We start from the raw sequence: 72,089 nt of genomic DNA, 5'->3' as shown, positions 1-72,089 counted from the left end.
GCTGTTCTTGTTATCGTATTGGTCATTGCTGTTATTGTAATCGTATTGGTCATTGAAGTTCTTGTAATCGTATTGATCATTGGTGTTCTTGTAATCGTTTTGGTCATTCCTGTTCTTGTAATCGTATTGGTCATTGCTGTTCTTGTAATCGTATTGGGCATTGCTGTTCTTGTAATCGTATTGCTCATTGTTGTTCTTGTAATCGTTTTGGTCATTGTTGTTCTTGTAATCATATTGGTTATTTCTGTTCTTGTAATTGTATCGGGAATTGTTGTTCTTGTAATCGTATTGCACATTGGTGTTCTTGAAATCGTTTTGGTCATTGCTGTTCTTGTAATCGTATTGGTCATTGCTGTTCTTGTAATCGTATCGGGAATTGTTGTTCTTGTAATCGTATTGGTCAATGCTGTTCTTGTAATCGTATTAGTCATTGCTGTTCTTGTAATCGTATTAGTCATTGTTGTTCTTGTAATCGTAGTGTTCATTGCTGTTCTTGTAATCGTATTGGTTATTGCTGTTCTTGTAATCGTAGTGTTCATTGCTGTTCTTGTAATCGTATTGGTCATTGCTGTTCTTGTAATCGTATTGGTCATTGCTGTTCTTGTAATCGTATTAGTCATTGCTGTTCTTGTAATCGTATTGGTCATTGCTGTTCTTGTAATCGTATTAGTCATTGCTGTTCTTGTAATCGTATTGGTTATTGCTGTTCTTGTAATCGTATTGGTCATTGCTGTTCTTGTAATCGTATTAGTCATTGCTGTTCTTGTAATCGTATTAGTCATTGCTGTTCTTGTAATCGTATTGGTCATTGTTGTTCTTGTCATCGTATTGGTCATTGCTGTTCTTGTAATCGTATCGGTCATTGCTGTTCTTGTAATCGTATTAGTCATTGCTGTTCTTGTAATCGTATTAGTCATTGCTGTTCTTGTAATCGTATTTGTCATTGCTGTTCTTGTAATCGTATTGGTTATTGCTGTTCTTGTAATCGTATTGGTTATTGCTGTTCTTGTAATCGTATTAGTCATTGTTGTTCTTGTAATCGTATTAGTCATTGCTGTTCTTCTTATCGTATCGGTCATTGCTGTTCTTGTAATCGGATTAGTCATTGCTGTTCTTGTAATCGTTTTAGTCATTGCTGTTCTTGTTATCGTATTGGTCATTGCTGTTCTTGTAATCGTATCGGTCATTGCTGTTCTTGTAATTGTATTAGTCATTTTTGTTCTTGTAATCGTATTGGTCATTGCTGTTCTTGTAATCGTATTGGTCATTGCTGTTCTTGTAATCGTATTGGTCATTGCTGTTCTTGTAATCGAATTAGTCATTGCTGTTCTTGTAATCATATTGGTCATTGCTGATCTTGTTATCGTATTGGTCATTGCTGTTCTTGTAATCGTATTGGTTATTGCTGTTCTTGTAATCGTATTGGGCCTTGCTGTTTTTAATCGTATTGGTTATTGCTGTTCTTGTAATCGTATCGGTCATTGCTGTTCTTGTACTCGTATCGGTCATTGCTGTTCTTGTAATCGTATTGGTTATTGCTGTTCTTGTAATCGTATTAGTCATTGCTGTTCTTGTAATCGTATTGGTCATTGCTGTTCTTGTTATCGTATTGGTCATTGCTGTTCTTGTAATCGTATTGGTCATTGAAGTTCTTGTAATCGTATTGGTCATTGGTGTTCTTGTAATCGTTTTGGTCATTCCTGTTCTTGTAATCGTATTGGTCATTGCTGTTCTTGTAATCGTATTGGGCATTGCTGTTCTTGTAATCGTATTGCTCATTGTTGTTCTTGTAAACGTATTGGTCATTGTTGTTTTTGTAATCGTATTGGTCATTGTTGTTCTTGTAATCATATTGGTTATTTCTGTTCTTGTAATCGTATTGGTCATTGCTGTTCTTGTAATCGTATTGCTCATTGTTGTTCTTGTAATCGTTTTGGTCATTGTTGTTCTTGTAATCATATTGGTTATTTCTGTTCTTGTAATCGTATTGGACATTGGTGTTCTTGAAATCGTTTTGGTCATTGCTGTTCTTGTAATCGTATTGGTCATTGCTGTTCTTGTAATCGTATCGGAAATTGTTGTTCTTGTAATCGTATTGGTCATTGCTTTTCTTGTAATCGTATTAGTCATTGCTGTTCTTGTAATCATATTGGTTATTTCTGTTCTTGTAATCGTATTGGTCATTGCTGTTCTTGTAATCGTATTAGTCATTGCTGTTCTTGTAATCGTTTTGGTTATTGCTGTTCTTGTAATCGTATTGGTCATTGCTGTTCTTGTAATCGTATTAGACATTGTTGTTCTTGTAATCGTATTAGTCATTGCTGTTCTTGTAATCATATTGGTCATTGCTGTTCTTGTAATCGTATCGGTCATTGCTGTTCTTGTAATCGTATTAGTCATTGCTGTTCTTGTAATCGTATTAGTCATTGCTGTTCTTGTAATCGTATTGGTTATTGCTGTTCTTGTAATCGTATCGGTCATTGCTGTTCTTGTAATCGTATTAGTCATTGTTGTTCTTGTAATCGTATTAGTCATTGCTGTTCTTGTTATCGTATCGGTCATTGCTGTTCTTGTAATCGTATTAGACATTGTTGTTCTTGTAATTGTATTGGTCATTGCTGTTCTTGTTATCGTATCGGTCATTGCTGTTCTTGTAATCGTATTAGTAATTGCTGGTCTTGTAATCATATTGGTCATTGTTGTTCTTGTAATCGTATTGGTCATTGCTGTTCTTGTAATCGTATTAGTCATTGCTGTTCTTGTAATCATATTGGTTATTTCTGTTCTTGTAATCGTATTGGTCATTGCTGTTCTTGTAATCGTATTAGTCATTGCTGTTCTTGTAATCGTTTTGGTTATTGCTGTTCTTGTAATCGTATTGGTCATTGCTGTTCTTGTAATCGTATTAGACATTGTTGTTCTTGTAATCGTATTAGTCATTGCTGTTCTTGTAATCATATTGGTCATTGTTGTTCTTGTAATCGTATTGGTCATTGCTGTTCTTGTAATCGTATCGGTCATTGCTGTTCTTGTAATCGTATTAGTCATTGCTGTTCTTGTAATCGTATTAGTCATTGCTGTTCTTGTAATCGTATTGGTTATTGCTGTTCTTGTAATCGTTTCGGTCATTGCTGTTCTTGTAATCGTATTAGTCATTGTTGTTCTTGTAATCGTATTAGTCATTGCTGTTCTTGTTATCGTATCGGTCATTGCTGTTCTTGTAATCGTATTAGTCATTGCTGGTCTTGTAATCGTATTAGTCATTGCTGTTCTTGTTATCGTATTGGTCATTGCTGTTCTTGTTATCGTATCGGTCATTGCTGTTCTTGTAATCGTATTAGTCATTTTTGTTCTTGTAATCGTATTGGTCATTGCTGTTCTTGTAATCGTATTGGTCATTGCTGTTCTTGTAATCGTATTGGTCATTGCTGTTCTTGTAATCGAATTAGTCATTGCTGTTCTTGTAATCATATTGGTTATTTCTGTTCTTGTAATCGTATTGGTCATTGCTGTTCTTGTAATCGTATTGGTCATTGCTGTTCTTGTAATCGTTTTGGTCATTGTAGTAACTGTAGACCAATATGTGTATTCACTGAAAGTTCATCAGTTGGTGTCTTGTTGTTGTCAATGTATCATTCTTTTTATATCCCACTATGTGGTAGTAAAGAGGAATTCTGTTTTCTAGTTTCTGCGTCTGTACGTCCGTTCGTTCCACTTCTGGTTGATATTTTTGGTTATGGGAACTTTTGATGAAGTTGAAGTCCAATCAGAGAGTTGGACATCCGTGAACTACGAACTCATTCTTGTTTCAAAGCTGTAAACAGAGTAGCTAATTCTGTAAATTTCTCTACAATCGTAAGAGTGTTATTGATGATAGGATTCCCTCTCTAGTAGGTTGCAGAAAGCCAGTCATGGGACATTTAGGTCAATAAAACAATGGTCACTGACGTCTTTAACACTGTACAATAGAACTCGCAAATAAATTAAGTGAAACAGAAATAAGAAAGAAAATATAGAATATAACAACTCATTAAAGCAAAAATAATATTCATATTTTGTGTAACATGCATATACCTATATCATAGGAACATGTATATATTGATCAATCTTCTGACATATTAGTAAATAAAGGCAACAGTAGTATACCGCTGTTCAAAACTCATAAATCCATGGACAAAAAACAAAATCGGGGCAACAAACCAAAACCGAGGGAAACGCATTAAATATAAGAGGAGAACAACGACACAACAGCACACAGAAACGGACCAAGCAACAGACAATACACCACGAGAATAACAAATATAACATCAAAACCAAATACATGAATATGGGATAGACAAGTACCGTGCCACGTCTTATCATAAAAATAAGAGAAAACAGAAACGACTCAACGTTAAAATGCAACACACACACAGAAACGAACAATATTATAACAATGGCCATCTTCCTGACTTGGTACAGGACACTTTTAAAGGGGAATAAAAGTGGTGGGTTGAACCTGGTTTTAAGGCATGCCAAACCTCGCACTTTAATGGCACAGTTAAATATAACATTGAAATGAAAACAAAAAATTACAGGACTACAATACAAATAAAAAGCAGAACATATTAGACAAAGAAAAGCATGATTAATAGATAACAAAAAGCATCAGGTTTAAAATTCAATACGCCAAAAACGCGTCTAGTCCACACGAGACTCACCAGTGACGAAAAAAAATACAAAATTGTACAGTACTGAAGATCAAAAGTTGAAAAGGTTTTGCCAAATACGGCATTGTTTGTATGTCCAGGATAAGAACATTCATATTATATAAAACAATTAACACTATTGCAAACAGTAAATTTTAACAAATGAATATGAAAGAGATATACATAATGAAACTGAAGTAAAAACTAATTACAGAAAACTAAACCCGAATACATAACGCCCAGATAAACAAGATCGAAAGTGAAAAAAGTACAAAGTTGTACAGCACTGAAGATCAAAAGTTGAAAAGGTTTTGCTAGATACGGCATTGTATTGTGCCCGGGATAAGAACACTATTATATAGAACGATTCATGCTATTGCAAACAGTAAATTTTAACAAATGAATGTGAAAGATATATTCATAATGAAACTAAAGTATTAACTTATTACAGAAAACTAAACCCGAATACATGATGCCAAGTTCAATACAGCACAGACACACCAGTAACCCAGATAACATTTATTTTTCTAAAAGAGGGACGAAAGATACCAAAGGGACGGTCAAACTCATGAATCTAAAACAAACTGCATGACAACGCCATGGCTTAAAATGAAAAAAACAAAAACAGACATGACACAACATAGAAAACCAAAGAATAAACAACACGAACACCACCAAAAACTAAGGGTGATCTCAGGTGCTACAGAAGGGCTAACTAATTCATTTGTACAATTGCTTAATACCGAGTGGCAAACAAAATGTATACATGTTCAAAATATTTCACTCATTTACATGTACCCAAATGCCGCTAAACTTATACAAATAATGTTATAATACCTGAAAGGTTTGGAGTAATCAGTGATTTTAAAGGTAGCCTATTACCAAAGGTCCAATGCTTTAAATGCTGTCTGGATTTTCAGGATAACAGTTTTACATGAAGTCATCATGGAAACATTAACTCAAGATAAAACCTTGTATCAGACTATTCATCTCAATTATTCTAAAACTTGGAAAATTGTTTTGAAGTTTTTGAGTGGTCACAAGATAAGGCTGCGTCAGTAAAAGTAGGATGTTACTCGTGATAACTGACTGGAGTGGCGAGTCTATGAATTCATCATGGTTTCTCTCCACCACAGTGGGAGTGGGGGCTAGTTATGGCTGGGATCCCAGCTAACACATAATATGTTCATGATATTATTGACTGGTTGCATATATGTTTGTTCAAAATATTTACCAAAAAATATTTTATAGACATTTGTTTTACATCAGAACTTATGCACTAATGATATTTTAACAATAATATTTCATCCCAATGTTTGATTGCTAATATAAAAACATTTTTTGTAAATATCTTTTCTGATGTTTTTAAAACGTTAAAAAGAAGGTTTTATAAATTAGAACAATTGTATGTCGATACGATATTTCTTTCCAATATTCAATCAATATCTGATGAACATTTTTATATAACATTTAATATATATATCTTTTAGATGTGTAAAAGAATATTTATAAAACATTTTTGATTTACATCTATGTAAAGCATAGGTTTGATGTATAATAAAATATCTTTTTGATGTAATCCATATAATTTTCTTGTCCAAATCAAAAATATAAAAATGGTAATATCTAATGAATATTTCAATAACATCATAACAATATATTTTTTCGATTTTATTTAGAAAATATTAGTTAAAGACTGTTTCATAAACGTTTTAAGATAATATGTTTAATAGATATTTGTAAGATGTATGCTAGAAATGTTTTCCAAATGTTTGTTAGTGATATTTGAGTGAAACACATGTTTGATATGAAAAAAGAAATATTTTATAAACATTTTACATAATAGTTTTAATTGATATTTGTAAGATGTACGACAAATGTTTTTCTAATGTTTGTTAGTGACATTTGTGTGAAGCCCATGATGTTTGATATGAAAAAGGAAATATTTTTTATACATTGTATAATTTTTTAATCAGATTAACATGAATGTCTCCTCATTTTTTATAGAAAAGTCTTAACAATTCTAATCTAACTTAGAGGAAAAATTCGAATCAAGTCAAAAGAAAAATTATCTAGCGAATAACGATTATGTTTGAAGAGCATTGAGGACTCAGTAAAATCAAAATGATAAAGTCATACCAAATAGGACTACGATAATCTGTGCCTAGAACTAGAAAATGCTTTGTATTTTGACTAATTCTAAGATTTTGAAACAGTGTTTATGAAAAAATATCATTGATATTTCATGACAATAAAGAAATATAAGCCAACATTGTGCCAACAATATGCCAACGTATTAGGAACTTATATCCCCCTTTATACCACATACTTGAAAATTATATTATTTCAATGTTCTAACAAAAAAATGTGCTCTTCCTTCTCTATATCTAACATTTTCAAATCTGTGTAGTCATTTAAATGTATTTACCTAAATGATTGAATAATTTTATGCACAAACAAAAAATATTTAAACCCAGCCCAAAACAACAAATACAATTTGAATATACTTTCATTATTTTCATTTGCATTTCTATCAACACATCATTGACACAAGTTAATTTTCTTACTCTCCAATTGACAGTTGAGAATGTATTGAATACATATATTATAATATCTACCAGTAGAATATATTAATTGACTTATAATTTTTCAATTTATTGCATAAAATATGGTTGACAGACTGAATTTCAAAAAAACATTTGGAAAACATCCATAAAACATATCCTAGACATTAGAAGAATATTTTTTTGTGCTACCTGGGATGTGTTGAAGGGTTGAGCATATATTTGTCTATAAAACTGGAACAGTAATCAGTGCATATGATCTTGTAAAACAACAATTTGATTTTCTAAATTAACACATAGACGTGGAATCTGATGTTTATTAGTTGTCGTTTGTGTATGCGTGGAATCTGATGTTTATTAGTTGTCGTTTGTGTATGCGTGGAATCTGATGTTTATTAGTAGTCGTTTGTGTATGCGTGGAATCTGATGTTTATTAGTTGTGGTTTGTGTATGTGGTTAATAAGTTTTAATCGTTTCTAGTTTTTTTTATATAGATTGGATGGTTCGATATCTTCACACTAGAATGCTTTTGAACCATTCAAGGCTTTCTGTTCGGTGTGAACCAAAGCTCCTTGTTGAGATCATACTTTACCCTGTAATGGTATTCTTTTATAAATTGGGACCTGGATGGAGAGTTATCTCATTGACATTCAAACCACATAGTATATCTATTGTTTTTCCTTTCCTTCAATTAAGATTTTTAAAATAATTGAATTTGTTTTATGTGTTTTAAGCATGACTATAACCTAGGCGTATCAAGAAAAAGTTAATAATTGTAAGAACGTGCTAAATATATGTTAGAGTAAACAAAGGAAAAAATAACAACTGACCAATCGCATGCAAGTATTTGTATAGATAAAACAAAATATTCAAATTTGATAATAATTTCTTAATTCATTCAAAATCCTTCCCTAAAATCTATAAGTTCGAGTAAAACAAACTTTAGCATTTTATCCACACTTTAATACAGTAGGAGCCAGCACTCAAGGCAGCCATTTTTTAAAAGTCCCATTAAAGTATTAGAGTACACACTTCTGTAATTGCGTACTTTTACTTCCTAATGTACGTTTGCTCACAATAATAAAAAGCAATTATATAAGAATCATTATCATTATTTTATAAGTGATACCGAACTAATATGATCAAATGATCGTTCAATGAATAAAACCACCAGAAGTCATGTTTAGCTAAATATACTTTTAATCATTTACAGACATATAATTTCTTTTTTCTTCCAAAATATAATTATTTAAACGAATAGTTATCGTTATTGTTATTGTTGTCATTATCATAACTATCTAATTATTTATAACTGACATACCAACTTCAAGAGCGTCTGGCCTTTTAAAGTATGATGGTTTATTTTTTTAATTTTAATTCATTAATATGTTTTTGAGTTAGTATGACGGCCATTGTCACTGAATTAGTACATATTTTTAAAAGAGAAACGAAAGTAATTAGAAGGACAGTCAAACTCATAGATCGAAAATAAACTGACAACTCCATGGCTAAAATAATACGACGAACAGACAAACAATAGTACAGAAGACACAACATAGAAAACTAAAGACTAAGCAACACGAACCCTACCAAAAACTTGGGGTGATCTCAGGGGTCAGAAGAGACCAATTTTCTGGCTGCATTAAAGACCAATTGGTTGCCTCCAGTTTTTATCCAGTTATGGCATTTGACACGATCTACAAATAAGTCAAAATTAGTCAACATATATAGGTGACAATAAACAGGAGTGATTGCTCGTAGTTGACATTTTGTTTACTAGTATCATAGTTTGCCTGTTTTTGGACAATCTGTAAACATATTGTTTTTTTTTTAGCAATACCAAATCAAGAAAGAAGATATTTTTGTTATAACTCATATTCTAGTCAACTAGCGTAAAGATGCTCATAAACCTGTGTGATTGACACATGATAAAACGATTGTAGTTCATTGCCCCAAATGACTAAGACATAGACATATAGCTTAACATGTAATGGGTGCAACTATTTAGAAGCTATATCTTTGATTACTTAGTGTTGGTTTGTTTGATTTTTCAGACGAGTTTGTGGCTCATCGTTTCATTTACAATTATAGTAGTATATGGAGCAGGTATTGTTTCTTGTAAAATTATTTGTTATTGAGTTGTCTTTTTTATATGTGTATTACTACGGAGGAGTCGTTTGTCTCTGGTAGATGTTGTCTTATGTACTATAATATTTATGAAAAATATGCTGTCAATTTTGTAATGATTATTTTTTCTATTATTTTCATCAATTCCTAGAAAAATAATATTTATGAAAAATATGCTGTCGATTTTGTATTGATTATTTTTCTATTATTTTCATCAATTCCTAGAAAAATCCAGCATGTTAAGTCTTTTGTACGAGTTTGAAAATGAGAAATTCGTCTGTAAACGAGATATTAAAAAAACTAATTAAGGGATAAAGTTGTATTCGGAACGGCAGATGTTTTCTTATTATCGTTTAACGGTGAACTAAAGCCTCATTTGATTGCTTTTTTCACAAATGACTATTCTTGAATCACGCGCAATGTCAGTGTATGAGGGATTAACCTAAAAAAAAGTATAGTTTTAAGTCATATTTCATTTATACTTTTACTTACGTGCATTTTGATATATACATTCATGTTTATCAAATCCAAAACTTCGAACTAATGCTATAAAGGTGAAAAAAAAACTCGTAATATCACCAACACTGTAAAAGAAGAGGGACGAAAAATACCAAAGGGATAGTCAAACTCATAAATCTAAAACAAACTAACAAAGCCATGGCTAAAAAGGAAAAAGACAAACAGAAAAACAATGGTACACATGACAAAACATAGAAACAAAAGAATAAAAAACACGAACCCCACCAAACACTAGGGGTGATCTCAGGTTCTCCAGAAGGGTAAGCAGATCTTGCTCCATATGTGGCACCCGTCGTGTTGCTTATGTGATTACAAATCCGGTAAATAGTCTAATACGGTAGGTCACATTCATGAAAGGGAAGGGGATTGAAGTTACGACGTAAGGAACATATCCGATATAATTTGTGAAACGGTTATTCCATAACGGTCAACCAACTCGTGATGGCGTCCGTAAAATTTACGAAGGGATGATTTCAACTTCACCATTTGGAACTCTTGGTTTAATAGCTTTCTTGTAAGGGACGTCACAGTCACTATGTTTTTTGTCGCAAAAAAATACTTGAATTATCGGTATTTTTTTCCCAGAATGTTCATCAGTGTCAGCGTCATATTGTTATATTTTTTGTCGCAAAATATTACTTGACTTAAAGGTATTTCCTTTCCAGTATGTACCCAGGCATTGATCTTGGTATCCTTCGTAAATCGCGTTCTTGGCTGGGGGAGGGTGGACTATGATTAAAACCAAATAACGAGTCGAATGATAAACTGTATTTCACACTTTACTTCAATCAATTCTTATAACAAGGCCATGCTACTGCACTGGCAGACGACAACTAACGTAATAGTAAATAGCTAAAAAATGTACCACCTTTTCAAAAGTAAGAGATACATTTTGTGAGCAGTCCCGATAATCAGAAGGTCCAAAATTTATATATAAAATTTATGCGTCAGGCTTTTTCTTGATGTACTTAAAAGCATATAATCAAGTATTCTCCTGGAGATACAAACAATTCTCTCCCAGACTACGCCCATGTGGAACGCATATTGAGGATTATATATCTAATCTGTAAATCGTCGATTGCGCCAGTTGAGGTCAGAGTTCTTAGTGGACCTGTTACCTGGTCAAGGACATTAAGAGAAGAATTTGGCATTGTTCCTCCTTTTGGTGAAATGCTTCACTGAGTTCTTTTAAATGAGGGTGCATTGTGAATTCAGGAGTATGAATTTCTTCCATTTTATTGGGAATATGATCATATTCATTAAGTACAGACAGGTCAAATTTGTCATTATCATTTACTGATTCCATAACAATACCTCTACCGTAAAAAGTTGATAAGGTATATGTTTATATTTTATGTCGAGAACATTGAGGACTTCGAGCGATGCTAGTGACCTGTTGATTTGATCTTCAATGATGGCGTACATACGGATGACTTTAACCTTGTGATAAAAATTCACAAGTAGTATCTTATAAGCACAATATGTCCGTTATATGTATCCAATATCTCGGTGCAGGTAGAAATAACTGAGGTTGACTTAGTTTCAGTCATTTCTGTTGGCCAAACTCATAAAGACTGGTCTTGGCAAGCTAGACTGGGAACTTGCACGTTGCTGTTTTCTAGTTATATGAAGTGTGCGGTTGTATGTTATGTACTTTTACAACTTGTGCGTGTATTGCATTCCCGACTTTTGTTTGACGCAAAATCGCAATGCTTGTAATAGACATTGTTTTGTTTCAAAACACCTTTGCGTCTAAAAAAAGACTCTTTAGAACGCTCGGCATTCATTAAAAGAATGTTTGTATTGTGCAGAATAGAAACAACTTGTTTTTTGTCATCTCCAGATTGCTGCACAACCGCTGTTTTCTTTTACTTTAATATTCAATATTAATCAATTAAATCAAAATGTGTCATATTATGTATATTATTCTACTCATTTTGGCGCCATGATTGGCAAAAGATAATGTGTGTTGGTGTGTCTGTTTGTTTGTTTGTTTGTTTGTTTTATTTAAAGAAATTATATTAAATTTCAAAACAGAATTGTGAATATTTTGACTAGTCATTTTTTAGTCCTTAACTTATTGAATATGACTTTTTGTGTTTTTTTTTGGGGTTTCCTGCTTGTTCATGTACTGATAAAAATGAAAAAGTAAGGGTTGAGATCTTAGAAAAATAGTTTTGTAATCTTACAAGTGGTTGTCTAAAGTTTACGGTTTTTTTAAACGCATGCACCTGTAAATGTAGAAAACTATATGATGATTTGTAATAGCTCTTTGTTTATTGGTGTCGTAGTGTTTCTTGATAATTGGTCTATCTTTTTCTCTATGCTTTTCTCCCAGGCAAAAGTTCGTAATTTGTAGTATATGTACTCTTAAATTTATGTTATACCAGTGAATGGTTATTTATTTTATATTACTGCAATCAAATTGTTCAATGCAGTAATGTCGTTTTAGCCTGTTAATGTGCAATTCATCAGTAAACAATATATGAAATATTCATTTCAGAAAAATGACATACTCGGAACGGCAGATGGTGTATTTGTCTTCTTTTTCATCGGCCACTAAATTATCTTTGATGAGATTTATTCATAAAATATTTCTTATATTACTTTAATATTATTACATATGCAGTATAAAAGCACGCCGTTGTTATTTTTTCTTCTATTGCGATAAACTTTCAAAAATAATCGTTCCAAAATACTGCACAAGAAAACCATAGTTGACAAAATGATTCGAATACCGATATTTATCTTCATTCTTCTATTGGTTGTTGGTGGTAAGTAGAACTAGTATGTATTTTATATATTTTAGTAATTGTTTAGCAAAGACTCGTAGAAAAAAATGATACATGACAAGAACATGACATTTTTACCTTGCTTAAATCGTCACGGTTTTGAATAGAATATAATCAACGATTGTTTTGTAAGCTACATCCTAAAGGAATTACATACAAGAAAACAAGTTATACCCTGCAGAGGTATCCCCATTTTGTGAAGATGTTTCGAACTATTGATATAATTCTGAATGATAATATATATAATTTGATTCCCAATTTTTACTAGAAAGTTAACTATTGAGAAATTAATTTGCAATAGTTCAATTCTCAGAAAATTAACATTGAAATGACAAAGATTTAAAGCAAGAAATATTTAAAGAAAGCATATGAATTTCAACTTTTGCTCTGACAAGAAACAGAATGTCAACAGGCAATGAGTGTTTACTTAACTAAGTACTATGTAAATACTGCATAGGTTTGTAATCGCTAAAAGAAAACTCACTTAAGCTAACAATCCAGTGCGACAGACGTGTGTTTTGTCTACAAAACACTCATCTATGACATTCGAATAAAGAAGTAAATAAGCCAAACATAAATTGTATGTGCACATTTTCAAGGTTATACTGGTTATAAAGATTTTTTGTTATAAACCTGTTATACACATTGCATCTGTGCGTTCCATTTGCCCTTTGGTAGCTTTCCATGTTTAATACACACCGAATAAGACGATTGATAGACGTTAGAAACAATAGTTGAATAACATCGTCTGGAACCTAGGAAAGGACTCTAATTTATAAAGCAATGTATATATGAAACGGACCCTTATTGTTAAGCTACTACATGTGCTTAATTTTTGTTTTTGTTTAGATCTTCAAGCAAGTCTAATTGACGGCAATGCATTGCAGGTAATGTCATAGTTTGTAATAGTAGATAATTGCAACCAAATCGTTTAATTATGAAAATAAATGCGTTTAAGTTTCTAACAAAATTGTTATATAGATATAGGAAGATGTGGTGTGAGTGCCAATAAGACAACTATCCATCCAAAAACCATTATAGTTCAATGTACGGCCTTCAACACGGAGCCTTGGCTCACATCGAACAACAAGTATAAAGGGCCTCAAAATGACTTGTGTAAAACCATTCAAACGAGAGGAATCTATATAAAAAACGAGAAACGAGAATCACGTATAAATTACATAAACAAATGACAACTAATGTACATCAGATTCCTGACTTAGGACAAGTGCAATACAAAAATATACAGATTTCATTTTGTTTCAATTGAATTCTAAACTAACTGTAATTATTACTAAGTACCTTTATATGATTCTAGCTAACAAGCTTACATATAACGAAAGAGTAAACTAATTTCCGTGGATTTCTGCATGGTAATTTCGGAGGTTAATGAAGAGTATTTGTATTGTTCTTCTTTTAGAAAAATCTTCTTCGATTAAAACGCTATGGTAGGAAATATAAGATGCCGAGTCACACCGGTAGTCAAAGTGGTACGTATTAGTCAAATATATCATTGAAGTTGTAAGGTCTTTTATAGGGACACATTAGTAAAACTATATTCGTCATCAAAGCCTTGAACACAAATTTTTAGAAACACTGATAATGATCGATCAACGTATAAAAAGTAATCCTGAAATCAGAATTGAAAAAAGTAATGAAAGCTCAATTTAAAAGAATTGAGATTTCCTTTTAGCTAAATGTACCCTTTTATCTATTACACATATTTTGACAGATATGTACTTTTTTGCTGTCACCATTATTCCGTAAATTTCTAATTCTACCGATGAAAACAGTGTGTGCACGCACATGAGCAACACAACGGGTACCACATGTTGAACAGTATTTTCTTACCATATATTGTGTTTGTAAAGAGACAATAACAATCAAAATCAAGGAGTAAACAAAGACTCACTAAACCAAACGGCATTTACATCAACAGTTATAAATAGTCATTAAGGACACAACACGAAATCCACTAAAAACGTATATCATTTCAAAAATATTAACTGTGTTGTGATTTCCTGAAACCACTATAACATATGTCCAATTGATGTAAATATTGTTGGCACATACTTGTATCATTTTCTGCCTAAATTAATGTCCAAAACATCTCTAATACATGTAATAAGTTAATCAAGTCCCCGGCATGCAAAAAAGAGCAACAGTTCAACCGCTATTTTGGTTTATGCTCAATTAATGAACGACAACAAATATATATCAGACAACAATCAACAACAACTACTGAATAATAAACTGCTAACGTTTGTCGTTCCAAGAGTTCGAGCAGTAACATAAAACTAATTGAAAGCCACTGACCCCTCATGAATAAATAATATATATTTCCGCTTAAAATTATATTGTACAAATAAATCTATTTTTTTATATCCTTAATATATCATGTATATTCAAAGCAATTACTTCAGAATATTTTGTATATTTGTTTTATCATTTCAATCTTATTTTAAACATTTCTTTCTATATGTTGATGGAAGTTTTAAATATTTTGTAGCAACAGTCGACATCAATCTGTGTGTTAACTGTAATAACAAATATTACAAGTCGCAGCCAGGTTAGTGTCTTATTATCATTTTTGGTATACTAGACATTTCATGTGTCATAAAGATGTGAATATATTAGCTTCAAGAACGACAGGGGAGGACAATAGATACAAGAAAGTAAAATCCCAAAAACATTAAACTCTGAGGACAATCTAAACACAAAGTCCCTAATGTAAAGGCAATATCAATAATAAAACACATCAAACGAATGAACAACAACTGTCATACTCCTGACTTGGTACAGGCATTTATTTGTGTAGAAAGTGGAAGAAAAACAGTTGAAAATCACTCGTCAACTATCATTTCATCATGTTAAAGGCAAATAGTTGTAAATGGTCTTTGTTGATTAGGAACAACATATTGCACTTTGTATTTCTGTCGTTTCTGTATAAGATGGGGAACACTTTTTAAACAAACTATGATAATTATCTGACACCACTTAAACCTTCATTCGACGATTTTAAAACTTCACATCACCAGATCAATTGCCAGTGCTTGTGAACTGGCGTATATACTAAATTTAGTCCTGGTATCTATGATGAGTTTATTTACAACCACTGGGTCGATGCCACTGCTGGTGGAGATTTATTTCCCCGAGGGTATCACAAGCCCAGTAGTCAGCACTTTTTGTGCTGACATGAATTGTCATTGATATGGTAATATTTATAAATTTACTGTTTACAAATTTTTGAATTTTTTGAAATACTAAGGCTTTTCTACCTCAGGCATAGATTACCTTAGCTGTATTTGGCAACACTTTTAGGAATTTTGGTCTAATGCTCTTCAACTTCGTACTTTTTTTGGCCTTTTTAACTTTTTTGGATTCGAGCGTCACTGATGAGTCTTTTGTAGACGAAACGCGTCTGGCGTATATACTAAATTTAGTCCTGGTATCTATGATGAGTTTATTTACAACCACTGGGTCGATGCCACTGCTGGTGGAGATTTATTTCCCCGAGGGTATCACAAGCCCAGTAGTCAGCACTTTTTGTGCTGACATGAATTGTCATTGATATGGTTATATTTATAAATTTACTGTTTACAAATTTTTGAATTTTTTGAAATACTAAGGCTTTTCTACCTCAGGCATAGATTACCTTAGCTGTATTTGGCAACACATTTAGGAATTTTGGTCTAATGCTCTTCAACTTCGTACTTTTTTTGGCCTTTTTAACTTTTTTGGATTCGAGCGTCACTGATGAGTCTTTTGTAGACGAAACGCGTCTGGCGTATATACTAAATTTAGTCCTGGTATCTATGATGAGTTTATTCATCATGTTAAAGGCAAATAGTTGTAAATGGTCTTTGTTGATTAGGAACAACATATTGCACTTTGTATTTCTGTCGTTTCTGTATAAGATGGGGAACACTTTTTAAACAAACTATGATAATTATCTGACACCACTTAAACCTTCATTCGACGATTTTAAAACTTCACATCACCAGATCAATTGCCAGTGCTTGTGAACTAGCAAGTTTTTTTTTAATTCTTGAAAGTGAAATCATTGGTTGTCATCTAGAAATGCATTATTAACAGTTTCAATGAAGCAATAGTTCTACTATTTTTATAAATGTCCTACATCGATTACATTATACAGTAACTTTTGATTATACTCATAAAAACAAACATCGTAACAACGATTAAAGGAATACAACTCCAATTTCAAATATAGTTGTATTTAGCATGTGTCAAATTAAGGATCATTATACAACTGGTAATAATTTAATTGTCTTCTGATTGCCTGACGTTATTTTGATATCAGCCCATAGACATAGTCATGTGACCGTGACGTCATCAAAGTTTTTTCATGATTTTCTACGGTTTTAAATTAAATTTAGAATTAAATAATAAGAAATGACTGTTATATTGTTTCGGTCTATTCGAAACAACATAAAAAATGTGGTGGTGCTCACAGTTAAATAACCCGCTACGTGAGTTATTCAGTGTGCACTACATTTTTATGATTTTTCTTCATAGACAGAAAAAGATATTACAGTCATTCATTAAATAATTTGAAATATATGACAGATATTAATACATAAGTTGGTATGGTATACTGGAAACCAACTTAATTTCGCGGATACTTGATTTCGCCTTTTTTTTATTCTTGTTAACTTTGTGGCTATTTAATTTCGCGATATTCTTATATATTTGGTGTAGTTTAATAAGGAGAGATCTAAATTTCGCTTATTTTTTTTATAATCGCAAAATTCGCGAAAGTAAATCGCTGGCGAAAAAAAGTTGGTTTACAGTAATACCATGAGACAAACACAAAACGACATATAGAGAACAGCAAAACACCATTTTAAGCTTTCAATTGTTGACATTCGACACGAAAGTATGTTTTAGTTATTTTCTTTCTATTTGACTTTAATTAACATATAAAACTCATAGACTAGTTTTATATTATGTATGTTTTTTATGACGAAAATACATTTACAAAATAGTAATATTATTTCGTTTCTAGGTTATAAATTCACATACAATTAAATGATATCCAGATTGATAGGCATAAAAATGGTTTGTAAAAGAAAATATTTTATTATTATTAACCTTATTTATGAATTTATATAATTATTATCATAGTGATTACTGACAATACCACACCATGGCGAACAACAACATAAGGTAAGTTCGTCACGTATTGTGTAAGTTAGATAAAATTGAATTAGTTGTCAACTATTATTTTCGTTTGATCGATTGATTGGCGATTAGTTCGAACTCCCAACCTCGGTGGTGATAGGATCGTGTAACAGTTGTTTGACTACTGATACCACTGGACACCGAGGTTTCCTGTTAAAATATCAAAGATTTGGTAGAATTGTATGACGTATAAAAAGGTAATATAAGTTATCAAATTCAAATCTCGTAAATAATTGAAAAAATGAAAAATCAAGGTAAAAAAACAATACATGTATGCGTATATCGATAATCATAGGTCCTCTGCCATGTGAATCGACAATGAACGAATAATCCATAATCATGAAATTACAATTGTTCAACAATAAGGAACCGTTACGACTAGTTATCTTTGATAGCGTGCCAGCGATGATTCAGAATGTATTATTAACACTTAAAATCACTGCAGTTGAGATGGAAACACTTTTAAATGAATATTAGTCCGAAAAGGTCATTTGATTGTTTGTCATAATGCATAAATAAAATGTGTGTATAATTGCTTATTAGACAACATTTAGAAAGAGCCCAAATTACACAAACAAATTATATTTAGAGGTCGCTAACTTCTATGTCATTTGGTCACATATCCACATAACACATGTAGGAATATAAGTATAATTGACAAAGAGACAACTCTGCCATCAGTGTTTATATGGAGTTCGTATGTTAATGGAAGATTCTTGTAATGTGTATTGATCTCATTCACAAAGTTTGACATTCGTAAATGAATCTTGCAAAACTTATAGTATGTTTGTGTTATATTTTATTTAGTTTTAAATCTTTTGTTAGTTAGAAAACTGTAAAACATAAACCATTCATAAAATAAAGTGTCTTGTTAATGTATGTTGTGAATATACATTACTGTGGATTCATCTCCATATCATTCATAATTAACAAATAAGACATATTTGAACTTATTTCTAAGAATACTTAGTATATAATAAGGATGCTACCGAAAATTCATCCAGAAGCTTAATCTTTGGACATTACAATTTACTCCGTTAAGGGTTTCACACGATTGCAAAGATATGTATTAAAAGAGATATAGCATAGATTTTTCATAAAACAAATAAATGAAGACAAAAATAAATAACTAATGGTAAAATTGAGAATGGAAATGAGAAATGTGTCAAAGAGACAAAAAACCGACCATAGAACAAAAAACAGTCGAAGGACACCAATGGGTCATCAATGCAGCGAGAAACTCCCGCACCCGGATGCATCCTTAGCACACATAGAAAAAAACTGAGTATTATATGGTCAGTCCATTTTGGCGTCCGTTGTTTGAAGCGCTAATGCTAGAAAAAGAATCCCCGGTAAATGAATAGGCTGACTTCACATGTAATGGCACCATATACGTAACAAAACTGTTGTTTTCAAACCTTATGTTTTTCAAAACCTTTTACTATTTCAACTGTATGCATCTAGAATGATACTGTATTCTAGTCATTAATATCTCTATTTCTTTTTTTTTACATTTAGGAACTGGACGTTGATCGAGTGGGTTTCCAACATTAAAAATAATTGGACGAATAATAAGATTTTGGTGGTAAACTGACAAGAAGCTCATGCTACAGATCCTTTTATTTAGAATAAAAATATTTTCATAACTTATCTGCATTAACCCCTTGTCAGTTGATTTCGTACTTTAAGGTATTTATTTAGGTTTTTTTCATCAGTCATAAGCAATTTCAAAGGCCATTTTGATTAAATTTGAGGTTTTACAGTTTTATTGATAAACCGTGAAAATGATGGTAGTTTCTGAATAAAATGGCAAAAAACGAAACAAATAGATATAACATACACATCTACTTCAATATCAGTTGAATTTATCGTTGGGAAGTAACCACAATTCTCAGCTTTTTCCGTTCCTCTGATCTCGTGGTAAAGGGCAGGCAGCTGTTGCGTGAGCTATTAAGTTCAGTACTGGCGAGGTCTGTTGATACACGATTAGTTTCAGAATCTAAAATTGATACCAATCATGTCTTATTACTGAATTGTGTTTCATTCCTTATATGAGTGATGAAGCAATAACAAGAAACGTGTATTTTGTCGAGTTTTTCAGTGTCATAGAGTCATTCTAATTTATGTGTGTTACCTTGTTCTTGTTCTGGTAATCGATATTAATTGAGATTTGATCATCGGTAAACCAACGATAATCATGATGAATGTCTGATTAACGTCCAGTGGTAAATACATATTTATATTCAAAACGAGAACGTGAGAATTTTACATAAAAATGGCATCAATAAAGAATTCTCGTTTAGCAATAGTTTCAAGTTTAATTAAGACATGCTACTTGTGTGGTTCATTAAGGCGAGCAAAACAAATCGTTTTTGATTCTACTGTAGTCTTAACTAGTTAATGTATAAGTTTAGCAAACGAAAAATTCAGCGTTCTCTAATAGATCATGTTTAAAAATACTGTTGTTGTGATGTACTTTTACTTTGTTTATTTCTTCAGTCTAACCGATAGACTTTAATTATATTAGCATTAATGTTATTGCTTTATAATGTATATATCATGTTGTATTTAATTGCTGAATAGATAAAACAGCAGAAGTGATTTTACGGCAGTTTGCATGTACGGCGTTTAGGTAAACATGGTAAATAATGGCCGACAGATACATATTCAATTCCTTTTCTTATTATTGGTACACGATATTTGTTCATGTTTATAATCATTATTCAATAACCATCAAACTTGAAATAGACAAAATGATTGTTGTCATAATAAGCTTTGAAACTTTCCTGGATTTTAAATTTGAGTTTAATGCATCAGTCGAATTTTCATCAAGCTGTTTCTGTCTGTCATGCTTATTAGTAATAGTTTTATGTCGTAGACTACTGACGAAATGTCTGTCAAAATTATTTTCCCCTGATTGCTCATTCAACTGAAAAATTACCTTTCTGTGTTGTTAAGCTTTGATCGTTCTCCGAATTATGAGGAATCTAGTGCTAATTATTTTTATATAACAAGACATTCATTCAGTTTTGTCTTCAACCTTTTATTATAAGTGTACGTTATCGAAACTGTATCTTGTCTCACGATTTCTACCTAAACAACACTCTACGTACACATGTGTCTATCTAACACACCCTTTTAAACAACGACACTCTTTGTATATCGTGTCTAACTACTGAGCCCAATAATTCAATGTCACTCTGCGTTTTAATATCTCAACTTAGTCTCGATAACCCAGACGCATATTTAAATATAGCGTCTGGGGTGATTAACCGGACTGGTCAGATATTTATAGGGGGCGTAACAAATAATTAAATATAGAACATATCTATAAATAACACTTCCGGTATCCCAATTCTATTTAAAAACAATTAATACAAACAGTAAACAGTGTAACGTTACATGTATAAAAGTTATGTAATTATTAAAACTGACATTTTGTAGTTGACCCTATTTTGCCCAACTTGCAGATGGGCAAATTTAAAAGAACGATCGAAAACTGTAGGTGGTCTTTTTTCCTGAATTTTGTGACACATGTAAAAAAAAAAAAAAGAATTAAGACCGAATTTATTTTTGTGGTGAGTTATAGTTTCTCCGACAATGTATCCCGAACGGCCTATAATCTAGGACCTTATCTTTATATTTATTGTTATTTTTTCAGTCCTGAACATTTAATACCAATATTTACCACAAGACGATAACCAAGCAACCCAAAATCAATCTTTTTGTATATTATAACACACCACGTTTAATATTCTCTTATCTTCATACTATAAAATGCTCGATAAAATGTAATTTTTCTATATTTTTGTATTATAGATACACTCTCTATTCTATGAAATATTTTCCACTTGACGTTATAAGCAACCAACAGTCGGTATATTAATCTATATTGTATCCACATTAGTCTGTATTCTTTATTTTCCCCCTTTTTTCTTAGTTTTGTCTCGTTATTCTTATTTCTGTAAATCCTTGTTATAATTTATTCTGGCCTTTTTATATAATCTTTCAGATATCTGACGCTCTTACCTAACTCGAAAAGCACACATCAAGTTACGTTTATGGAAAGAAAAACAACTCATACAAATACTAAGATTTCAATATAGAAAATCCTCCATACCAACTTATTACTGGCAGATCAGTGAGATCATACAATGAGCCAACTTTTTATTTACAAAATTAACTGATCTTAAAATTGCAAACGACAGAATAGTCTGAATGTTTTACAATAATCTATATCGCCTAATCCTTTTGGGAAGAAAACATTTTAGGGACCAATCTTCACACAATACCACTGTGTCAGTCTCAGTGTCCATGAAGAAATACAAAAGTTAACCAGTCATTCATGAAACCCAATTTAATACTCTTTGAATACATGTTTGAATCAATCACATAGAAAAGATGGAATGGGATTTGTCCCATACTGCATAACTTGTAAAAAAAACCAACTGAAAAGTGTATTCTCCTACTACAAACTATTATGCTGAGTAAAAAAGCCTGAGTTCACACGTAATACGAATTTGATTCCACACGTAATACGAATTTGATTCCAATATCCATCATGTATTAAAGGACAGCTTCACAAAATTTCTCCTGTACATGTGAACCTTTATATAAAATAAGTAGATTGGTATGATTGCTGATGAGGCAACAACCTAGCAAAGTTCAAATGACATGGATGTTCGCAAATATAATCACTGCTGGGCCTTCAATATTAAGAAAACTCCATACCATATAAATAACTGAGAAGGGCCAGACATGTAAATGAGATACAATTCAAACGTGAAAACTGTTAAATTTCTTATATATGATTTTTGATTTGTTTAATTTCTCTGACATATCTGACAACAATGTGATTCTTGATTTTTGTTTTATTTACTTAATGAATGTCTGTGTACCTTTTTTCGCTTTATGGTTGCTGTCAGAATATTGTTTATACTGTGATTATAATGATTGCTGGCAGCTTCAGTAATTCAAAACAAATCTTTTTGAATCTTTTTTTCTTATAAAATTGGAGCTGTTTATGATACAATGAAAATTCAAGTATTATAGATTTTTTTTTAATTCTTCATATTTTACACATAATATCTGTGTCCAGAAATCTTCATTGGTTTGTCTACAAAAGAAAGTGAATGTTAAAATCATATTAATTTTTGGTCACCAGCATAGCATATTGGAAAACAAAATGTTTGGAAAAAACATCATATATAAATATACATTTTAAAATGTCTTGGTGCAAGCTGAATCCCGCTACGGCATGCAAGATTATCTCGATGTGTTGATGACACAACCCATTTGTGGCATTGGGTTGTTTCCTGTTCTTTTGTCGGGTTGATGTCTCTTTGACACATTCCCTGTTTGTATTCACTATCAAACTCATGCATGAACTTTTATCATTATTGAAGGCCATACCGTTGCCTATAAGTGCTCACATCCACCTTGTTTGAACTTAGGGTGGAAAACTGTTTCATTGGTATTCATATCACATCTTCTTATTTGTATTATGTTGACCTTTTGGTACTTTTATTCTCAATTTTTGTTTAAGTCAACAGTATGTCCTCTTAATTATGGTGATGTCTACTTTTGGTAATGTATATCACTGGGATCAGTCACCGGTTGTTGCCTCATTGAGACCTCCTTTCATTGATGCTGGATCTACTGTTTTGCATAAAATCGAATGTTCAGTGTTTTCCTCATGCCATGGTTTTATTTTAAGGTTTAGAAAGCCAATTGGTATATATTCACCGACAACATTGCATGTATTCTTTTCTGATTTTTTTTGAGTGTGGAAAAAATGCCTTTTAAAAGTGCAAAAAAAAGTATTGTCTAGTTGACCAGTCGAGACTTTGTTTACTTACGGTATATTTAAATTACTTTTTATAACAACGTGTCCCACTTCTTCTATATTTGTATAAGCTAAATGCATTTGTTTAAAAAAAAATCGAGCACAAATCATTTACACCGTTTGGTGTATGTTCAAATTGGCATCTTCTAGATATTCTTTGTTTGGTTTTCTTCTGCTAATGGTTTTGGATTGCGTTCCCTCTTTTAAATGTGTACAACATTGCGCATCATTCCTTCACCCCTCCTTTTTTTTTTACACATATCAAAATGCGAACTCCATTATTATATACAATGCAGACAGATACAACAAACTTATCCTGGATGAAGTTCATATTTCATAGCACTTTCAATAAAGTATTTATAAAGTTAAAGATAATACAAAAATTAAATCAACCACAAAATGTATTTATAGCGTACACACGACTGTTCGAGTGGTCCCAGTCAATACAAAAATTGCCATTTATTATAATATATTATTAACTTGCTTGCGTAGCACGGACATGCATGAAATAATATAACTACTCGGTGTTTCAGGTTGTATTAAAATTTATGTAACAGTTTGTGTTGTTATATCATAATTATATCTTACCAAAGTTTGATGTGCTGTTATTTTCCTTTGCGGTGATGGAAGCCATGCTGTCTGGTGTATTCCACGACTTGTATGTCGTCACAGAAAAATATAAATAGCTTTAAACAACAATCGGTACACTCGGGCTTTTCAATAGTATTATCGTAATATAATTTCTTCCGAAGTCAATAACCAACTTCTTGGTTATTCGTCTTAGACATTATCTTTAAATACAAGCTATAAAATCCGATACTATTCCGAATGTCATAAATTACCATTTTTATATCACTTGTCATCCAGACGCTCTACTTTGAAAAATAAAGCGGCTGGATGATCGAGACTAATCTCAACTCGGCCAATTTAAACACAGACACTCTATGTGTATCATGTCTAATAAATTGACCATTCAAATCAAGCACACTTTATGAGCTTATTGTCCCACTTGAACATTTTAAACAAAGACACTCTGTATCAAGTGAAATAACATATAAGGGTTGACATTTTAGATTTTCATCGATTCGAATTATATATACACTCCGCCATAAGTTAAGCACCACCCTATTTAATTTCGAAATAATTATTTTCTTAATTATTTTTTTTATATATATTAAACCTGTAAACAATAGGTAACTTTTGGATACAGGTAAAATGTCAATCGATTACATTGTTATTGTTCATAACCAGTTTTAACAACCTGTCTTGTGTGTTTTTCGCGTTACTGTTTTTGACTAAACACAAATGATTTTAGCACGTGCATTTTGCACTTGACTTAGCCATTGATATCAAACTTTTAAGATGGCAAGACGAAAACTAAGTACTACGGAACGCTGGCAAGTTGTAGGTATGGCAAATACAGGTCTAAGTTGCCGTAGAATAACGGTTCATTTTGGTGTTAACCACACTGTGATTATCAGGCTCGTGCATAGATACCGACAGACAGGGTCAGTTGAAGACCGCCCTAGAGCAGGCAGACCACGTAAAACTACTGCCAGAGAAGACAGAAATCTTTCACGGCAAGCAAGATTGAAACTTTTCTCTTCTGATGATCAGCTTCGTAGACTTTGGCCTATTGGGGGTAGAGTAAGTGTGCGGACTGTGATACGTAGGTTGCATAGTTTCCGTCTTAGGGCTCGGAGGCCAATAAAGCGCCCGGATTTAACTTTAAGACACCGTAGAGCAAGACAACAGTGGGCTAGGAACCATCGCCGATGGACTTTACGCAAGTGGAGAAGAATTCACTGGTCCGATGAAAGTCGTTTCTTGCTGAAGCCCGTCGACGGCAAAACATGTGTTTGGAGAGAAAGAAACACCGCATATCGGGACAATAACATTCTTTGTACAACAGCTTGCGGTGGCGGCGGTGTAACAGTATGGGGATGTTTTTCCCATGACTTTTAGCTTGATAATATGCATGTTCTTCACGGTACCCTGAATGGACAAAGGTACCGGGATGACATCCTGAACACCATTGTATCGCCTCATTTTGACAATCACGCGTTAGCTGATAGACTGGTCTTTCAAGATGACAATGCGAGACCTCATCGCGCACGAATTGTCAATGCATACCTGACTTCGGAATCAATAGATACTTTACCTTGGCCGGCCATGTCACCTGACATGAACCCAATTGAACATGTATGGGACTTTATCGGCCGTAAACTTAACCAGAGACAACCGAAATGTGCAACAATACCAAAATTGAGGGTCGCTTTGGTACAGGAATGGCAGAGATTTCCACAGTATAGGCTACGACGACTTGTGCAAGGAATGAGGAGACGTGTATTGAATCTCTACCGGAAGCGCGGAAGCTATACGCGATATTGACTTTATGAACCTTGATTGATAGTAAATGTATACTTGATTGTTTTCCAAAAAGTTCAAAACTGTATCATCATTTGAATTAATGAAAATGATCAACAAATTAAAACATTTTGTAGGGATTTTAACTTGTTTTTTAGGGAAAAATTGAAAGTTCCCTTAACACAGCAGAAAACCCTAACTTTCATTTTTTTTTTATACTGCACAATATTTACATTTTATTTAACCAATGTCAACACGATTAACTCTTATTCAAAAATATTGAATTTTTGGATTTGAAAATTTCTTATTGATAAAAATATGGGTGGTGCTTAACTTATGGCGGAGTGTATATATTCATTATATCGAACTAACAGTGAGAGGGCCTTTTGAACACTTAGTATATTCTTTACATAACACGGACAATCTCAATGACGTTTTAAAATACATTTGTGTTCTAGAATTTCTCGAATGTACAACAAAGGTAGAATCTTATTGTAAAATATTGATGGCCCTGAACAGGATCGTTGATAAGAGATGTCATAGGCTGCTTGCGCTCTCTATATGTCCAACGCCTTATCTCCTCGTCTCTCGATGGGCTGCCAGTGTAACGTTACCGCTGCCATTTTGTTTATTGACGTCTGTGACGTCATTTTCATAGGTGAAAGATTTTTCGTCGGTGAATTAAAGGGTGATTAACCGTTGGTGTACATTCTAATGATTAATATTCCTCCCTTGCAATTAAATGAAATATATGTAAGGTATACTAATACTCATCAATAACTTGATGATATATTTTTATTAAATAAACACGATTTTTTTAAATCTATTGCCGAAAGTATACCAAAGAAACGTACTAGAAAATAATCAAATGTAAACGTTAATACCTGTCATCTCCTAGATTTAGATATTTAAGGAACAATTCGACACTAAAATTTACGACAAAAGGAAAATTTTCCGTTCCCTATTGTTAATCTGGCTTTTTTGGATGGTGATGTTCCTTTTGGCATTGTATAACGGTGTTTGTATATCAAATTAGAGTTCTGACCCCCAATTTCACGGTCCACTGAACATAGAAAATGAAAATGATTGCTGTCACCAAATAAATTCAGAATGACAGTTCGTTAAAAATTAACCATACAACAGTTTCGATTTTAAACTGTAATTCATCCTTATAATCTTCTAACATTTCAGATTAACACGATAGTAGACCTAGTCGAAGGATTTTCTTATTAAATCTGATGTTCAATTAAAAACGTCAGTATCTGTCCAAAGATAAGTGCCTCTACGATTCGGTATGTCTTATTCATTCAAAATTTAACAATAACGAAGCAAGTCTTTTTATTAACCTTAGTGTGGAACACTCAAAGTCAAAGATTCGAAATCCAAAGATGTATGAATTTTGAGAATATTGAAAATATATATTGGAGAGATGAACAAAATGTACATTAAAATAATAGATCAATATATTTGAGATTAAATATTCCAGAGAGTAGAAAACTTATTTCTTCAAAATTTATAAACGTTATAAATGATGTCGAGATTATTTTGTTGCAATGAATAAAACTTGTCTGAATATTGAACATGTGTTGAATAAGGAATGGTTTTTAAGAATATAGCACTTGTTCATGTTGTCCCGTTTCTTCTCGTATTTTTTCACAATTTGGATATTTTTGCAGGAATTTGATTGGTATTTTTGTCTATTTCAACATAAAAATAGATTGTTTGAAATCTAACTGTAATATAAATGTACCTCACTTCTGAGTTTGAACATTGTTATTTTATATCTAAAATTCGCATGGGATTAATCAATACATTTGATATATACATATAGGATAGGAACTCTTTATATTATTTATAGATTGAATCCGACAGATGATCCAAATAAACAAGGAAGCCATGATAACATTTGGTAGGCTAAAAATTGTCAACGGTATAACGTTTTAAGGCGGTTTCGGATTTAGGTGCATTGGGGTTTTATGTGCTCAGTATTTCAATGGTCAATTTATTTCCAATTGATTCTTAAAAGTTTGTTCTTCATGTGTATTGGCCCAGGTTAAAAGATAGTTAGACAATCACATATTGTACTCGCTTCATTATCCAAGTGTCTGTTCTAATTAAGGAGACTGCAAATTTAGGGGTTGTCGGTGTTTTCTGTCTATACTTTTTTTTTATTTTGTTTTTCCTTCAGCATTTATTTTTTATTATTATTTTCTCATAGTATTTAACCATTTTATAGGAAAGAAAATATTTGTAATGGTTCTTAGTTACATTTTGTTTTTATATTTTTGTCAAGAGTAACCCATTAGACTTTTGTGGACAAGACGAGTTTCTAACGTACACAATTTTAAGTTTGGTATTTTGAATCAACAAATCTTTTGCAGTGTCTAATCAACAAACATTTACTTTTCACTATATTTTATTTTCTAAGTTCGGTTTTATAGTTACATGACAACAGTTAATATGTTTAATGTATTTCATTGTCTCAGAAATCAACCACTTACAAATACTCCAGTCTTTGAATGTATTGGCTTTGGCTCTTGGTTACAAACTAGAATTGAGGGATACATCAAATATCAGAGGAGAACTACGACACAACACTAACATGTTACACTAAACAGTAGAACTATAATATAACTATTGACATTTTCCTGACTTGGTACAGGACATTTTAAGAAAAAAATGGTGGGTTGAACTTGGTTTCGCAGCTAGCCAAACCTCGCGCTTATATTGCAATGTTAATTATTACATTAGAATGACAACATTACAAGACAGGACTACAGTATGAATAAATCTAAGAACATTTAGGACAAAGAAATGCACAAATAAACATTACAATAGGACATTCCGATAAGCTAATACATGTAGTTATCAAAGGTACCAGACCTACGTGCGTTTCATGTACAAAAGACTCACCAATGATGATCAGATCAAAAGAGTAAAGAAATCCAAACAAGTATAAAGTTAGAGATCGTTGGTTACCCAAAATTCTAAATATCGCTTTAGTTATCCATGCCTGGGATAAGAAAATCTTTAGTATTTAGAATAATTCTTACTTTTGCAAACAGTAAATTTATAAAACTGACAGTATAATTGATGTTCATTTCTACACCGAAGAGGTGACTTATCACAGAATAAATTAATAAGTAAAACAAAAACACGAAAGCACATAAACCAGTACAAAAAAACCTGCATTGTCACCTACAGAATAACGCTACGCTACAAATGGATGTCACAGGTAAAAGTGACGTCAACAAAATTTTCGAAAAGTTTGATATAGTTCAAAATAAGGTTTGTATGTATGGCATTTAATGTAGAATACAACAATTACAATTTAATTACCATATAATTGTTTTAGCTAGCAGATACTTATTTGTATTATCTAGCTACGTACGTATTAATTTTATAAATAGAACTATAAAACAAATAAATTGTATACGTGAAGTTGCCCCAAACTAAACTGTTATATATCAACTGGGTGATTAATTATCTTTACTTTAAACTATAAATAGAATATTAAAAAATTGGAACCACAATTACAAACAACAAAACATTTATCAATATCCAATCAGAATTACGAATACAACATCATAACTTAATACATTAAATTGGATAGCAAATTACCCTGACCAGTCTTTCAGTAATGTGAAATCATACTCAGCAAAACAGTCAAATGCGGGAATATGTCACGTTCGGTACTTAAAAGACAAGACGACGATAATGGTAAACAACAATCTAAAACGTAGTAAAAATGTCCTTAGTTAGTTTAGTCAGAGACACATCGTATGGATCAACCAATTCGTGGTGGTGTCCATAAAATTTACGGAGTGTCATTTTTAATCGTTCCTCCTCTGCGTTTTGAAAATGAATAACACTATTTGTTTTAATACATAACATGCCAATATCTAATTTGATTTGAATTGTAGATTTACCAAAATCACAAGGATTGTTGAATTCACTGTACACATTTAATATATTTATTTGTCTCATGTTAATCAATTTGTTTTAAAATTGTCTACCTCAGTGACTATCTTTTAGCAACGGATAATTGACCTATTCTGTGTTTTATGTATAACTTTGTAAATAAAACACATATTCATATAGAATAAAATCAGAAGACGTTTAAATTATCGATTTCGGACAAAATTCGATATTTCAATTATTCTATTTATAAGTCGACGTCAAAATTGCAAAGGATTTATATAGCTTGGATTGATAAAGGTTTTTCTTTCTCAGAACTCGTATTTATAAATAGATCCTCGAAAAAACCCACATTAGTCATCAAATTAAATGGTTAATATAGAATGAAAAGTAAGGCCTTAAGGATGTTTTGGAAATTGTGAACGGCAGTTGATCCAGATAAATATTCAAGGAATTGAAGGAAAAGCCCTGGTATGAATTGGTAAGCTAAACAAAGTCAAATATAGTAGTCTGCTATTAGATTGGAATAGCGTTTTAGGGTAATTATTTTTTGTGCAGTGGTGGTTTTATTGGTTGAGTGTCGATTTCCATGGTCAAGTAATTTCCAAACGATGCTTTTAAAGCAATTTGTATTGTCATGCGGCAAATAGTGCCATAAAAATCAGTAGACAAGGAAGCTTCCAAATTCCGCAATTAATTAGAAATGTTAATTTTGAAAGGCTTCTCAGTTAATAAAAAAATTATATCATTACATATTGTGCATTATGAAGTTAATGTTACTGATAAACAAAAAATTCAAGTACCAAAACAAATATGTTCAAACTTATTGGATTACATTACCCCCTTGCTGAGAATCATATTGGTGCAAAAATAGATCAATTAAGGGGATACACAAGTCTTCCAATAAAATTAAAGCTTTCGAGAAAGACTTGAAACACATTAATTTGAATTGTAAGGATGAATACGATTGAGTGTTCTTGTATTTGACCATTTCTATTTTATTTTCATAATTCACAAATTAAACAAATACACACGTAATAAATAAAAAGAAAGCAAAGTTACCTTGTCAAGGATTCATGAGTTAAAACATATTCTTTCAACTAAGCAGCTCACTTTATCCACAATAATTCAATTATATGAATTCTATTATTATTTAAAAAAAAATAATGTAGCCAATATCCTCGGCCGATCATACTGTCAAAATCTTTAAATGACAAATATAGCATAACAGATAAAACATATATCTCTGTACATAAAATCAATTGGTTTTATTTGAATCCGGCCATTTAAAAAACATTATTTTTAAAAGTCAACCTAAAATAACATTTGCTTTGCGGTTCAACCAGAATTACAAAGATTGTTTGAATTCACTGTGCATATTGATTGTATTTATTTGTATCGTGTTACACAATCTTTGCGAAACACGTGTACCGTAGAGGCTATCTACACATAACGGAACGTCAACTTATTGTGAGTTTTATATATTACATTGTAAAAAATTGACAAACCATTTAGTGACATATACAATGAATTCAGGATATGTTCTAAACGTAAAGTCACAACTTATTGTTACAGAATTCGGCATTGTTTCTATTGTTTACATAAGTTCAGTGATAAGTCGACATGGTAATGACAAAGTATTGATAGTGATAATTTTGAAGTTACTATTTCAATGTGCAGGTAAAATAAATACGTCTTATATAGCATGTTTATCTTTTGTCATAAAAATTCATAATATTTAATCAAATTAGTCGATTTAGCCAATTAAATCCTTTCATTTGAATAAAGTAACATTCATTTTTACAGGAAACTTATTTTTAAATTAATTAACATGATATAATTGAAAAAGTGACTGCAAACCCCCCTCTCTCTTTCTCTTTGATTTATGTAATATAACTCTGTTAAAATTCCCCAATATTCTATCATTATGGGGAGACAATATAATTCGGTTTTCATTTATTGTCTTTTTCAAAAAAGTCAAAAATGTTTTGTATGTAGGTTCTTATTATAATTTTTCCCTAAAGCATTTGGCATAAGATTGAAGTTTCTGGATTAGAGTGGAAGTTCTTGCATACATATGACACATGAAAACAAAGAATTATTACATAATTCGTGTTCGAACTTCAATGACAATTCTAAATTATCAGTACAACCATTAGTTATAAATCTATAGAGTAGAGACAGCTGAGGAATGATAACTTACAGTGACATACATTTGATTGAAATTGTTCTTAACCTACTTGGAAAAATGCACAAACAACTTGTCATTATTTGCCGATAATTAACAAGTGTACCCATTGGTATAATAAGAGTGTTAAGTATTATAAACCTCTAACAATTCACCTCTGAGGCTTGAATCAAATTATACAAACAAATATTAATTTCAAGCCTACATATTTTAACTTTGCCTACAAAATATCTCTGTTATATTATTACAATTTCTGGTTAAAATTTGATTTAATATATATCCAAAAGAATCATCAGGTAAAAATGCTATCTCATATATTTATTTTGTATTTGGGGTATACTTTGATATAAGTAACGGTAACAGTAGTAAACCGCTGTTCGTAAGTCGAAAATCGATTGAGAGAAAACAAATCAGGGTTAGAAACTGAAAGACTGTATATACATGTTGAAAGCAACAAAACAACAGAAAGACTACAATCCAACACACACAGAAACGAACTAAAAGATAATAGTTGCCATTTAAATGACTTGGTACAGGACATTTTAAGAAAATAATAGTAGGTTGTACCTGGTTCTGTGGCAATTCAAACCTCTCGCATATAAACGCTTGTCATCCTTCAAAACCATCATCCAAACTGGTACCGATCATAGCTGATGTAATACGTACATGTTATTCAAATTCTCCACTATTTTTTATGGTACCGTGATAGACGGCTTTTGCATCACTAAAAAAACTAAACAAAACACCTTTTTGGCAATGCTGTTGATTTTTTTTTTTTCAGTAGCACAGTTGTCTTCATCCTTGATTTAAATATACCTGGTGTGACTGTTTTAGTTAAATTATGCAAAGACGACCAGCTTTAACATAAAGGTTAAATATGTACATGATATAGTTTAACTTTTGTGTTGTTCACTGATTTCAATTCTTATTGCTATACTACTAATTGAATATCTTAGATTTATGATGTGATCATCAATCAGTTTGAACTTTGGCAAAACAGTTTAAAGTTGATATTTCGACATATTCAAAATCAATAATTTTATTAATATATTACAATATAGAAACTTATCAACTAAAAAGTATCATTATAACGAGCGTAAGCTAGTCTTGCTAGCTGAATTATTTTAATTACGAAGGATTTCTTATCCCAAGCATACATAACGGTAGCCGTATTTGGTACAACGTTTTGTGAATTTTGGAACAATAATGCTCTTGAACTTTGAACTTTTTTTAGCTTTCTTACTTTTTTTATCTGAGCGTCACTGTTTATTTGTGTATTTCTTTATCCTTAATGATCTTGTATTTATTTGTACTGAAGTCCTGTCATGTAATGTTGTCATTTTTGTGTTATATTTAACATTGCCATAAAAGCGCAGAAGTTCAATCCACCATTCTGTCTTAGAATGTCCTGTACCAAGTCAGAAAAATGGCGGTTGTTATCTTATAGTTCGTTTTATTGTGTGTGATGCCTTGTTCTTAGTTTTTTGTTGCACTTCAGTGTTTCTGCTGTTTAGTTGATCTGTTTCTCTCGATTTCAGTTTCTAACCCGGCTTTGTTTTATCTCAATCGATTTATGACTTTCGAACAGCGGTATACTACTGCTGACTTTATTTTGCAATCTTTACAAACTGTGTCTTTTTTTTGTCTTTTTTTTTACAGCTATTCGTGTATTTTAGACGAATCGTTTTCGATTATAGTTGCTATCTCATTCTGTTTAATATTGAAACATAACATATTAGATAATTCTTTCTTCTATTATTTCAGACCCGACCGCGATTTTGTTTGCAGCAAACTAGATATACTCAATGGAAATTCTAAAAGTTGTTTGCTTAGGGGATCCAACTGTCAAAAAGACCGATCTTCTAAGTGCTCTTTCGGAACAACAGTGCGAATGTGATAAACAGTCTTGTATCCACAATTTAGTGAAGGATTACTTCACTTGCAATCGATTGATTTCTGACAAGTTAACGGTGGAAATCCGATTATTCAATACTGTGGATTCCGTAAGTAGTTATGTTATGTACATGTGTATGTTACATATTAGAAATTATTATAAATTAAGGAATGTATCTGCCTCATGCAAAGCTCTGATTCCTTTCACGGATTTGGCTATTCTTTTTGGACCTTTTGGATTATAGCTCTTCAACATTTATATAAGCTTTGGATTTCAACTAGTTTGGCCACGAGCATCACTGACGAGACATGTAATGTCGAAATGCGCATCTGGTGCAAGACAATTGGTACCGTTAATTTTATTACTACCACTGGGTCGATGCCTCTGCTGGTGGACTATTAGTCCCTGAGGGTATCACCAGCCCAGTAGCCAGTACTTCGAAATTCGGTATTGGCATGAAATACGGATTTTTTTTGTGTTATTAAAGTTTGCTGTTACAAAATATGAGAAATTATTATAAATTAAGGAATTTATCTCCCTCATGCAAAGCTCTGATTCCTTTCACTGATTTGGCTATACTTTTTGGACCTTTTGGATTATAGCTCTTCAACATTTATATAAGCTTTGAATTTCAACTATTTTGGCCACGAGCATCACTGACGAGACATTTATTGTCGAAATGCGCATCTGGTGCAAGACAATTGGTACCGTTAATTTTATTACTACCACTGGGTCGATGCCTCTGCTGGTGGACTATTAGTCCCTGAGGGTCTTACCAGCCCAGTAGCCAGTACTTCGGTATGAAATTCATACCGTTAATTTTATTACACGCACGATGTTTTAAAATACAAATTGTCACACGCCACAATGTTTCAATTATTGGTAGAGAGGTCAAAAAGAAGACATTATAATAATCTATCAAAAAGGAAGTGACAAAAAAATGGCATAAAAGATAAAATGACCAACAAAAAAAAAGACTTAAAAACACAAGTAACACACAAAGCATTAGTATCAATATATCATGATCTAACTGTTGGTTCCGTAGGTACAAATTTAATATATCTAATGTTATAGGCCAACCATATTCCTAATTAAATTGCTTTATCGAAAGCTCAAACACATCAAATGAATAGATAACAACTGTCATATTCCTGACTTGGTACAGGAATTTTCTTACGTAGAAAAAACTGGATTGAACTTGGTTTAATAGTTTTTAAATATCTTCGGAGGCAACACAAATTTCTATTTTAAATTCTATGTTAACTCCCAATGCATACATCTAATGTGAAATAAATTTTAATTGAGCGTGTAGATTTTTGGGAGGAATATTCAGAGAAAAAAGGCTTTTTTTTTGTTGATAATCAATGAATTGATACTGTACATGTGAACATGCAGTTAACTAGATATTCATAATACAATCAGCTATTCAAAAGTACTTGTGCTTATACAATTTAAAAAAGTCTAGTTGTGGAATATTATAACTGTTATACATATTATAAACTACGTATTGTAAAAGTGTAGTTATTTATTGCACACAACGGATCATCAACGTTGAATTTTATTGAGTTTAAGATTAATACTGTGGATTCCCATGTTTTCTTGGGTACTAATTTTAGTGGATTAAAGAAAATTTACATATTCCTGGATATTTAATTTCGTGGTTTTGCCAAAGTTTGCATACAAGCCTTATACTAGTATGAGATTTTTTTCATATATTGAACATTTTAATTCGTAGTTCACCTAAACCAAGAGAATCCACCTACATTGGTACGCAACAACAAAAAATGAATTCGCAGTAATTCTATTGATTTTTACTTTTAAACCTCATTCATTTAATTCAAAAATATAGAATGCATATACCAGAAGTTAGTTCATTTTAAAGACATGGAACAAATGTATATGCTAGCGCAAAAGCATAGTGCATTAATTATATAAAACAGCGACTAGATGTTATTGTTTTATGGCAATCAAAGTACAGAAAGCTCTTCTTAAGAGACCAACTGTATCAAGCAAAAACATGTGTTAAAAGACCACACATCCCTCTGAAGTACATATCATATAAACTGAACCTGTATTAAATTACCACCTGTCTTAAGATACCCCTTTTTTTCTCCCTCACGTGGTCTCTTAATACAGGTTTGACTGTACGTTTAAATGTAAATGCACACACATGGACGTATTTTCAGTCTTTAAACAAACATATATTGTACTTCAGGATTTTTTAGAAGTGGATAGCTTGAGACGACTGCAATATGCAAATGCAGATGTTATGCTTCTAGCATTTGAATTTCATAATCCTGCAACGTTTTACAGTATAGAGGACAAATGGGTTGGTGAATGTTTGAAATATTCAAAAAATTCCAAAATTATTCTTGTAGGAATTCAATCAGGTTAGTATATATTGGCTTAATTTTGTATTACTATATAAGATATATGAGATTACCCTTCGTTGTAATAAGGAAAAATAGTATTTTATCTACGATTGTTGGTGTCCTTATCGTTCAAGATATTAAATCTAGTGAGCTGTTCCAAACAATTCATTCAATTCAGAATGTCCTCCTCAACAGTTGTTATCAACACATAACGTAATTTGCTTTTTAACAAGTTTTATGTTAATTTTTCAAAATTAAAACAACTTTTCAGAATTACTTTTAATTAATAAAAAAATCCTAATTCTAAAGACTTTAATATTGCCTTTGTTTACTTTCTTGGGAAGCGTATGTCTAACCCCAGAAAATTATATAAAAGAAATAGAAACCAGTAGCTATAAATATATTTGGGATGGGAAACCAGACAAGATTAAAAGAAACATGATGATTGGTCCATATGAGAAGGGGGGTCTTAAAATGGTAGACTTTAAAAGTTATTTTGTGGCTTTAAAAGCATCATGGGTAAATAGATTGGTAAATGGTAAACTTGAGACTTGGAAGCTTATACCATTTAAATACTTAAATGTCTCAAACAATATTTTGTCAATATTTAATATGAATTTTAGTGATATCAAATCTTTAAGATATCTTAAAGATATTCCTGTGTTTTATAAAGAAGTAATAAAGTCTTGGAATTTGACTGGCGGGGGGCAAACAAAACAACCAGACACATTTTTTGATATTAGAAAGCAAGTAATATGGGGAAATAAATATATAAAATTTGATAATAAACCAATTATATTTGAGAACTGGATTAGGAGTGATCTAATTTACATAAATGATATCTTAGATGATAAAATGTCATTATCAGAAATCTACATTCTAAACAAATTAAAGTTCAAAATAAACTGGATCGCCGAATTTCAAAAATTAAAAAAATATATACCAGCAGAATGGATTAAAATTGTTCAAAAAGAGAATTCTGTCAAAACTACAATTATTATTCAGAGAAATAAAATCGTATGGAAAAATAATTTTATTGAGACTACATTATTAACAAATAAAATGTTATACAACTCTTTGGTAAATACAAAACTAGAGTCGTCAATAGGGATAAACAGATGGCTTAGAATCCTACCAATACAAGAAACTCTTAATATGAATTCATTGTACAAATTTATTTTTGAATATATGACTGAAAATAAATTAAAAATATTTAGATGGAAATTATTACATTATATTGTTCCAACTAAAAAACTGTTGTTGCAGTGGAAAGTAACTAAGACAGATAAATGTAATTTTTGTAAGCAAGAAGAAGATTATGCTCACTATTTTTTGAAGTGTAGATATTTGAATACATTTTGGCAAAAAATCTATGAACTCTTTAGAAGAAGTAAAATAGATTTTGATATTAAATTGCAACATCTGGTATTTGGATATAAAATCACAGATAGTAATTATTATTTTCTGAATTATATACTAACAGTATTAAGTTTTTCCATATATAAGTCATACTATGTATCCGAGCAGAGAACAAAAACTGTTGATGTCTTTAGCATTTTTGAAAATGAATTTAATAAAAGAATAGATGCATATAAATCAAGATGTCCAATATTATTGTCAATTAGAAATAATTTTTAGCATTGACAAATCTCTGCATAAGACAACTATACAACTTTATATTATTTTTTATAACTTAATAAGTTGGATCAGCTGTTTATTTCCCTGGATAATCAGTGGAGTGTAACAGGGTAAATCAAGAGAAGCTTGGACTCTTGGTGAAACTTGTAACAAGCAAGATTAGATGAATAAATATTATTATGTTGAAAAAAAAAAAAAAAAAAAAAAAAAATTATCATTGAAAGACAATTAACACCTGCTTTTTACACCTCGGTCTGTTTCTGAAATTTGTTCTAACAGACTTTTGGTGCAATGCATGTGGTTTTTAAATTTGATTTTGTGCTTTTTTGTTAAATAAGTGTTTCGTATGAGATTGTGACTGATGCACCCATAATATGACTATTTTACCTATCATGTATGTTTGTTTACGCATTGTTGTAAATTTAATGGAATTTGATTCGACTTATAAACAAGTGGGAGGTAAAACGCTGTAAAACCAGGTTCAATCCACCATTTTCCACGTTTGATTTGGTCGGTACCGAGTCAGGAAAATGACAGTTGTTTGGTGTGTTTTGTCATTTGATTTTGTCATTTCCTTTGGGACTTCCCGTTTTGATTGTAAATGCATGTATGTTTGGATGTGTGTATATGTTCCAGACCGTATGAGTATTTGGACCATACGCGTACAGTGTGGCTAATATTTAGAAGTTGGTCAAATTTATTACATACAAATATATATATAACAAGTATCAAAATAACTTTTATCTCAAATTAATAAAAAAAAATTAATTATAGTAATTGAAATAAAAACTTAATATTATTTTTTTTTTAAATCACGCTTATTTAATCTGTTAATCTTGATAGTTTGATAGTTTATTAGAGAAGACTCAGCCGCAGAAGACTGCGTAACAGGAGCATATTTATATACACAATATTAATTACAACATAGTTCATCATACAAACATAATACATTTTTAAATTATACATCTTCAAAATTAAGTTTGTGTTTATTACAGTTTTAAATTAGACAAGCATCTTTTCTACCTTTTGAATAAAAATTGACAGCTTAGACAGCACATTACTATTACTATATTTAAGCATGCCAAGTACTTTTTTTTCATTTGGATATTTTAAATAATATGGAGGTATGAACTTCCCCCTTAAATCCTTAACTTCATAGTTGGTACATTTACATATATAGTGGTATACATCTCCAAGACCAGCTTTACAAAGTGGACAAATCCTCTCATTTCGTGGTACATTTCTCCATCTTCCTGTTTCGATGGGAAACTTTGTATTACATACCCTTAATTTACATATGTTTACCCTATGACCCCGCCTTCATTTTAACAGATATGGTTCCAAGCAAAACTCTTCTTTAAAGTGTAGATAAAATTCCCCCCTTGATGAATTGTTTATATCTGAGAACCATTTTTGAATAAACTGGTCCTGGAGACGCTGCCTTACATTAATTTTAATATAATTATAATCAACTTGCTCCGGAAAATTATATAGTTCACAAAAGCCACAATCATTAAACACAGATTTTACATAGTTAAACCACTTAAAATTACAACCTTCATGCTCATGCATGTACCAAAGTAACTTATAAAGTTTACCCGATAGTTTTTTATCATTTGTTGTATTAAGCATGTCAGTAATTCATTAATTTCAGCCGAGTATGCTCGTTAAAATTATCGGAAGTAAACATAATGTGGGAGGACAATTGTTGAAGAATATTTAGGAACTTTACCATAAAATGCATATGCAAAGGAACATGCATGACAAAAGCCATGCAGGAAAATGTAAATAAATATGACCTTCCTTGTGAAAGCAAGTGTCACCGTGGGCCAGAGTAACACAAAAGGAATCACGGATATAAAATCATACAAAATTTTAATATTCAATTTCAATTTTTCGCTTATTCACTTTATCCATCTTATTGTAATAATAACAATTTCTATAACTAATCATACGGATTTTGATCAATTTTGTTTAAATTTAACCCATATGATCCCAAAACATGTATGGTCAGCTTGCCTGTACGCGTATACTCATACGTTCCGACCGTACTCGTATGGTCGGACCGTACGAGTATACGTTTACGGTCCGGACCGTACGCGTACGGTCCAAATACTCATACAGTCTGGAACATATATAAGCATGCATAAATGTATGTCTGTTTGATCGAGTTAAACCATTTGAATTTTTTTATAGTGTGTCTTTTACGGTTTTGATGTTACACTACTGTCTCGGATTAGGGTGAATATTTAAGATATATGCAACTGTCCTGATTGAAGATCTTGTAAGCGGTTCTAGATTCCGTTTTCTGTTATAGATTAAACCGTTTTCGTGTTTCAATTGTTAACGCAAGACATTCTTGGACATTTTATAGCTTGTTGTTTGGTGTGAACCAATCTATGTGTTAAAGGCCGTACTTTGACTTTAATTGTTACCTCTTTATACAGTGTGACTTGGATGACAAGATTACTCAGTAGCGCTTATACAACATCTACCTATTTATAAGTTTGTAGGTATGGATAAATGGAGGGATGTTTCAAAATGATCTAATGTTAACACTAATGCACTAAATTAAATTGTTTTAGTTGAAAATGAGTTCTTTTAATTAGTTATGTCAGCAAAAAGTTCTTCAACAGTGTTGTTTTTCAGATATAAACATACGAGATAAAGTCGTAGAGACAAATATCACCTTGTCTGGTACTCAACAAACGCTACCATGCTGTGAAATTTCACTTGACACTAAAAAGGGTGTCGAGCAGTGCATAACTGCAATAGTAAGTACGAGTATTTATTTTGTCTGGGTTTTTTTTATTGTATTTTATATTATTTTGTAACTTGTCTGTGAATATGCTCATTTTGAATATATTTAAATGAAGATAATTGAAAAGTCATCAATCTGATGTTTTTTTAACAGTTACGTTCATATAATCATATAAACCCCATAATTAGCTTACGAAACTATTTGCTCCCACGAGGTGTACATTCTTATCGTTATTATTTTAACAAAAGCTTACTGCTCCTTTTTTTAGCTAGTTGATGTTTAGAAGGGGCTTCAAAATATGGGCTTCATTTTTTTTATAGAGAAAAGAAGAGATCTAATTCCTTGTTGTCATTCATACCATTTGACTATTACGAAACAAACACGACATGTCGTATGACTTCAGTTGCAACAGTTATTTAATTATTAACTTAAAGTCGAACAGAATAACCATGATAACAAATATAAGTAATCGTTCTGCAATCACTTATCAAAACATGCGAGAGTTTCTCGCTGCATTGAAGACCCTTTGGTGACCTTCGGCTGTTGACTGCTATATGGTTTAATTGTTGTCTCGTTGACACATTCTTCATTTACATTCTAATTTTTCTGTATAATTAGCAATAACACTAGTATTACATATTATGGTACAATTCTAAAGACAAAAAAAAGTAAATTCATAAAACAACAATGAAAAAAGGTAAATTCATAAAACAACAATGAAAAAAAAAGGTAAATTCAAAAAACAACAATGAAAAAAAAAGGTAAATTCATAAAACAACAATGACAAAAAAATGGATATAAATATATAACACAAACTGTGCATCTTGTTCTTGGTCATTGTGATAGCCAAAGCTTTCTGTTGAAAGCCGACGTCGTTTAAAAAGTAGAATATATTGAATATAAATCCTGATACCCTTTGTTAGCAATTATTCGTGTATTTCTCTGTCCTATTTTTTTCTATCCTATGTATTTGTATTTTAGTCCTGTCATGTAATGTTGTCATTTTAATGTTATATTCAACATTTCCATTAAGCGGGATGTGTGGCATGCCACAAAAGCAGGTTCTATCCACCATTTTTTTCTCTCAGAATGTCTTGTACCTACTCAGACAAATGGCCATTGATTAATTATAGTTCGTATCTGTTTTGTGTTTCTGTTGTGTCGTAGTTCTCTTATATTTGATGCGTTTTCATAGTTTTAGTTTGTAGCTCGGATTTGTTTTTTCTCAATCGATTTATGTATTTCGAACAGCGGTATACTACTGCTGCCCTTATTTAGCAATTGGAAATCTTTTATACTATCAAACATGAGATATGAAGGATTTATAAGTAATATTTTGATAAATTGTATAAAAAAAATGTAATGATATGGTTATACAGACATGAATTTAGACTATTATATTTTGAACATACAATTAAGATTCTTTTTTTAGATTGAGGTAGCATTTGGTAAAGAAAGTACGAAAAAGAAAAGAACAAGTATTGGTAAATGATACCATTACATGTATTAAGTATGATGTTTTTGGATTTGAAATTTGATATGATACACTATAATAAAAAAAAAGGTAGCATTTGTATATTGCTGTTGTTACTGTTTCTTTTCTATTGTTTATTTCACTGAACAATATCAAACTAAAATCCCAACATCAGTATTTCAAATATGTTAATATAATTAAAGTACGAGCATGTGGCCACTAATTAAAGAGTACTGGTGTGTTGGCATGTAGACAGACATATCAGATATTCTCATTTAACACACCTATTTTACCTTCTTTAAAACTGAAATGGTTTTTTTCTGGATAGTACATCATTCGAGGTGTTATTTAACCTGAGCATAGAAAAGCAAATTAATCTGTATTTGCGGATGGTGCTATAATGTACAAATTCTAATATGTCAATAAATTATGTTTTCAGAACCGCATGCTTTAATATCACTTACAAGTTATGAAAACACAAATCATTGATATGAAAAAGATACATTCGGTGTATTTTTTTCAACAAATACACATTTAAAAGCATTGTTTTCCATACTGCTAGGGGATATATCTAGAGGTGTTATTTTCGATAAACATTATGCAATAAAGCTCTTAAACTGTGTTTCTTATTTGAATTATTGTACAGTGTTGTAAAATCATAATATGTTTAGTTTTGGATCTTGGAACCATTTAAATCGTCTACTAAAAGCAGTTTTGAAAATGTACAATAAATAATGCAGAGGATATCAATTGTAGGTGATGGGTTTTCCAGTTTTATCAGGAAAGGGACACGGTTACTGCGGAAAAAGCCACCAGAAAAGCAAAAAGAACATGTAAGATGACAATGATTATTGTTATTTCAAAATCAATGGTTTTTTACACAAAATGAATGGGAACAATTCATATTAATCACTGCACCTTTTGTGATTTGCTATTACTTCGCAGACACAGTAAAAGATTTTGAAATGCTGGATTATCCATATGTTTTAATTTAGTTCTAGAGTATATGCTAGGAAATAAAATTTTGATAGAACTAATATTTCCTATCGCAGAGACCATTGGAAGAGCGCGAGTAGGCATGTTAAAATGGCGATTTTTAATACACATTTTAATGGGTTTTTTAAAGTTATCTGAAATTTACTTTTGTCAGTTAATCTTTGATAACTTTCAATCTTCAAATCATAAAAACCGTTTTCATAGCCTAAGAACAGGAAAACAAAAAACAAAAACAAGTACATATACAATTTTACAAGTAACAGTCAAACAATGTTTTAATTATTTTTTTTGGAATTTAACTACGAAAACAAAAATATAGAAAAGGGAATCTTTATCAAAAGCAATGTCATTCATTGATTTATCTATCTTTTGTAAGTTTTTGTTTGTAAATGCAACCGATAATCATCTCTTTTGCAATATACGGTACTTGTCTATCCCAAATTCATGTATTTGGTTTTGATGTTATATTTGTTATTCTCGTGGGATTTTGTCTGATGCTTGGTCCGTTTCTGTGTGTGTAACATTTCAGTGTTTTGTCGTTGTTATCCTCTTATATTTAATGCGTTTCCCTCGGTTTTAGTTTGTTACCCCGATTTTGTTTTTTGTCCATGGATTTATGAGTTGTGAACAGCGGTATTCTACTGTTGCCTTTATTTTGCAAAAAGTTAAAATGTTTTCAATTTGTTTTAGAACACAGATTTGGACAAAAATCAGGAAGCAGAAAGCATATCAGAACCATCAGAATTATATGCAATATTTGATAAACATGGTAATTAAATATCTGTGTATTTAAAAAAAAACAATGTAAGGGTTCCGCTGAACCCAGTGTCTCGCCTACTTTTGCTGTAAATCGCAGGCTCAACAAAAATGAGGAAAAAAAATCAATAAAAATATTCCTCTTGATACAATCTTTTGATTGTAAGAAGCTACTGTCCAAGTTTGGTAAACATGCAGCATAGTTAGCATAGTTTATGAATCTAATAAATGCTTTAAAAACTTTAACTGCAGACTTTACACGTATGTATGTTAACTGAAAGAAAACTTAAAAGTAAAATACGGAAAAAGTGGATTTTATTTTATTTTTAAAATTTACTTCTGGATACTATCTTATTATCATAAATAAGCTTCTGTCCAATTTTGGTACAAACCCAGGATAGTTTAAGAAAGTTATTAAAATTTTAAAAACTTTAACCACAGAGTGAATATAATTTTTCCCCGCAGAAAAACTAAGTCCATTAAAAAGTAAAAATTGAAAAAAATCGATTTTTTTTTTTACAAAACTTACTTCTGGATACTATTTTATGATCATAAACAAGCTTCTGTCCAAGTTTGGTACAAACCCAGAATAATTTAAGAAAGTTATTAAAATTTTAAAAACTTTAATCACAGAGTGAATGTAATGTTTCCCCGCAGAAAAACTAAGTCCATTTACAAGTAAAATAGTGAAAAAATGGATTTTTTTTTTACAAAATTTACTTCTGGATACTATCAAATGATCATAAACAAGCTTCTGTCCGAGTTTGGTAGAAATCCAGTTTAGTTTAAGAAAGTTATCAAAATTTAAAAAACTTTAATCACAGAGCGAATATTTGTTGACGCCGCCGACGACGCCGCCCACGACGGAATGTAGGATCGCTTAGTCTCGCTTTTTCGACTTAAGTCGAAGGCTCGACAAAAAAGATGTGCTATGATTGCCAACGAAACAACTTTTCACAAATGACCAATTAATACAGCAATTTTAAACAATACATAAATGTACGACCTTCAACATAAAAGGCACAAAATGACAAATGTAAAACAGTTCAAACGAGAAAACTGTGTGTTATGTTGTGAAAATTAATAATTTTTAAACAAATCATATGACTGAAACGTGGTTAAATAATCATAATGAAAAACAAAAGTAAAAATCAGTGACGTATACGAGAAAACATTAATTCATGCTTATCTCATAGAAAAGAACCTACTCTTTCATGCTTTTATGACGGCTTATTTACCACATATTGTAGAATACAACATTGTGATCATTTGGACGTTTCTCTATCAAATTGTTTTTGACGAGCTCGGCTTTTTTGAATAGACAATATATCGTCAATAAATAAAAACTGTTATAGATATCAGATTTAACATTGTTTCGCAACATACGGGCGTTTTGTCTACCGAAGACTCGTCATTGACACTTGAATAAAAAAAAATTACAAAGCAAAAGCACAATGTTTATGTTATAATGATTCATTTATGTCATAACAAAGATATTTCGTGTCTTGATAGTTGATAAAGTCCTACGTCTTGTCTCTTTTCTATCTGCATAGTGTATGTTTACGAAATATATTAGAGAAAAACATGGACCAATCATTTACGACTGGTTTTTTATAAGGCTTCAAATATTTCCTGAATAGCTTCTGACAGTGTACAAACCAATATAATTAAATACCAATCAACCAAACCATGGCAATAACTAAATGAGGAGACACTGGAGAGGTTATTCAAGACTTAAAATCAAATTTGGTATGCAATTGTTGCCTACATTTGTTGATATAATCCAAAGTTAACAAATGTGTAAATGCCATTGACAGCAACTCAAGAAACTTATTTGTCAATATATTCTAAAATAAAAACACTAGCTGAATGTATTTGTTCCGGACGAGTATTTGGACAACATTTGTAAATACAAGTACTCATATGGTCCCACATACGCTTATTGTCCTAGTAGTTAACTGATGATTGTTAACGCTGACAAAGTTTCGCATAACTATGAGTTATTCAAATTGCAATTTTGACGTATTCAATCTTAAGGTAGTCATTGTTGCATCAATTATCAAACAAAATGATTTTGTTTATTTAAGTAGAATGTCTTAAATAATTAAAATTCTTTATAGATATTCCATATGTTCTTCTCCTACTTTTACGACCTTACAATAACATTTAGATCGTGCATATTTAGTTGAAAGAAGATATGACCATTGAAGTATGAAATTCAAAGACATTTGATCTGGAATAATAATAAGAATACAACAAAAGCCAAAAAACAGTACATCGGGCTCGAACGCCTGTGGTTTCACTTACAGACGAAAACGTCGACAGTCAGGAGGAAGTTGCTTTTAATTGACGCTAGCGAAGATGAAATAAGAAATACATCACAATTCCGATAATATGTATTTGTAAAAGATACAGAAATTCAATAAGTAATCGGTGTCGTTTTTGGTTCGCAGATTGGGATGTGCGTTCCTTGCTAAAGTTTAAAAAATACCTATATTGCCAACGTAAACATATGTTCCTGCTCGTTAACTACCGAACAATACTAATACTTATATAGACCGACCGTACGTGTATGAATGGACCATATGGGTACATTGATATTGTCATGACCATACGTGTAAAGTCCAAATACTTATACTGTCCGGAACATCTACATAAACGAAGCTAGACATATATCTGAACCAACAGAATTGCAATGCCGAGTTCTCTATTCTTTTTTTATAACTGCCTGCATAACATAGCAGTTTTATTTGGATAATCAACTTGAATCCACATTGTTGCTTCAAGACAACCAAGCAGAAGAATTGAATTTAAATTACAGATACAATTTGATCTTATCAATCGCACAGTTTTTCAGAACAAAACAACAACGAAGAAGCACTGTAACTTTTTAAACAAATCTTTAAATTGCTTATTACAAAAGAGAAATTTGAGAATACATTTGACATTATTTATAGATTAAATTACTTTAATGTAAACAAATACACATTCTGATGCATTTTATCTCTTTTTGTCATTCAGATACATCAGCCAAAACATTACCTTTGCTCTGCGCTCGATTACAAAAAAATCACACTGATATTGGGTCCTCTGAGAATAATGTTGAACATCTGATTACAGAAGATGTATTGATTTTAGATGAAAAAGACATCTTCGATTCTTCTACGGCATAAAGTGCCAAAAAATATGAAAAAAACTAATGAATACTGCGGAACGAGTGTACAGTCAAAATATGGCAGCTTTAAGTTTAGATGATTGCTATGTTGAACTTTTTGCAACACTTGACAACACTAAAGTCACAACAAACGATATTTCATTAACAACATATTGTTTTAAACTTCCAGGGCATGAACATATTACCATTGTCTCTTTTGATTCATATTCATAATATGATGATATTAACCTTGAGAATTAAAAATGTAGTAACAAACATTTCAATTTACAAGGCAACATAACAAGTTCTTAAAATTTCAAATTCAAACGCTCGACTTGATCTTCATCTTAACTGTCATATTCCTCAATTGGTACCGAAATTTTATCGTATTGATTTTGATAAATTTACGAGCATATTACATATTGCCTTGACATTGATATTCGCCTGTGAAATGTTTAATTTTCCACTATCTCTATTGGTTTCCTCATTTATTTGCCTCATGTTCTCCATAAGTCATTTATTTATTTTCATGTAGTGTAAAAAGAAAACCAGTTTCAGTATTGCTGACTTTTTTGTTGATTGAAACAGTAAACATATATTATCTCTTTTTCAATGTTGATATTGTAGATATCTATTAAATTATATTATGTATACGTTGTTCGGGGGACTCTAGGGAAATTGTTTGAACAAATACGTTGCATTGCTTTATGTTTTGTTTTATTTGCTAATTTATTGTTTGTATTCCTTAAAATTGACTGCATTTATTATAACCACTTATTTTTTAGAAATCAGGATATTCTTTAGTTTTTCTAAGTATATAAAAAAAGAAGATGTGGTATGATTGCCAATGAGACAACTATCCACAAAAGACCAAAGCGACACAGACATTAACACTTATAGGTCACCGTAAGGCCTTCAACAATGAGCAAAGCCCATACCGCATAGTCAGCTTTATGTTTTTTTATTATAATTTTTAGTTGGATTACTGTTTTGATTTTGCTGTATCATATGCGTACTGCTCATACTGAAGATTAATTCATGTATTTTGCATCTACTGGTCTTTCAATGGAAATGAATTGTTTTATACAGATTACAAAACAAATTTCAAAGACATTGTGTTTTATTGTTTTATTCATTCCAAATCAAGGTTAGTCATTCATCTTATCATATATAATTTTATCCAACGTCATTCTTATCTGATTTGAACTTGAATTAGGTGACTCCAATATTTTTGCCAACATTAATACTTTCGTAGTTATTTTACATTACAAAAGTCTGATGAAATGTGTACGCAAGATAGTGATGCCACAATTGGTGCAGGAGCTGTTTTTCGTCTTGAAACATAAGAAGTCAATCCCGTATTTTTATTTTTTTTTCGTTTAAAGGTCGGTGGTATTCTGTCGGAGGTCTTATTCCTTCACTCCTTAATTGTTTTTAATGTAGTCCGATGTTTGTCCAGTTATGTTATTTGTTGTCATTATTGTGTCTGAATCATTCCAACCATTGTTGGTTTTTTTTGTCTCATTTTTATCATCCGTCTCCGCTTTGAATACATATATTGTAATAGTTGTTATTAAAATAAATCAGTAGTCCGAAATACATTATTAGGTACAATATTGATATGAATTTTTAGTTCATAAAAAACCGTCATATTACTTCAAGGTGAAATAAAATCGACGTCAGAGGAATTGATATACATACAGCACAATACGATTACATGAACAATAGCAAATATACTAGTATTTTGGAAAATTACTTGAACACGGTTCGTCACGTTCATGTCCTATAGAAATTTAAATTTGTGTCAAGTATATTTTCAGTTTTAGTTTGTTAAGAGGACTCTAAAGTGCGATGGGGACACTTAAGTAAGATGGTTACGCTAAAGTACAATGGTCTACGCTAAAGTGTGATGCTCCATTCGCTAAAGTCCGATGGTCCGCGAAAATATAGACGTTAGAAACGTAGTTCGATAATGACGTTAACAGTCGTTTATGCAAACTAAAAATGAACATTCCAGAAGTAAGATTAGGGATATTTGATTAACAATTTTTACACCAAATGTTCATGGCTTAGTTTATTTACGACTAATTGATTTAATTTAACCGTTCTTTGTCGAATGAATCACAATGGGGTTTTTGTCGTGAGCTGGAAGAAGAATTTGTATTCTACAGTCGAGCATATTACTATATAAGAAACAGTATGCGCATATTTATCCTGCTTCTAGTTGAAGCGAAAGGATAATTTGAATCATTGTTAAAGTAGAAAAATAAAACATGCATTTGTACTCGATACGAAAAAGGAGAAAGCTCGGCGAACATTTCATTTTCAAATTTTCAATGACAAATGTAAGATAGGTTGTAACATTAGTGTGAACAGCAATCTACACAAATTAAGCAAATATTCAATACGCTCCGAACTGTTAAAACGTCATTTTACATGAAATATAATATTTGAAAAACAAAAATTTCTTTTATTGCGAAAATTACCTGATCGGACTTGTTGATTCAGAAAAAATGACCTCAGCCTACCTGTAAATTGTAAAGCCAATTGCATAATTAATGTAATACCTTAGCATAATAGCTTTTGCAAAAAAACTTTTCAAAACTCGATGTTTTTTAAATACTTCGAATCTTACCCTTTAGACAATCGCACTTTAGCGCGATACACCATCGTACTTTAGCGAACAAACAACCATCACACTTTAGCGCGATACACCATCGTACTTTAGCGAACAAACAACCATCACACTTTAGGGTGAGACACTATCGTACTTTAGCGAACAAACAACCATCACACTTTAGCGCGATACACCATAGTACTTTAGCGAACAAACAACCATCACACTTTAGCGCGATACACCATCGTACTTTAGCGAACAAACAACCATCACACTTTAGCGCGATACACCATCGTACTTTAGCAAACAAACAACCATCACACTTTAGCGCGATACACCATCGTACTTTAGCGAACAAACAACCATCGCACTTTAGCGTGATACACTATCGTACTTTAGCGTAGACCATCACCCTTAAACGTGACCATCGCACTTTAGAGTACCATCACACTTTAGAGTCCTACATATAGGAACATACAGAGGGAGATAAATATAATTATTTCCTGTTGAGATAAATCCCAATAAATTATACTTTTAGCAGAAAAAACGAAGCATCAAACTTTTGAATTGATAACAAAAATTAACGTTAACTTCAAACTTCTGATAAGACAGAATGCGTAACCAATTTAAAGTCAGATGAATCCTCATATTAAAAAACTGATGCATACGTACTTTATAACTTAACGGATAGTGTCCATTATAAAATGTATTTGCATATACTTTTTTAGAAAGAAAGTTCTTTAATTTATCCACATTTAGAAGAAGTTCACTTTTTTAATTGCTTGCTTTCAGGACGCTAATTCGCCGATATATTTCTTTATGCAAATAATCTTAGCGTGAGCCTCCAGGAAAAAATCTGATGATCGCAATACACATGGATCTGTCATTAAAATAAACTATTCCCTGATTGAACATATTAAACACGTGCTCAATATCCATACTTCTTTGTTTGTTGTTTACTAAAAGGTAACAATCTGTAAACTTCGGCTTCAAAACACAATAATTAGGTAGCTGTCATATTTCACATCATAACTAACAGAGAGAAAAAACATTGATGGTCATACAATATGTTTGCATAAATATGATAAAATTAGATAGCTTTTTCTTTTTTTGTTATTTCCTGTTTTGTCAAATAGAATCCAAAGTAATCAGAAAACATGCTGTTCCAGAATAATGTAACTCAATAAAAACGTAATCGTCTCTAGCTATTAGAGTGCAAAATAGAAAATATTTTACCTTTTTGACAACTTATAACTACGTATTTGATTTAATTTATTGTGAATGTTATAGCATTATAAATTCAAATCGAACACGGTTAAGTAGTTTCGTATTTGAATTTGAACTACTAACTGAATATTTTAATGAAAATTATTACAGTTTGACTGCATGAATTTATTTCAGTCCACATGGTACAAACTCATATCATGCATATGTTTACAACTACATGTGTAATTGCTATATGTTCTTCTCTTTGCAGTTGATGCTCACTTTGAATACAACAACAAAATGCAAAACTACAGTAATTTTTTGTCAACAACTTGTTGATTTTTATTTATTTCAAATAACTATCATTCTGTTATGCATTTTTTTTAAAGATCACGCGCGCCTTGCGATTATATATAGAAGATTGATTCCTGGTATATATGATGAGTTTATTTACAGCCCCTGGGTCGATGCCAGTGCTGGTGAAGTTTATATTCGGTGAGGGTGTCATCAGCCCAGTTGTCCAGACTTGAATTATCATTGATATGGTCATTACTGTAAATTAAATAGATATAAGATATTGTGATGTGAGTGCCAATGAGACAACTCTACATGTAAATAACAATTTAAAGAAGTAAACCATTCTAGGTCAATGTACGGTCTTCAACACGGAGCCTTGGCTCACATCGAACAATAAGATATAAAGGGCCCCAAAATTACTAGTGTAAAACCATTCAAACGGGAAAACCAATGGTCTAATCTATATAAAAAAAAACGAATGTTTGAAATACTAAGGCTTTTCTATCTCAGAGTAAATAACATAAGCTGCATTTGGCAAAACTTTTCGGAATTTGGATCCTCGATGCTTTATAACTTCGTACTCTAGTTGGCCTCTTTAACTCTTTTTGATTCGAGCGTCACTAATGAGTCTTTTATAGACGAAACACGCCTCTGGCGTATATAAAAGATTTAATCCTGGTGTCTATGATGAGCGTATTTGTATTCTTATGTTTTTTTGTGTAATCCGATTGTACTTTTAAAAGATGACACCTTTAATTTATTATGATGTAAATACATTTACAAATGTTTGTAGAATGCATGCAAAAGAGACAACTCTCTTCCAAAGACAAAATGACGTAGCAGTTAATAACTTTACACGGCCTTCATCAGTGATCAAAACTCATTGTTGGTTTTTAAATCAAATTGCGTATTCACTCGACCTTCTCATTACGTACACTACGATCCTGCCGACATTGAAAAGAGCCACACTTTTTATTGGCTTATTTAACTTTCTTTGGGTATTTAAATTTATGTCAATATATATTCGATTTTATTTTGTTGCAAAGGCCCTTAGAATAAAGATAAAAAACTTCGTTTGTTAGGTCATATGGATATTTAAAGTATGATGATTTATAGTAACTGATAAAACAAGTGACGCCTCATGCCTTCACTAGGACGAAAGAAAACGTCAACTTCTGTTAGATCTAATTGAATGCCATAGGTAAGTTGACTATTTTCTTTTTTTTGATATTTTAGAACATTCGTACGTGATATTTTGTATAATTACACATTAAATGATGCAACGAGTAGTAAGATACTCTATTTTATCATTTTCGTGGGGGGAGGGGCGGAGGTGGAAAAATAAAAGGACCTATGCCAAATTAAGCCCTTTCAAAAGAAGAACTCTCCATTGTGATGAAAGTGTACATTATGCAAAATCTAAGATAACAATGTAGACTCCCGCCGGCAAAGATAACTGGTGAACTGAAGGTATCACCAGACAGGGCGTCCATTACATTTGTAATGGTATTAACATATGTACGTCATTTATCAATAAACTGTTGAATTACATATTTAACATTTGCTCAATATCCAGCAAATAACTTGGCATTGAGGCACGTATTTTTGGATGATGTATACCTATTCCTTGAATAAGTTCACTAGAATGTTGGTTATCTTTTTGGTGGTAGATCTGCGATATCCATATAATGTCTTGATTTGTCAGATATATTTGCCTCGAACGTATAAAAAGAAAAAGGAGTAGGTCCAGTAAGATCCCTTTTTGCCCATAAATATAGCAGTTTTACAAAATTGTGAAAATGTAAACTTTTAGTTATATATTGGACAGTAGAATGCTTCTGCTACATAAATATGGGCTGTTTTTGACAATACAATAAACATATATCGGGTACTAGTACCATAAAGATATGCTAAATTACTGAAATCTTCACAATTCTAGCATTTTAGTTAAATTTTAGACGGTTTTCGTTTAAAACGAAAGTGTTCATCCTAAGTATTGAAACGTAAGTTGTATTTTTTGATAATACATAATATTTATAAAGGTTGGGGATGAACTCGGATGCGGCCACTTTCATTTTTGACAAAAACCATCTAAAAAGTGAGATTTTTCGTCATATTTGGTAGATTTTTTATACCTTACAGGACTAACTCCTTTATTATCACGTCTTGTAAAGTAGAATTTGCAATTTTTAACCCGATTACTATTAACGTTAGATGGATTTTACTGCTCTTCTACTTTATCTTTTGTCAGAAATATTCTCATGTTTTATGTAATTATCCTTGATATTTAAATTGTCTGGTTTGAGAATTTCTAAATAATTTTAGTCCAGAATAGCGCTAGGGTGCATAAAATTACTCAATTTTTATTGCATTTATCGAAGGTAAAGAATTTAACATTACATAAATAACGTATTATTCGTGAATAGTTATTTAAGTTCAAGGTAGAAAATAGTTTACCTTGTTGAGTACTTTTTTCTACGCATCTACTTTAAATTATTGTGAAGTTTAAAGAATGAAAAATAAATATCAAACCATACACTTATGTAAAGTAAATATAAAACTTCTAGTACGTTCACAATAAATGAGGAACAGTCTAGTTAAGAAAACGAATTGTCAACAAAACATGTCAATAGAAATCAAAATGATTTTACAGCATAAATTTCTTTAAGTGTACATTCTGCGTTGGTTTTGTATAAACTACCCTGTTGTGGTATGTGGCACCGTTAAAGTCCACAATTCCTCTAAAGTCCACAACACCGCTAAAGTCCACAACAAATTACTGGTCCTATAATGGTGACCATCATGGAGCATTTTTATGAGCACCAACCCCGAGAAAGAAAAAAAAATACTCACTGCGGCTCCCAACTATCTTCTATAGCTGGAACAAGTACGGCTCTGAGTTTACATCACTCTGGTATGATATTTAAAAGCGTGACAGACTAAGAAAACAGCCCATATTGATGTAGCAGAAGTATTTTATTTCCCATTAAGTATCTAAAAGTTTACATTTTAACAATTTTGTAAAACTGCTATAATTGGGGGCCAGCAAGGGTTCTTACTGAACCTACTCTTTTAATGAAAAAGGCATTAATTGTACACTTGAAACAACTAGAAAATCCATTTTCTATATAATCCTTCATCTTAATAGTATAGGGCCGTTTAAAAATAATAAACGTCATTGCATTTCCGGCTTGTCATAATCATACAAAAAGTTACTTATTTGGCAAATACTATAGAATAACCCAACCTGTCTATGTTTATCGATACCTTAATTCCATTTGATGGAGAAAACACTTTGAACAGGATGTAATTCTCTGATACAATTCTAACAGGATACTTAAAAAGAAAAGTGGCTGGAAATGGCAATGCATTAACGGAATAGTTTGAAAATCAGTAAAAAAACGAAATTTAAAGATCATTCTATTGTTTGTATTCTATGCCATATTAATTTTTTTCTATGTCTGTGTCTTAGACATTTAAAGTACTCCGTAATGTGTATCAGCTATAAAAAAAGCAATATATTAAACATAAGGAGGTTCGCTACTCAGTTTCAAAATAACAAGGATTTCAAATGACTGTTGTAATTAGATGAAACCTAAATAGAGATACTAAAATAGCTGAAAACATCTGAGTCAGTGCGCTTGTTTTTGAGATAAAAGCCACGGATTTTTTAAAGAATATTGTCAAAAATGGCTCATTTAAGTGTATGGAATGAAAATATGAAAAAGGGGTTAATGGGAAAACATGTTAAGACACTTTGGTTGATAAAACCAGAGGAATAAGAAAACCTGAAAAAATGTTAAAAAAAAAAAATGAGTTGCAAACCGCCATCAATAACTTTTTGAAGTAAAAAAAAAAGTAGATTATGTGTTATCGTTTGGTGTGGTTTTGTTCAATTAATTAGATATTTTACCTTTTTATTTCATATCATATTTGAAAAGCTTTATCCATTTTGAGTTTTATAGCATTGTAAATAATGTCGAAACTATTCAAAGTAAATAATGTCTGCATTTATAAATTGTTAACGTGGGATACCTTTAATGTAAGACTATCATAAATTTGGTCATTAAATGTTTACGTCAATAAACATCATGACAGATAAACTTAAACAGAAGAGGAATAGTTGAGAGATATAAAAAGAGTCTAAAATCAATCATATTGAACCTGCTGGAATTGACTGCCGTTTTCATTCGTACTTTGACTAGTAAAATCAATAAGATAACTCAGATAAGTTGTGTATTGTTCTAATTTAAATATAGTTACACGGGTAATCTATTTTGAACTGAACAACAAACTTTTTGGGGAATTATAGGCAAAAGTGTTAAAACCTTATACTTTAAACTAGAACAGAAGTTCAAATAACAGATGAATTTATGCAGGTACGGACAATGCCAGACATTGGAATAATGGCATGTAAACGAAGGTTTTTTGTAGTTAAAAGTATTGATGACTTCAATTCTAAACCTCCCGATTGCACTTGTACAAGCTCCCAATTCACATATAATCCAGATGGCCCTGTTATTACCGGTGTCCTCAACATTGTAAATAACACTTCAATACGAAATATGTTGTCAAAAGGTCCAAAATATCGTGAGCCCAAATCCATCAATTGGAAATACAACTTTACAATTCAGTCGAGGGCTATGCCAGGCAATGGGTTAAGCGCGAAAGGGAAGACGTAGATACTCTTTCCGAATGGATGAAGGCGGTGAGGTCGTTGATACAAATCATAATTAAGGAACTGAATGGGTCTATCAATGCCCATGATACGTCAATCTTTAAAGATCCAAAGATTGTAAAACACTTATTCTACCGCCATGACAAATATGTTGTTGTCACCGCAGATAAAGCCCCAACAACCTCGTTATTGTTTGTAAAACTCGTTTCATTAACTGTTTGATAAACGAATAGACACTTCATTTGGACACTCAAAATAAACCCTCACGACACTTACCAAAGAGGAAATCTTTGATAATCATAGGTCTGTTATATGTTTCTTTGGCATTTCAACCAAAGATGAGCGACTGGATCTTCCATCACTGTCTTGAATGCATAAACTACATAAGTGTCCTTACAAACAACGGCATATTGCTGGATCTTCCAAGTATTCCACGAAACCTCTTTCTAAATGGTTAACAAATCTTTTATCAGCAATCAAAGACGGGCTTCAAAATTTTTATGAAACTGCTCATTCTAAAGTTGGCGTAAATCAGATGTGGATACTTAACTATTCTTAAATATCCTTTTGAGTACATACAATCTAACTATCTTTCATCTTGCAATAGTATTACATGTTTTGACTTTTTAACACTATACACAAGTATTTAACATTACAAACTAAAAGACAAATTGAAAGAGTTGGTATTGCTTTGTTTAAGAAAAAAGAATGTCAAACGTAAACAAGTATATTGTCTTAGGGAGGAATAAATCCTACTTCGAAAAGAATCACTCTAATTCAAACAAAACAAATCTCTGACACTGACATTATCAAAATGCTTGATTTTTTGATTGACAACATATGTGTTTCCTTCGGAGGTTGTGTCTTTCAACAGACTGTCGGCATTCCAATGAGAACCAATTGTGTCTCCCTTCTTGCCCTTTTTTATTATGAGGTTGACTTTATACAGGAACTTCTTAGGAAAGAAAGATAAGAAGTTAGCAATATCTTTTTTCTCTACTTGCCACTATATAGATGACGTTCTTTCAATAATATTTATTTATTGTACATCGACATCGAACTTATAAACCCACCGTAGCTCTTTAAGTTCAGTTTATCTTTTCCCAAAATTAAGCGGGTATTTTCGTTATCAGATAAGCTCCTTAAAAAGGGATCCGAAACATGATCGGGAAAACGGCCAGCGAAATAACATAATTTACAATTTTGATGAATTAAAATTCCTTTTTTTTTGACTATCTGCAATAATGATCAGATGTATTTGAAGTCAAAACATTTGTCTGTAGAAGGAAATTATCTACAAAATTATTCCATGTTACAATTACTTTTTGTTACCGTAATTGTTTTTTCCTTTTTGTCTAATGTTGACATTCGTCTATGGTAAAAACAAATTAGGTACTTGCTTAATTTTTTACTGATATGGTTCAACTTTATTATAGAAGGCAATACGTTTTTTCTCTAGCCAACGCTCTAGTTTATCAAAAGTTAGTTCTAAGCTGGTAACTACTATGCAATTGAACATTAACGGTGCAATCCATTATTTAGCGCAATTTCGGGTGTATAATTTTAAGTATCCAATGAGAATTTGTCTCAAATAGAGTAATATACATTTTTTATTTTTAAGAATCTTGTGTGTAGATCTTGTAAAGATTTATTCAAACTTTATTTTATAGTTATACATCCGCACTGACAAATATACGCATCTTTATTACATATTTACTATCGGTATGGAAATACGTGATCCTCAAATAATTCTATACAAGGTCTACTCTAAGAATGTTAGAATGACATAGCAATATATTAGATCAGTAATAAGTGTAACAGAAACCCAACTACAAAGACAAGTCAAAACATTTAATGTCAATATACATTTTATTATAATCGAAGATGCAAATACAGAATACCGATCTCATAACAACTAAAAATTAGGAGTTGATTTAACTGTTATATTCAAATATATCCTAAAAGGCACAAGAACATTTCATGTGGTTGACATGCATCATGTTTTTTTTTGTTTTTTTTTTACTTTAGATCTGTGAAAAATATAAAAAAAAAGAAGCTTTACAAACCAGTACCCCCAAAAAAGTAACATCAATTATGACAATGGAACATGATGAAGGCTGCTCAATATCCAACGTCAAATTATATGCATGTTCAGAACGAAAACATGTGATTATACTATGACTATTTAGCTGACTTTAGTATAGTTCGTTCTTATATTGTACTGTTTTACCACTGTCCCAGATAACCGGAGGGTTGGAATCTCGCTAACATGTTAAACCCAGACACATTATGTATGTATGTGTCGATCCCAAGCCAGGAGCCTGTAATTAAATGGTTGTGGTTTGTTTATTTGTTAAATATTTGTTTTTAGCTTTTTATATATATAAAAAAAGGTAAATTTTCTCGTTTGAATCGTTTAATATGATCATTTCGATGCCTTTTATAGCTGATTATGCGGTATGGGATTTGCTCATTGTGGTAGGCCGCGCAGTGACCTATATTTGTTATTTTATGTGTCATTTTGGTCTTTTGTGGAGAGTTGTTTCATTTGCAATCATACCACATCTTCTTTTTTATATTTATAAGCGGTGAAGTTAAATTTGTCCCTTCGTATATATTACGGACGGCATCGCGAGATGTTTGACTGTTATGAAATATCCGATTTACAGTTGACAACAAAGATGTTCCAAATGTAGTAACTGCAATAACGTCTCTTTTTCCTTGAACGTGACCTTCTGATACTATGCTTGATGTTATGAGTGGAGCAGGATCTGCTTACCATTTCTAAAGCAAATTTGATAAGCCTTAGTTGTTTGCAGGACTCTTGTTATTCTGACTTGTGTTATGCTAATATAGTTCATATACCCGTATGGCGTACTTAATTATAATTCTAGTACCTTTGATAACTAGTGAGTTCTTGATGATTTGTTTTGCGTGCTTTTGTTTGTAACTGTTTGTTTACTTTTTATATATTGCGTTGTAAATTTATTTGTCGAGTTATGAGTGTGAATGTTCATTTGTTGTCCTTTAATCCATTGAAACTGATAGCAATATATTTTTTATAGAACGAACATAAAAAGATTTAATAATTTAATGAGCATAGAACACAAATTATGTTGTATTAACATAACATAAAGTATGGGACAACTACATGACCAAAACAAAGGTTATAAAGACATGTAACCGTATATTTTAAACTGTATAAGAACCTTATGCAACTTGGTTGTTCGGCTAGATTAGATGCTAAATCATTCGCACAGTTGTTCTTAAGGACAATAAACATGAAGTCGTTGAGTGATGAATCGGAAAACACATAACAAGGCAAAGCTGAAATATATAAACCCTGGATCCAAATTTCATAAATTCTTGTCAAGAAGTTCCTGAAAAAGTGTGACGAAATACTCATGGTACGGACGAACGGATGAATAGATGGATGGACAGACAGACAGATGTGAAACAGTATAACCCAAACTTTTTTTTAAAGCGGGGTTATAAAACAGAAAAATCGTCTCAGTCAATAATAATACATGTTTAAATAAAGTGTGTTCACATAATTCATTTTATTAATATTTCAGAGCGTATGCATCTCAGGACTATTATAAAATGGATTTAATAAATGTTGTGTGTTTAGGAGACAGCAATGCTAAAACGACGGAACTCATGTGTGTTCTTACCGATTCGCAGTGTACGTGTGATGAAAATGACAAATATGCATGTGTCCATAACCAAGCGAAGGATATTTTTACATGTAAACTTCATTTAGGTGATCCTTCATCACCGATTGAAATACGAATTTTCAGTACGGTAGATTCAACAAGTGCAGTAAGTATTTTATAGTAAACAACTATTATATGAAATCGAAAGTATAGTTTTCCAATTCATTCAAATAACACTTACATTTGAGAACGAAGTAATTACACTAATGTTTTAAAAAAATATTTATTAATTAATCAAGGGAAATTTTGGTTTGCCAGTAACAACTAAAAACTTGCATAAACTGATTTATCAAATATTAAGTTGTTAATACTATATATGGATTGTTGTTTCTTAAACAATGAATGCTCTATAGTGTATGGTTTCTTTTTCGAGAAATGGCACTGTTAAATATGCTATCGATTTTAATTTAAATTGATCCCCGAATTACCTTGACGCAAACTCATATATATTGACAGCAATGTTGATGAAAGTAATAGCAGTAGTAAAATATAGATAGAATATACCATTGATACCAATAAGTTGTAAACTTACCAAAGTTCATTCTTGTGTAAACAAATGAATGCAAGCGCACAAAAACATTCATTTGGTAAAATTACTGTTGCATTTGTAGGCAGGTTTGGATCTAGATTGCCTGCGACGTCCCATTTATGCAAAGGCAGAAGTTATGCTCCTGGTTTTTAATCTTGATAATCCTGATACATTACGCGGTATACAGAACAGATGGCTGGATGAATGTTTTAGATATGCAAAGTCTGCTAAACTTTTCCTTGTAGGAGTTCAATCAGGTATGTAATGTTTTGTTTTTCGCATTCAGAATCAGCTGTACTAATAACGTATTTAGTAGTAAACATTGCTTTAACCATTAACAGTATACATGCTTAAGCCATTAATACTATATAAGAAATAGTAGTTATCTAAATTTAACGTTTGAAAGAATGGTGAATCAAAACAGAAGAATACCGAACTAACCAGTAAGTGATAACAAGGTTAAAAACAAAATTATCAAGACTGACAACTTTCCAGAAATATAAAACATAAAATCTAGCATGATTTGTATGCGGCATCAATTATTTTGCTCGTTGGAGTACACCTTCGATAATAAGATTAGTTCGGTAACATTAGATATGAAGGGAACCACTTCCCGGATTCGAAGTACGGGGCAGGGTTTTTAGATAGAAGAACGAAATAAATACGAGAGGGAAAGTTAGATTAATTTGAAAATGTATATGAAAAAGTAAAGATCCAAAACTGACTTCAAATCATATCACAAAACATACATACACAACAAACGTACAATACAAATTCCAATTTTCCCCGAAAAAGATGTTAAACTCAAAAAGAAAGATTCAATAATATATGTAAAAGTGTTTATCATTGTATATTTTAATTAAAAGTATTCAGGAACAGATGCAATACAGAAATGTTTAATCTATATTTTTACCGGCATAGACATGAATTAAGCAAACATAGATATGCTGCTCTGATCAGGAAACGTGAAGATTTAGGGCATTGTTATTTTCAGCTTATTGTTTTGAAACCCGAACCCGTTGGTGTTTAACGTTTGTTACCGGTCTTTATCTAGCATGTCTAATATTTGTATTGTTTTAGATCAAACTGGCACGAATACAGATATTCACAGCATGATGACAGATCTAAATACAAAATACAACCTGCCATACAAAAAAGTCTGTCTCGAATCTAAAGAACATATCAACGAGTGCTTGATATCAATAGTTGGTAGCATGTAGTATTCGTTTTATTTTTTTCATTTTGACGAATTTTCATTTTTAATTTAACGACTACAGCGAATAACACATATGTTTTGATATTTCTTTTCTAGTAGCATAAATAATGTAAAACCATTTGCAAAGATGATTTTTCCATTTGATTAGGGACTTATCGATTTGAATTTTCCTCGAAGTTAAGTATTTTTGTGATTTTACTTTTTATAGAACATAAATGACAGCAGTTTTATACTATCACTTTAATCATTCATCCCTTATTTTTCATTTACTCTGTATTTGAATTGTATCACAGATCAAATTCATTCGTTCAATGTGTGTTTATGTGTGTCACTTCGTCTTTTGGTAGAGTTAAGTCATTCTAATTCATATTTTATCGTCTGTCTTTCTATTTTGTGATGTTATACTTCTGTTTCAGAAAAGGGAGAAGGTTTAATACCATTAAAACATTTAATCTTGCTGTCATTGTTTGCGTCTGTCCTAATTTAGGAATCGGATGTTCAGTGGTTGTCATTTTTTAATGTGGTTCAATAGTATTTCTCGTTCCTCGTTTTTATATAGATTCGACCGTTTGTTTTCCCGTTTTAATGGTTTTACACTAGTACTCTGTGGGGCTCTTTATAGCTTGCGGGTCGGTGTAAACCTAGTCTCTGTGTTGAATATTGTAAGATTGATACGATATTCTCGTGCTTGCATTTCCTATCATAATTTTCTTGATAGAAGGTTGCTGCTCACAAGGAAGCTATTAAACCAAGAGTTCCAAATGGTGAAGTTAAAATCATCCCTTCGTAAATGTTACGGACGCCATCACGAGTTGGTTGACCGTTATGAAATAACCATTTCACAAATGATATTGGATATGTTCCTTACATCGTAACTACAATCCCCTACCCTTTCATGAATGTGACCTACTGATTTAGACTTTTTACCGGAACTGTTATCACATAAGCAACACGACGGGTTCCACATGTGGAGCAGGATCTGCTTACCCTTCCGCAGCACCTGAGATCACCCCTAGTTTTTAGTGGGGTTCGTGTTGTTTATTCTTTAGTTTTCTGTGTTGTGTCATGTGTACTAATGTTTGTCTGTTTGTCTTTTTTTCATTTTCAGCCATGGCGTTGTTAGTTTGTTTTATATTTATGAGTTTGACTGTCCCTTTGGTATCTTTCGTCCCTGTTTTGTACCTTAACCTATAATGGTTTACTCTTGTAAATTGCGACTTGGATGGGGAGTTGTCTCATTGTACTCATGCATGTAAAACTTCTTCCTATATATATTTACGGAGTTATTTTGAAAAAAAATACTGCAAAAATATAATTACAAAGCTCAAATCCCGATGTTATGATAACAAGACACATTCGGTATTTTTTTCAAAAGAACGGATAGATTAAAGTGGTTTTGGTCGTAGCTAACATGTTATTATTACAGACTATTCAAAACGTGTACTTTCAAAGACAACAAAAACAGTTAATAAGGTGTTTTTGTAGTTGTTTAATGTCATAGTGTTAACATACGTAAAGTTCATGCATATTACAACAGGACCTTACTCCTGAAATAAAACCTTTATCAGTTTTTCAGTCAACATATTAAATTGCTTGATTAGTTTTTTCTATTCATAAGGCTGCACCAATTTAATTTCTTGTTCTACAGATTTTTGAGTGGCCTAAGTATTGAAAATGCAATACACAGGTGAAATGGCTACGGATCCTTTGTCTAATCTTCGTGGATATAGGAAGATGTGGTGTGAGTGCCAATGAGACAACTCTCCATCCAAATAACAATTTAAAAGGAAACAATTTTATTTTACCATGGTTTGTAATAATTGATGTGAAGATATACTTCTTCTAAAACGTGTTGTGCAATTATCACCATAATCATCATTTGACCATGCCGGCATCTGCACTTAATGAAAAAATGTATTGAAAAAATTTGAGCACATGCTTTTCAAACTTGTATAAAATAATTTTTTTTAATACAAAAAGAAGTCTTGCATTCAAATGAAAATCGAAAGATTGGTTAAATCTGCAAATAATGCTATGATAAAAATATGCATATTGTTTGTATATAAAAAAAATTAAGTTGCCTATGTAAACACATCTATGAAACCGAAAAAGACAATTTCAAAATTTGACATACAGAATACAATATACTTAGAATTTTTATACAGGGTCTTCAAACAACATCTTTTTCAACACCTTCACACTCACCTCTCCTTAATTAGTCTTTGCTTGCAATGTAACACAAACACTTATATTAGGGCCCCGCCTATTGTCAGGTTGTCCTACAAAGAGCTGGATGTTCATCCGTAACAAATTAAAGGGTTGGTGTCCCAACGATGTGTATCCTTTTCAGTGTTCTTCAACTTTGTACTTGTTTGGTTTTATAAATATTTGATCTGAGCGTCAATGATGAGTCTTATGTAGACGAAACACGCGTCTGGCATTCTGAATTATAATCCTGGTACCGTTGGTAACTAATTATATAGATATTTACAAATACAAGTTACATGTGTTCACAGCTACTTTTGCCTACTATAACTACTATATTGTTGCTTTAAAATCATGGTAATACTTCGCTGAGACAGTGTTGTAACAGTACAACATAAGAAAGAACTTTCAAAATCAGTTACAAAAAGGCTTAACTCATCATACAAATACAGATACAAATACTACACAGAGTGGACGTAGCCGGGTACTTAAAAATCCCAACAACAAAAAGACACTTATTACAGATCTGAGATTGTTAAGACAATATATAAAAAAGAAAAAATGGTATGATTGCCAATGAGATAACTATCCACACAAGACCAAAATGCCACAGACATTAACAAATATAGATCACCGTACGGCCTTCAAGAATGAGCAAAGCCCATACCACATAGTCAGCTATAAAAAGTCCCGATAAGACAATGTAAAACAATTCAAACGAGAAAACTAACGGCCTTATTTATGTAAAAACAATTAAAAAAAAAAATATGTAACATTTAAACAAACGACCCACTGAATTACAGGCTCCTGAATTGGGACAGGCACAAACATAAATCATGTGGCGGGGTTTAACACGTAAGCGGGATACCAACCCTTGATTATACTATTTCTGGATCAATATTTCTTATTTGACAGCTTTACAACAACAATCATTGAAGTATTCCACAGATAGTGACATACTGAATTATGAATATTGCCTACAGGTCCATTTTATTACGACCACTAGTCGTATATTGGTAATGACCACATATGGAAGGTTGGGATTGATTTTTCGAGTTTTTGGTCCCAACAGTTAAGAAATAAGGGACCAAAAAAAAGGTCCCAAATAAGCATTTTTTTTTTTGATTTTTGCTCAATAACTTTAGTATAAGTAAATAGAAATCTATGAAATGTTGGGGTTGATTTTTGGAGTTTTTGTCCCAACAGTTTAGGAATTAGGGGCCCAAAGGTTTAAAAATTAAACTTTGTTTGATTTCATTAAAAAATGAATTATTTGGGTTCTTTGATATGCCAAATCAAACCATATATTTAGATTCTTAGTTTTTATACGCCTGGGACGGGACGTATTATGGTATACCGTTGTCCATCCGTCCGTCCGTCCGTCCGTCGTCCACACTTCGAACAATAACTCAAAAACACCTTCACCGATTTCCATGAAACTTAAATGAATTGTTTATATCTATTGACGTAAGCTCCCTTTCGTTTTTTTTTTATTTCAGATTTTAAGTTTTGGATTTATGGGGCTTTATTCATAAAAAAGGGGGATTTTTAACACTTCGGACAATAACTCAAAAAGGCTTTCACCAATGTCCATGAAACTTTGATGAATTGTTTATATCTATTGATGTAAGCTCCCTTTCAATTTTTATAAATTTCAGATTTTAAGTTTTGAATTTATTGGGCTTTATTCATTAAAAAAGGGGGATTTTTAACACTTCGGACAATAACTCAAAAAAGCTTTCACCAATGTCCATGAAACTTTGATAAATTGTTTATATCTATTGATGTAAGCTCCCTTTCAATTTTTATCAATTTCAGATTTTACATTTCCATGTTATGAATTTGTATGCTTAAAAAAGGGGGGATTTTTTCCAATTTTGGTACAATAACTAACACTTTCACAAAATGGTATGTATGGATGAAAAATTAAGACAACAAACTTAGTAAAATTTGAGGTAGCCTTAATAGTGCCAATTTTTTGGTGCATTTTTATTTATTATTTGGTGGCGGGAGGGGGTATTTGACAGGGCTCACACAATTTCTAGTTGATCATATAAATTCATTTAAAGCATAAAAGACAAGTTAAAAGAGCAAAGGGCGTATCATGCGCTAAAGCGCAGCCCTTTATTGGTCCTGCTTTTAAATTGGTCTACATTAAGGTCCAATGGGTCCAAAATTAAACTTAAAAAAATGAAATCTTGGAGTTGATATGCTGAAAAAAACTTTTTTCGTAAATGTCCATGATCTTTTACAAAAATCTTCTTCTCTGAAACTACTGGGCCAAATTATTCCAAACTTGGCCACAATCATCATTGATGTATCTAGTTTTAAAATTGTGTTTTAGACCCGGCCAACCAACCAAGATGACCGCCACGGCTAAAAATAGAACATGGAGGTTAAATGCAGTTTTTGGTTATTACTCAAAAACCAAAGCATTTAGAGCAAATCTGACAAGGTGTAAAATTGTTTATCTGGTCAAGATCTATCTGCCCTGTAATTTTAAGATAAATGGGACAAGCCGTTGTTGAGTTGCTGTCCCTGAATTGGTAATTTTAATGAAATTTTGCTGTTTTTGGATATTATCTTGATTATTATTATGGATAGAGATAAACTGTAAAGAGCAAAAATGTTCAGCAAAGTAAGATTAACAAATAAGTCAACAAGACCAAAATGATCAGTTGACCCCTTTAGGAGTTATTGCCCTTTATAGTCAATTTTTAACCATTTTTCGTAATTCTTAGTTAACTTTTACAAAAACTTCTCCTCTGAAACTACTGGTTCAAATTTTACCAAAAATAGCCAGAATTAGTATTAGGCTATCTAGTTTAAAAATTGTGACCGTCAAATTAACCAAGATGGCCGCTACGGCTAAAAATAGAACATAGTAGGGGTAAAATGCAGTTTTTGGCATATAACTCAAAAACCAAAGCATTTAGAGCAAATCTGACAAGGAGTACCCTGATATTTTTAGATGAATCGGACAACTCGTTGTTAGGTTGCTGCCCCTAAATTGGTAATTTTAAGGAAATTTGGCTGTTTTGGGTTATTATCTTGAATATTATTATAGATAGAGATAAACTGTAAACAGCAATAATGTACAGCAATTTAAGACTCAAAAATAAGTCAAATGACCAAAATGGTCAATTGACCCCCTAAGAAATTATTGTCCTTTACAATCAATTTTCAACAATTTTTATAAAGTTTGTAAATTTTTACTAACATTTTCCACTGAAACTACACGGGCAAGTTCATTATAGATAGAGATAATTGTAAGCAGTAAGAATGTTCAGTAAAGTAAAACACATCACAATCACCTAAACACTATTTTGTCATGAACTGTCTGCTTCCTTTGTTTAATTCACATATACCAAGGTGAGCGACACAGGCTCTTTATAGCCTCTAGTTTTTTTTACTTTTTAGTGTGTGTAAATAAGATATGCATAGCATATATGTAGGGTCTCGTTCATATAAAATTGATGTATATTTGTATATTAGAAGGGTTCTGTAAGGATAAACTGTTTGATAAAATATTTACGACTATGTTTAACATCATTATTTTAAAAACAGTGGATATATATATATATATATATATATATTGCTCGTTTTAATTTCTTTGTATAACTATTACAGGAGAGGTGAAAGCCTAAACATATTGCTTAACTCTAAAAGTGTAATTGTGTGTGACCAGAATCAATACCTATCTATATATGTTTATGTATTAAAAAAATCATATAAATACATCACAAAGATTTATGCTTGTTAGTAAATGCCTAACTATCACTTTCCATTTATTATTAAATTGTAGATAGAGATAAAATGGGGGATATATCACACAAAGAAGAAAAGAAGAAGTTTTGGTTAGTAATACTAAAAAAGTGTCCTCTGAAGTTGTAGTTGTCGTATCATAAATGTGTTAAAGTTGTTTTGCCTTTCTTTCGTTTGCATGTTTTTATAATCTTCATAATACAACCTGCAGAAACAAATCATACATGCCAGCCCAATACTGCATATGAAAATAAATATATTAATGTTTTTGGCACTATTTTCTAACGTATAGCTCCATACTTTGAAATATTTTCCGAGAACATCAAACAAAAAATAAAAAGTATCGCACAATAAATCACTATTGATCATGTTTATATAAGCAATTGCAATTTTTTTCAGCGATCACAATATATCCCAAGAACATTTTGCTGTAAAAGGAACTATAGTTTCTCCCTTACAATATGGAATATAATTTAAACTTGTAGCATCTTCCCTGTGTCATTATATTCCTATGTGGAGTTCTTTCTTTCAGAACGATAATTCATTTGAAGGACGCTGCTATGTTTCAATGAAATATGCTTCAAGGCATAAACTAATGTCCTGTATGAGGTTGTTTCGTTCCTTCATCGAATGCATACTATAGTTTACTAAACATAACATTCGTTTGATAGTGTGTTGTTGCAAATCAAGGAATGTATTCGTTAAAGTACCATCTTTGTTAGGTTAACACAAGAAATGTTTACATTAAAAAAAAATAATGTGAAGTTTTGTTTAAAAAACAAATTAAAGTTCCATCTTTGATAGATTAACACACACAATTTAACGTAATAAGGCATAGAACCCCCTTCTTTAACATAAGTTGGTATAATATTTACTTACAAAGTGACTTGTAATTTTCATACATGTTCATGGAAGGTAATAAATCATTTGTGTCTTACGTCATGCAGTAACAGTAACATTGTTATTGTGTCTTGATAATGATGAGACGTTTAAATCTAACTAGATTAATTAGTAAATTTTTCTTCACATTCCAAATGGGCAGAAGGGCGTATAAAACATGATAGCAATAGAAAGGAATATCTCACTGTGGTGTTGTCGGTAACATAGGTTACTAATTCTGCAAATCTTTGTAGAAAATTATATTTTTAGGGAGTATATAAGTAAGATTATGCATAATTTAAGGTTTTAATTGTCGTATTGGGGTGTCATGATTGCCCTCTAAAAAAAACTCCATACGGTCGGTCTTTCATTTGCAATCATACACCCTCGGGATGAGCACGACAAGAAAACGTTTAAAAAGCATTATCTATAACTTAAATTGCTAGTTCCCTGACACGTTTTAATAAGGCATTGTTTGTTATAATTACTATTATTGTTTGTTCATAGTGATTTATTTGGATGACTGTTTTACATTAAGCTAAACTTTTGAACGTAGAAGTTAAACATCACAATTAACTTTGCCACAACATGAAAAATTAACATCTAGATAATTTCACCTTCTTTCTCCGTATAAAGACTTGTGTCGGAAACACATACCCTAAATATATTTCAAGCTCTCAAATGCAAAATACCTCAGATGATCTGGAAACACTCACAATTTTCAAGTTTTCATTTAGACACGATTTCGAACAAACGCTGGTGATTGTCTTAATTTTTGATAATCAAGTATGTGTCTATGGCTAAATTGCCGGTTTGAGGTCACTTTTTGATTTATTCTTTTCAGGTTTTTCAGAAATGAAGAAAAAAGGGATACGAATGTTTCAGAAACTTTTACCAGAAAAGCAGGAAGATCAAGTAATTCAATTACGACAATTATACATAATAATTTAGAATTATTTTTTTCTGCATATTACGATGATCAAAAAGAACTCGTATTTTAAACTGCATCCGTGGTTGTTTTGGATAAATATAAAATAGTAGATATGGTATAATTTCCAATGAGACAACTCTACACAGGAAACCAAATGACGAAGAAATGAACAACTATAAATCACCGTAGTGCCTTCAACAATGAACAAAGACCTTACCGCATAGTCAGCTATAATACGTCCCAAACAAGTTTACTAACAAAGTAGGATGTCAGGCCAATAAAAATTGATAGGTTTAAAGTACTGTATGTTTTTGAGTAGCTTTACCTGTTTATTAATTTACAATATCATGGAAATCACAGATTATTTATTTTTTTCTATGCGACTGTCATACAAATGAGAGGCTTGGCTAGCTATAGGTCAAGGTTTTATACCCCATTTCTACATACTAAAATTTGTGTAACAGGTCAGAAATATAACAGTTCTTTTCGTTCGTTTGATTTTCCACAGCAAATTTAAAAGGGACTTTCCGTTTTGAATTTCCCTTAGACATTATTGAAATGTTTCGGTGAACTTACAAGTTTTTTGCTTTTTTAAGGTCAATAAATAAAGTAAAAGAGTGTATGGAAGCCAATTCTTCAACAGAAATGTAGAGATTCCTAACAAGAACAAAGAATGTGCTCTTGTGATCTTCTACCTTTAAATACAAAATTAGCTGTCTGAGTTATAGATTTTAGCATTTTTATTGATGCAGATGGTGGTTGACACCGCTTCCTTTGATGTTTATATGTAAAGGGACGAAAGATACCAAAGAGACAGCCAAACTCATAAATCAAAAATAAACTGACAACTCCATGGCTAAAAAGGGAAAAGACTAACAGACACAAAATAATACATATGACATAACATAAAAAACTAAAGAAAACAAAACACGAACCCCGTCAAAAACTAGGGGTGATCCCATGTGCTTCGGAAGGGTAAGCAGATCCTACTCCACATGTGACAACCTTCGTGTTGCTTATGTGATAAAAAATACGGTTAATAGTATAATTCTGTAGGTCTCATTAATGAAAGGGAAGGGGATCGTAGTTGCGACCCAAGGAACATATCCGTGTATATGTGAAACGGTTATTCCATAACGGTCAACCAACTCGTGATGACGTCCGTAAAATTGACAAAGGGACGATTGTAACTTCACCATTTGGAACTATTTGTTTAATAGCTTGAGCAGCAACCCTCTTTCAAAAAAACCATGATGGGAAATGCAAGTATGGGAATATCGTATCAATTGGAAGATATATACCCCGTATGCAGGTGCTGCTTGAATGTTGTTACTTTAAATGGAAAGTTCACTATTAGAAAGCTGAAATCCCCTCTTTTGTCGTAAAGTTTTCTTTTCAATTGACCCTCATAATAATTCTCTCATTCTGTGTCTTTTACATCAATTAACGTTCATCGGTAACACATCTTTTACCTTAAACAAAGTTGTATGTTATAAGTCACTGTCGCCATTTTGCATAGTTATACTTTTAAAATCAGGTGAAGAATGTACATTTTATGTCAGGATTTAACCAAGATTCAGACAATTAAATAATAATTATTTTTTTTTATGTTAAGAAATCAAACATAAATTTATAAAAAAGACAGTCATTTATATTTTATGTGGATGTTAATTGGCGACAAAAACAGTTTTAAGTCATTTCAATCATTAAACATGTTAGATATAATTGATTTTTTTTATTCTATAAGGACACAGAAAAGAGAAAAGAAATTCCAAAAAAGCTTGAACAAGATATCACAACGGAGCAATCAGAATTGAATGATATTTTCAACAAACATGGTAATTCTAGTGGTATATGTTCAGATTATTTTGCAAATTCAAAAATGTCTACTAGGAGCGTAAACATTATGAAAAATGTATACAAACTAATTCCGGGAACGGAAATGTGTATGAAATGCTTATCCATCTGATGTAGATGATGCCATTACAGCTTATGTATGATATCCCTTTGCTAATTATTTAGTATTTAGTATTCAGTAATCATTGGATTTTTTGTGTGTAGGGGAATATTCATTTTGTATATTTTAATGTCCATCACACGATAGCATAGATGAACAATTGTGAATTTATTTTAGATTCACAGATATTCCGTCACTTTATAGTTGATAAGGTACTATTATTACGCAGTAGGGACTTAAAATCACTTGGACTTGCTCTTGGATACGACCAAAAGGTGTTTAAAATGTCAAGACAGTCATCGAAATTGATCAAGAAACCGTTCTGGCAAATGCTCAAATTCTGGACTGAACAAACGGATGATCTACAGATCATTAGACTACCGTTAATGTACTGTTCGCTGGTGAATATCAAACAAAAAGGCATTGCGAATGATTTACTTGCATCAGTGAAAGTTCATTACACAGACGATAGCTTACGATCAAGTAAGTAAATCCGTAATTTGTAGTTTTATCTAAGATATAATAACTGCTCAAAAAATAAATTCAGTAAACTCTAAACAGGATATTAATAAATGTATTCATTTCGAAGGCATTTTAAAGATAAAAATCAAGGCGCACAGTTCGTAGAATTACATTGTACATGATAAAATAAAAAGTTTCAAACTTCAACTACTTTATTGCTTTCAAAATGAAAAAAAAAATGAAATTCCTTGGATTTGATTAGCAAAAATGAAAAAAACGTGCCGTTGCCTTGACACAAATCAATAAACAAAATTTATGTAAATTGAAATGACACACGGACTGATAACATAACATAAAATGTCCATTTGTTACCGAA

The 72,089-nt window shown here is 31.6% G+C and overlaps 2 protein-coding genes and 1 long non-coding RNA gene across 3 annotated transcripts; 2 read left to right on the top strand and 1 right to left on the bottom strand.

Moving 5' to 3' along the window:
* Positions 1 to 1,314: 1,314 nt before the first annotated feature.
* On the bottom strand, positions 1,315 to 3,345 carry LOC134717877 (uncharacterized protein DKFZp434B061-like). Its single transcript, XM_063580375.1, has one exon. The coding sequence runs from the start codon at positions 3,343 to 3,345 to the stop codon at positions 1,315 to 1,317; it is 2,031 nt and encodes a 676-aa protein (XP_063436445.1).
* Positions 3,346 to 12,580: 9,235 nt separating this feature from the next.
* Positions 12,581 to 15,253, top strand: LOC134719594 (uncharacterized). Its single transcript, XR_010107627.1, has 4 exons — positions 12,581 to 12,672; positions 13,540 to 13,577; positions 14,111 to 14,180; positions 15,200 to 15,253. It is a non-coding gene; the product is annotated as an uncharacterized LOC134719594 (long non-coding RNA).
* Positions 15,254 to 25,099: 9,846 nt separating this feature from the next.
* LOC134717876 (uncharacterized) lies at positions 25,100 to 44,122 on the top strand. Its single transcript, XM_063580374.1, has 4 exons — positions 25,100 to 25,384; positions 42,308 to 42,359; positions 43,106 to 43,182; positions 44,036 to 44,122. Exons 1-4 carry the CDS (start codon positions 25,100 to 25,102, stop codon positions 44,120 to 44,122), a joined length of 501 nt encoding a protein of 166 aa, XP_063436444.1.
* The last annotated feature ends 27,967 nt before the right edge of the window (positions 44,123 to 72,089 follow it).

The sequence above is a fragment of the Mytilus trossulus genome, chromosome 5 (assembly GCF_036588685.1).
Source record: "Mytilus trossulus isolate FHL-02 chromosome 5, PNRI_Mtr1.1.1.hap1, whole genome shotgun sequence".
Taxonomy (NCBI): Eukaryota; Metazoa; Mollusca; class Bivalvia; order Mytilida; family Mytilidae; genus Mytilus; species Mytilus trossulus.
The sequence above is the reverse complement of the archived record's forward strand: the minus strand, read 5'-3'. Positions and strand labels throughout refer to the sequence as shown.

Coding starts and splice junctions, on each gene's coding strand:
- LOC134717877 (XM_063580375.1), bottom strand. CDS start 3,345: ATGACTAATACGATTACAAGAACAGCAATGACCGATACGATAACAAGA.
- LOC134717876 (XM_063580374.1), top strand. CDS start 25,100: ATGGCAAGACGAAAACTAAGTACTACGGAACGCTGGCAAGTTGTAGGT. Junction 42,360..43,105: donor AAAGAAAAGAACAAGTATTG/GTAAATGATACC, acceptor TATCAATTGTAG/GTGATGGGTTTTCCAGTTTT. Junction 43,183..44,035: donor CAGAAAAGCAAAAAGAACAT/GTAAGATGACAA, acceptor AATTTGTTTTAG/AACACAGATTTGGACAAAAA.